Source organism: Bidens hawaiensis, unplaced genomic scaffold (assembly GCF_021521415.1).
Source record: "Bidens hawaiensis isolate Kalapana, Puna unplaced genomic scaffold, B.hawaiensis_p1.1 tig00033132_1, whole genome shotgun sequence".
Taxonomy (NCBI): domain Eukaryota; kingdom Viridiplantae; phylum Streptophyta; class Magnoliopsida; order Asterales; family Asteraceae; genus Bidens; species Bidens hawaiensis.
Genome location: NW_027495665.1, coordinates 140,828 through 211,697, shown reverse-complemented (window position 1 = coordinate 211,697; position 70,870 = coordinate 140,828). Strand labels below are relative to the sequence as shown.

Here is a 70,870-nt window from a genome sequence, read left to right as displayed (position 1 = left end):
AAAACCACTTTTAAACTAAACAATTTTTTTTATAAATAAGTATAAGTTTTATCTCACCATTTTTACCCGGGTCATGCCTTTTTTTTGTATTTTCTTTTAACAGCATGTTTAGTTATATTAATTAAATGATTTATGTATTTAAAAATCATTATAAATCAATAAAACCACTTTTAAACTAAACAATTTTTTTTATAAATAAGTATAAGTTTTATCTCACCATTTTTACCCGGGTCATGGCTTTTTTTTGTATTTTCTTTTAACAGCTTGTTTAGTTATATTAATTAAATGATTTATGTATTTAAAAATCATTATAAATCAATAAAACCACTTTTAAACTAAACAATTTTTTTTTATAAATAAGTATAAGTATTATCTCACCATTTTTACCCGGGTCATGCCTTTTTTTTGTATTTTCTTTTAACAGCTTGTTTAGTTATATTAATTAAATGATTTATGTATTTAAAAATCATTATAAATCAATAAAACCACTTTTAAACTAAACAATTTTTTTTATAAATAAGTATAAGTTTTATCTCACCATTTTTACCCGGGTCATGCCTTTTTTTTGTATTTTCTTTTAACAGCATGTTTAGTTATATTAATTAAATGATTTATGTATTTAAAAATCATTATAAATCAATAAAACCACTTTTAAACTAAACAATTTTTTTTATAAATAAGTATAAGTTTTATCTCACCATTTTTACCCGGGTCATGCCTTTTTTTTGTATTTTCTTTTAACAGCTTGTTTAGTTATATTAATTAAATGATTTATGTATTTAAAAATCATTATAAATCAATAAAACCACTTTTAAACTAAACAATTTTTTTTATAAATAAGTATAAGTTTTATCTCACCATTTTTACCCGGGTCATGCCTTTTTTTTGTATTTTCTTTTAACAGCTTGTTTAGTTATATTAATTAAATGATTTATGTATTTAAAAATCATTATAAATCAATAAAACCACTTTTAAACTAAACAATTTTTTTTATAAATAAGTATAAGTTTTATCTCACCATTTTTACCCGGGTCATGCCTTTTTTTTGTATTTTCTTTTAACAGCTTGTTTAGTTATATTAATTAAATGATTTATGTATTTAAAAATCATTATAAATCAATAAAACCACTTTTAAACTAAACAATTTTTTTTATAAATAAGTATAAGTTTTATCTCACCATTTTTACCCGGGTCATGCCTTTTTTTTGTATTTTCTTTTAACAGCATGTTTAGTTATATTAATTAAATGATTTATGTATTTAAAAATCATTATAAATCAATAAAACCACTTTTAAACTAAACAATTTTTTTTATAAATAAGTATAAGTTTTATCTCACCATTTTTACCCGGGTCATGCCTTTTTTTTGTATTTTCTTTTAACAGCTTGTTTAGTTATATTAATTAAATGATTTATGTATTTAAAAATCATTATAAATCAATAAAACCACTTTTAAACTAAACAATTTTTTTTATAAATAAGTATAAGTTTTATCTCACCATTTTTACCCGGGTCATGCCTTTTTTTTGTATTTTCTTTTAACAGCTTGTTTAGTTATATTAATTAAATGATTTATGTATTTAAAAATCATTATAAATCAATAAAACCACTTTTAAACTAAACAATTTTTTTTATAAATAAGTATAAGTTTTATCTCACCATTTTTACCCGGGTCATGCCTTTTTTTTGTATTTTCTTTTAACAGCATGTTTAGTTATATTAATTAAATGATTTATGTATTTAAAAATCATTATAAATCAATAAAACCACTTTTAAACTAAACAATTTTTTTTATAAATAAGTATAAGTTTTATCTCACCATTTTTACCGGGTCATGCCTTTTTTTTGTATTTTCTTTTAACAGCTTGTTTAGTTATATTAATTAAATGATTTATGTATTTAAAAATCATTATAAATCAATAAAACCACTTTTAAACTAAACAATTTTTTTTATAAATAAGTATAAGTATTATCTCACCATTTTTACCCGGGTCATGCCTTTTTTTTGTATTTTCTTTTAACAGCTTGTTTAGTTATATTAATTAAATGATTTATGTATTTAAAAATCATTATAAATCAATAAAACCACTTTTAAACTAAACAATTTTTTTTATAAATAAGTATAAGTTTTATCTCGCCATTTTTACCCGGGTCATGCCTTTTTTTTGTATTTTCTTTTAACAGCTTGTTTAGTTATATTAATTAAATGATTTATGTATTTAAAAATCATTATAAATCAATAAAACCACTTTTAAACTAAACAATTTTTTTTATAAATAAGTATAAGTTTTATCTCACCATTTTTACCCGGGTCATGCCTTTTTTTTGTATTTTCTTTTAACAGCATGTTTAGTTATATTAATTAAATGATTTATGTATTTAAAAATCATTATAAATCAATAAAACCACTTTTAAACTAAACAATTTTTTTTATAAATAAGTATAAGTTTTATCTCACCATTTTTACTCGGGTCATGGCTTTTTTTTGTATTTTCTTTTAACAGCTTGTTTAGTTATATTAATTAAATGATTTATGTATTTAAAAATCATTATAAATCAATAAAACCACTTTTAAACTAAACAATTTTTTTTTATAAATAAGTATAAGTATTATCTCACCATTTTTACCCGGGTCATGCCTTTTTTTTGTATTTTCTTTTAACAGCTTGTTTAGTTATATTAATTAAATGATTTATGTATTTAAAAATCATTATAAATCAATAAAACCACTTTTAAACTAAACAATTTTTTTTATAAATAAGTATAAGTTTTATCTCACCATTTTTACCCGGGTCATGCCTTTTTTTTGTATTTTCTTTTAACAGCATGTTTAGTTATATTAATTAAATGATTTATGTATTTAAAAATCATTATAAATCAATAAAACCACTTTTAAACTAAACAATTTTTTTTATAAATAAGTATAAGTTTTATCTCACCATTTTTACCCGGGTCATGCCTTTTTTTTGTATTTTCTTTTAACAGCTTGTTTAGTTATATTAATTAAATGATTTATGTATTTAAAAATCATTATAAATCAATAAAACCACTTTTAAACTAAACAATTTTTTTTATAAATAAGTATAAGTTTTATCTCACCATTTTTACCCGGGTCATGCCTTTTTTTTGTATTTTCTTTTAACAGCTTGTTTAGTTATATTAATTAAATGATTTATGTATTTAAAAATCATTATAAATCAATAAAACCACTTTTAAACTAAACAATTTTTTTTATAAATAATTATAAGTTTTATCTCACCATTTTTACCCGGGTCATGCCTTTTTTTTGTATTTTCTTTTAACAGCTTGTTTAGTTATATTAATTAAATGATTTATGTATTTAAAAATCATTATAAATCAATAAAACCACTTTTAAACTAAACAATTTTTTTTATAAATAAGTATAAGTTTTATCTCACCATTTTTACCCGGGTCATGCCTTTTTTTTGTATTTTCTTTTAACAGCATGTTTAGTTATATTAATTAAATGATTTATGTATTTAAAAATCATTATAAATCAATAAAACCACTTTTAAACTAAACAATTTTTTTTATAAATAAGTATAAGTTTTATCTCACCATTTTTACCCGGGTCATGCCTTTTTTTTGTATTTTCTTTTAACAGCTTGTTTAGTTATATTAATTAAATGATTTATGTATTTAAAAATCATTATAAATCAATAAAACCACTTTTAAACTAAACAATTTTTTTTATAAATAAGTATAAGTATTATCTCACCATTTTTACCCGGGTCATGCCTTTTTTTTGTATTTTCTTTTAACAGCTTGTTTAGTTATATTAATTAAATGATTTATGTATTTAAAAATCATTATAAATCAATAAAACCACTTTTAAACTAAACAATTTTTTTTATAAATAAGTATAAGTTTTATCTCACCATTTTTACCCGGGTCATGCCTTTTTTTTGTATTTTCTTTTAACAGCTTGTTTAGTTATATTAATTAAATGATTTATGTATTTAAAAATCATTATAAATCAATAAAACCACTTTTAAACTAAACAATTTTTTTTATAAATAAGTATAAGTTTTATCTCACCATTTTTACCCGGGTCATGCCTTTTTTTTGTATTTTCTTTTAACAGCATGTTTAGTTATATTAATTAAATGATTTATGTATTTAAAAATCATTATAAATCAATAAAACCACTTTTAAACTAAACAATTTTTTTTATAAATAAGTATAAGTTTTATCTCACCATTTTTACCCGGGTCATGGCTTTTTTTTGTATTTTCTTTTAACAGCTTGTTTAGTTATATTAATTAAATGATTTATGTATTTAAAAATCATTATAAATCAATAAAACCACTTTTAAACTAAACAATTTTTTTTTATAAATAAGTATAAGTATTATCTCACCATTTTTACCCGGGTCATGCCTTTTTTTTGTATTTTCTTTTAACAGCTTGTTTAGTTATATTAATTAAATGATTTATGTATTTAAAAATCATTATAAATCAATAAAACCACTTTTAAACTAAACAATTTTTTTTATAAATAAGTATAAGTTTTATCTCACCATTTTTACCCGGGTCATGCCTTTTTTTTGTATTTTCTTTTAACAGCATGTTTAGTTATATTAATTAAATGATTTATGTATTTAAAAATCATTATAAATCAATAAAACCACTTTTAAACTAAACAATTTTTTTTATAAATAAGTATAAGTTTTATCTCACCATTTTTACCCGGGTCATGCCTTTTTTTTGTATTTTCTTTTAACAGCTTGTTTAGTTATATTAATTAAATGATTTATGTATTTAAAAATCATTATAAATCAATAAAACCACTTTTAAACTAAACAATTTTTTTTATAAATAAGTATAAGTTTTATCTCACCATTTTTACCCGGGTCATGCCTTTTTTTTGTATTTTCTTTTAACAGCTTGTTTAGTTATATTAATTAAATGATTTATGTATTTAAAAATCATTATAAATCAATAAAACCACTTTTAAACTAAACAATTTTTTTTATAAATAAGTATAAGTTTTATCTCACCATTTTTACCCGGGTCATGCCTTTTTTTTGTATTTTCTTTTAACAGCTTGTTTAGTTATATTAATTAAATGATTTATGTATTTAAAAATCATTATAAATCAATAAAACCACTTTTAAACTAAACAATTTTTTTTATAAATAAGTATAAGTTTTATCTCACCATTTTTACCCGGGTCATGCCTTTTTTTTGTATTTTCTTTTAACAGCATGTTTAGTTATATTAATTAAATGATTTATGTATTTAAAAATCATTATAAATCAATAAAACCACTTTTAAACTAAACAATTTTTTTTATAAATAAGTATAAGTTTTATCTCACCATTTTTACCCGGGTCATGCCTTTTTTTTGTATTTTCTTTTAACAGCTTGTTTAGTTATATTAATTAAATGATTTATGTATTTAAAAATCATTATAAATCAATAAAACCACTTTTAAACTAAACAATTTTTTTTATAAATAAGTATAAGTATTATCTCACCATTTTTACCCGGGTCATGCCTTTTTTTTGTATTTTCTTTTAACAGCTTGTTTAGTTATATTAATTAAATGATTTATGTATTTAAAAATCATTATAAATCAATAAAACCACTTTTAAACTAAACAATTTTTTTTATAAATAAGTATAAGTTTTATCTCACCATTTTTACCCGGGTCATGCCTTTTTTTTGTATTTTCTTTTAACAGCTTGTTTAGTTATATTAATTAAATGATTTATGTATTTAAAAATCATTATAAATCAATAAAACCACTTTTAAACTAAACAATTTTTTTTATAAATAAGTATAAGTTTTATCTCACCATTTTTACCCGGGTCATGCCTTTTTTTTGTATTTTCTTTTAACAGCTTGTTTAGTTATATTAATTAAATGATTTATGTATTTAAAAATCATTATAAATCAATAAAACCACTTTTAAACTAAACAATTTTTTTTATAAATAAGTATAAGTTTTATCTCACCATTTTTACCCGGGTCATGCCTTTTTTTTGTATTTTCTTTTAACAGCATGTTTAGTTATATTAATTAAATGATTTATGTATTTAAAAATCATTATAAATCAATAAAACCACTTTTAAACTAAACAATTTTTTTTATAAATAAGTATAAGTTTTATCTCACAATTTTTACCCGGGTCATGCCTTTTTTTTGTATTTTCTTTAAACAGCTTGTTTAGTTATATTAATTAAATGATTTATGTATTTAAAAATCATTATAAATCAATAAAACCACTTTTAAACTAAACAATTTTTTTTATAAATAAGTATAAGTTTTATCTCACCATTTTTACCCGGGTCATGCCTTTTTTTTGTATTTTCTTTTAACAGCTTGTTTAGTTATATTAATTAAATGATTTATGTATTTAAAAATCATTATAAATCAATAAAACCACTTTTAAACTAAACAATTTTTTTTATAAATAAGTATAAGTTTTATCTCACCATTTTTACCCGGGTCATGCCTTTTTTTGTATTTTCTTTTAACAGCTTGTTTAGTTATATTAATTAAATGATTTATGTATTTAAAAATCATTATAAATCAATAAAACCAGTTTTAAACTAAACAATTTTTTTTATAAATAAGTATAAGTTTTATCTCACCATTTTTACCCGGGTCATGCCTTTTTTTTGTATTTTCTTTTAACAGCTTGTTTAGTTATATTAATTAAATGATTTATGTATTTAAAAATCATTATAAATCAATAAAACCACTTTTAAACTAAACAATTTTTTTTATAAATAAGTATAAGTTTTATCTCACCATTTTTACCCGGGTCATGCCTTTTTTTTGTATTTTCTTTTAACAGCTTGTTTAGTTATATTAATTAAATGATTTATGTATTTAAAAATCATTATAAATCAATAAAACCACTTTTAAACTAAACAATTTTTTTTATAAATAAGTATAAGTTTTATCTCACCATTTTTACCCGGGTCATGCCTTTTTTTTGTATTTTCTTTTAACAGCTTGTTTAGTTATATTAATTAAATGATTTATGTATTTAAAAATCATTATAAATCAATAAAACCACTTTTAAACTAAACAATTTTTTTTATAAATAAGTATAAGTTTTATCTCACCATTTTTACCCGAGTCATGCCTTTTTTTTGTATTTTCTTTTAACAGCTTGTTTAGTTATATTAATTAAATGATTTATGTATTTAAAAATCATTATAAATCAATAAAACCACTTTTAAACTAAACAATTTTTTTTATAAATAAGTATAAGTTTTATCTCACCATTTTTACCCGGGTCATGCTTTTTTTTGTATTTTCTTTTAACAGCTTGTTTAGTTATATTAATTAAATGATTTATGTATTTAAAAATCATTATAAATCAATAAAACCACTTTTAAACTAAACAATTTTTTTTTATAAATAAGTATAAGTTTTATCTCACCATTTTCCATGTAAAAACCAACTTCCAAACCCGTTAAAACGTTAAAAAATTAGTTTAATTTCGTTACGTTAGATTCAATTCATTAACCTTAAAATTTCTTAAGCTTATATTTCATTAATCATTAATCCGTTAATATTAATTGGTTTGTTAACTTTATTTCGTTAACCATGATTCTTTTGAGTTTAATTCGTTAGTTTTAATCCGTTAAACTTTGATTCGGTAAAGATAATATGGTAAACTATAATTCAATTCATTAGCTGAAAATATTTTTAAACCGTTAAAGTTAGTTTATAAACCGTTAGTTTATTGCATCGACTTTATATACCTTTTCGTTGGATATTTTTAAACGCTAAATTAATAATTGCACTAGATAAATTTCTCGTTTAAAATCCGTACATTGTAACTCACATAATAGTGTTAAGATTATAATATTAAAATAATTCTTAGTTCGTTAAAATTCCGTTAAAGCCTAAAAATAATATTAAATTAATTCATGCCTTAAAATAATAAAAGCTAAATAAAACAATAATATATTTCCAATAAAATTAGACAATAATTAACTTTAATACTCCCGTTAGATAGTCTTTAAATATGCGATTTTATTTTATTTATAGTTCGAGAAGTTCAATTGTTTCGGATTCTTTAATGCACTTTCGGTTGCTTCGGTTTCGTTATTATGCTTTCGGCTTTTATTACAAGTTTGTCTTCGATTTCGAGGTGAGTTTTTCACCACCCCCTTTTAACGTTTTATTGTTTTGGGGTAGCATATGTATCCATATTAAAATTCAAGTATTGATTTCTTCTATTACAAAACTACAATTCGTATATGGACTTGTGTGTTACTTGTATTACTTGCACGAATATTACTTGCACGTTGGGACGCCTCATTAAGTATGATCGTACACCCCTCTTAGCACTCCGGTCCAATTGTATCGAGTGGAAAAGAGCCTCATTATCCAAGTACGTTGGTTGTTACCAATTGAAAAGGACCTTACTTGCGCGATTACCCAAGTACGTTGGTTGTTACCAACTGGAAAGGACTTACTTGCTCTTTTATCACTTGTCCATGAATTGTATGATTTTTATGTATGTATATAAAAACTATGGGAACTCACCAACTATGTTCATAGCTAACTTTATTTTATACATATGTTACATGTGTAAAGTGTTGGGTTTCTATGGATAATTTATACTAAGTTAACCATTTAACTAGTCACAATTAAGGCGGAAGCGTGATATTTACAAACTAAACATATCTATCCATATGTATATATATATATATTACAAGTTTATATGATATGTGTTTATGAACAACCTAGTTTATTCATGTCATAAGATTACCAATAATCTATATGTTAGAAACCCGAGGCAAGGATCAAGTAATACGGAAAAACTAAACTATCAAAGCTTGTAAAACTTACATTCTTAAACCTTTAAGAGATGTAGTTGATGGTTGAAGAAGATGATGATGTTGATGCTAGACTTTCAAAGGAAAATCCTCAAACGGAATATACCCCGAGCCTCCAACACACACCGAGCTATGTTAGGGAGCTTGAACACCAAAAACCGAGACCCGAGCCTCTTCCTTTTGTCTTGGCCGAAAACAAGAAGAAAGAAAAGAAAGAGTTGTGTGGTTTTTTTTTGTTACTTGAAAGTCTTTTTTGATCTTGATCTTTATATCATCATTCCATCAAATCAAGACATGGTGTTCGGTGTTTTTGATCAAGTAACCCATACCAAATCCATGACAAGATATTGACCAAAATCATGGGGTGTGGGGCCCACCCAAAACCGGCCCCAAATATATTTATTTATTTATTTATTTATTTTTTTTATTTATTTTATACTTTATAAAATATATAAACACCCCATCTTTTATAAACCATTTTATAAAAGAACACATAGTTAAATAATCATTCTAATAATAATTATTTGAATAAATAAATTAACCAATTAATTTATTTAACACTTTCAAGTAAGTATTCAGAAACCCGATTTTCTGAATGTATCGTGTTCTGTATTTGTCTCATAGATCTTATCTTAACAAATACATAATTGGTGTGTGTCTAACTCGTTATTGGGTATGACCCGACTTGGATCAAACACAACTAGTCACATTAACCTAATTATGTGTCTCGGGCATATGGTATTCCAACAATCTCCCACTTGCACGTGACTCATAAGAAGTTAATGCTAATGGTGAATACCGCCTAACAACAGGTCACCACCCCTAGTGTGTTTGACTAAGTGCCATTCAATAACATCATCCCCTTCAAGTCCATACTTGATATGATATAGGTAAGTCTTATCATTATATCCCTTTGTTACTAGATGTCCTGTCAAATCGAAGAGACACAGAGTGATCATTCTCTCAATGATTTAACTTAACAGGCCTTAGACATCTAAACTCTCAACACATAAGAGGAACAAATTCCATCTTGACTGCATACATCCTCGTTGACATCTCATATGATATCTGAGCTCTTTCTTACACGTCATCGTGTTACTGAAATAACAAAGAAGAGAGTCAAGATATCAGACTTGATGAAAAACCAGATCCGATATGCATCTCAGGTCAAAGGACACAATGATACTCGCCTTTACTCAAGGATTACTTATGATCAGTTGCACTAACTCCATGCAGTGATCCTTGAGAGCGGATCATGTCCAATATTTGTATCCCACAAATATCTATGAACCTTGGTGGCAAACCTATGCCCTATATTCATCACATGAATATCAACCAATCCGGGTTCATAATAGTCTTACCTTCATACTTGTTCCCACAAGTATGATCGACTACGGACGTTTAGAACAACATAAGTCATTCATGGATTAAACATGCAAATATAGAACATAACTCATTGAATAATTAAAACATAATTAATTTTCATGAGATACCCATTACATTCGTTCTTATACAAACACTAAATACAGATTAAATCCACTCACTAGAATATCGAAGTCCTAATGCACAAACATGACCCTCATGCTTTGGCCTATCGAGGAGCTTCGTGAGTGGGTCCGCAATATTTTGATCGGTATGAACTTTATGAATACATATCTTTCTCTTTTCAACTTCATCCCTTATGTAGTTGAATCTGCGCTCAATGTGCCTCGTTTTCTGATGAGCACGAGGCTCCTTGATCTGTGCAATAGCACCTTCATTGTCACAGAATATCTCTAGGGGCTCCTGAATGGTAGAGATAATCCCTAGATCCATGATAACTTTTTCATCCATGCAGCCTCTTGGGCTGCCATTGAAGCGGCGATGTACTCAGATTCTGTAGTGGATAACGCGACAACATCCTGCTTCGAACTCTTCCAAGAAACAGCGCCTCCATTCAAAATGAAGACATATCCCGACTGTGACCGAGAATCATCTCGGTCAGTTTGGAAACTCGCATCCACGTAACCCTTTACGACGAGTTCCTCCTCACCAGACCCATATATTAAAAACATATCCTTAGTCCTTCTAAGGTATTTTAATATATTCTTGACAGCCATCCAATGACTGTCACCTGGGTTGTGCTGGTATCTACTCGTTATGCTTAAAGCATACGAGACGTCCGGTCTAGTGCACATCATTGCATACATAATAGATCCTATTGCCGAAGCATAAGGAACATGCTTCATCCTATCCTGCTCTTCCTTAGAGCTAGGACTTTGGGATGAGCTTAACACGGTTCCTCTAGGAATAGGTACCAAACCTTTCTTAGAGTTTTCCATCCTGAACCTTTTCAGGATTTTATCAATGTATGCATTTTGATTGAGTCCGATCAATTTCCTTTGTCTATCCCTATAGACCTTTATTCCCAAGATATATGTCGCTTCTCCAAGATCCTTAATTGAGAAACGACTACTTAACCACGCTTTAACGCTTTCCATACTTGGTATATCATTTCCAAATAAAAGTATATCATCGACATACAAAATAAGGAACATGACTATACTCCCACTAGCCCATTTATACACACACGCCTCATCACCGTTTTGGACGAAACCAAACGCTTTGATTTCTTCATTGAAACGATGATTCCACATCCGTGATGCTTGTTTCAACCCGTAGATTGATTTCCTTAACTTACATACTTTGTCAGGATTAGATGGATCGACAAAACCTTCAGGCTGAACCATATGGACATCTTCCTCAAGATATCCATTAAGAAAAGCGGTCTTGACATCCATCTGCCATATCTCATAATCAAAATGAGCTGCAATGGCAAATAATATCCTGATCGACTTAAGCATCGCGACCGGCGAGAAGGTTTCATCATAATCAATCCCTTGAGTTTGCGTGAAACCTTTTGCTACAAGTCGTGCTTTGTAAGTATCTAAATTTCCATGCATATCGGTCTTCTTCTTGAAGACCCACTTACATCCAACCAGTTTGGAGTTAAGTGGACGATCAACCAATTCCCAAACTTGGTTATCGTGCATGGATTGCATCTCGGCGCTCATGGCTTCAAGCCACTTGTCACAATCAGGTTGTGACATAGCATCTTTGTAGGAGATCGGTTCATCCGAATCGACCAAGTAGCAATCATCCACGAGAAATCCATATCTCTCGGGAGGTTGACTAAACCTACTAGATCTGCGAGCAACGTGTGTATGATCAACCATTTGATCACTTTCAACATCCTCGTGTTGAAAACTAGTATCGACCAACTGTGTATCATCCAGTGATTCTTGAACCTCTTCAAGTTCCACTCTCTTTTCACTAGGTCCTTCCATAAGGAACTTAGTTTCTAAGAAGTATCCTTTGCGTGAAACAAACACCTTTTGTTCACTAGGATCATAGAATATATATCCTATATCATCCTTTGGGTATCCTATGAAGATACACCTGATGGATCGAGCCTCAAGCTTATTTGGGGTGTCACGTTTAACATAAACTATGCATCCCCATACCCTTAAATATGAAAAGGATGGAACCTTTCCATGCCACACTTCATAGGGTATTCGATCCACCTTTTTGGTCGGGGCCATATTCAAAATGCGAGCCGCTGTAAGTAGCGCATATCCCCAAAATGATGGTGGTAGTGAGCTTCGTGCCATCATTGATCGAACCATGTCCAACAGTGTTCGATTCCTCCTCTCGGATACTCCGTTATGTTGAGGAGTACCAGGAGGAGTGAGCTGTGAAATAATTCCACAATCTCTAAGATGACTTTGAAAAGCATCACTTAGGTATTCGCCTCCTCTATCGGAGCGGAGTACCTTGATTGTTCGGTCGAGCTGATTTTGTACTTCATTTTGAAATTCCTTGAACATTTCAAAGGCTTCATGTTTGTATTTCATTAGATACACATACCCATATCGACTAAAATCGTCAGTAAAGGTAATGAAGTACCTTTCACTATTCCTACTAGTGGGCTTGAGAGGTCCGCATACATCCGTATGTATGATACCTAACAAGTCCTTAGCCCTTTCATTTGTACCTTTAAAAGGTTCTTTGGTTATCTTGCCTTGAATACAAGATTCACACTCATCAAACGAACCTAACTCATTTGTTTTCAAAAGACCATTCTTTTGGAGAGTATTTACACGATTCTTGTTTATGTGTCCAAGACGACAATGTCAAATGTAGGAATCACTCAAATCCTTTTTGAGTCTTTTAGTGGAAGTTTGATATAATGAGCTATTTAAGGTATTGTCATGAACCAATTCATAAATACCGTTGTTTGGTACAGCTTTAAAATAAAAGATACCATTAGATGATACATGCATTTCTGATTTTACAAATTTAAAGTCAAAGTTACATTGTCTAAGAAGGTGCACAGAAATAATGTTCCTAGTCAAACTAGGAGCATACAAAACATTTCTCAAAACAACTTCCAAACCACTTGGAAGCGATAAAGTGAAGTCTCCTCTAGCGACCACGTGCACCCTTGCACCGTTGCCCATGAAAAGACTCACTTCGCCCTTCTTTAAGTCTTCATTCCTTTTGAACCCCTGCAACCAATTGCAAATATGAGTTCCACATCCGGTATCCAATACCCATGTGTTAGAAGAAATAAGATTTAGCTCAATATTAATCATAAAGACATTACCCGAGGCATGCCCCGCATTCCTCTTGTCTCTTAGCTCCTTTAGGTAGACCGGGCAATTGCGTTTCCAATGTCCGGTCTCACCACAACCAAAACAAGGATCATCCTTATGACCCCTCGGTTCCACAACCTTTTGTTTCTTTGCCATAACCGGTGATTTGCCCTTACCTTTAAGATGCATAGGAGGACCCTTTCTTTTTGCTACCTTAGCCTTAGGATTGGGTTGAGATCGATTCTTGGATCTACCTTCATTGATCGCAAACACGGGTAAAACCCTTTTACCCATGCTCGCCTCGGCTGTTTTAAGCATTGAGTGAAGTTCTCCAATGTTTTTGTCCCACCCGTTCATGTTATAATTTAACACGAAAGTGTCGAACCTTTTCGACAAAGAGTTAAGGATCAAATCCGTTGCTAACTCTTTTGAGATGGGACAATTGAGCTTGGCGAGGCGATCAATGTAACTTTTCATCTTAAGTACATAAGTTGAAACTGGTTGATTATCATCCATTCTACATGCATGCAAGGCTCGAACCGTTTCGAACCTTTCAACCCTCGATTGCTTAAGGAACATTTCCTTAAGTTGAGTAATCATGTCGTACGCATTATGGTTTTCGAAATCCTTTTGGATTTCGGGAACCATAGTCGCCAACATGAGGCATGACACTTGAATGGAATCTTCCGTGTGTTGGACCCAATTCATATATTCGACCTCACTTCCCTCTTCCGGTTCATTGGGGATAGGTGTTTCCAAAACATGATATAATTTTTCTTGTTTTAGAACAATCCTTAAATTTCGGAACCAATCCGAAAAGTTATTGTGGTTAAGACGGTCTTTAGCGAGAATAGATCGGAGAGATACGTTTTGGACGTTAGGGATTATGTTGTCGTCGACGTGTGCGGCCATCTGCAGAATTTTAATTAAGTTCATTTTAGTGTTTTACATATTTTAATTATTAATACCCTTTTATATATACCAAATATAATTAATAATTAAAATCTAGAATCCAACGATAAACACGACTCCGGTTAGGTGACCTTTTTCCCATTGTCGGTTTATCAAGGTAGTTATTCATAACAATCGCAAACCCTTTTGCAACTTCTAGAGTTTATGGGACCGGTTCGAAATCATATTTCGTATCGGCATGTTTATCCCATCAACACCTATTAGACCCCATGCTTGGGTGACCCTCTTCACATGGTTCTAATTTAAGTCGTCCTACTTGTATCAACTTGTAATATTAACATACAAACGGTTAGGTGACCTTTTTCCCATTTATATGCCAATATTACCTCAACATATTAATTTACTCTACGCGGTTAGGTGACCTTTTTCCCACTAAGAGCTTACTAATATGTTAAGCGTTAATACAAAAGGATGGTGTTTAACTTGTTATCCTTAATTTTAAAAGGGATTTTTAGTTTTAATAATTCTAGTTATAAAACTTTAAATCATGTTCTAACATGCATTTAGTAACATGATTATTTTGAAACCATTTTCAAAATTCTAATTTATAATAAAACCATTTTATTATGGGCGTGAGACGGCTAGTTAATAAATCCATTTTATTAAACTATGTGTCACGTAATTACCGATAATTATTAGAACCCGTTTTATGCTTTGTTAATTAATTCTATGTGACGAAGTTGATATCCTAATATCTAGCAACCACATATTCAAACAATCAATTAACAAGCATACACAATTATACTAGACACGAGCCACTAAGTTAGACCACACTTGTTAGCCGAAACAAGTGTGTGTCTTAGGTCCAATCCTAAGGGACACATGACACATGGATGTTGTAGCTCCCACTCGATCCCGCATCCAAATGCTTCGAGCATCTTCTTCAACCCCGTTGTGATCCATTGGGCTTGAACTTGGGCCTAAGCTTCCATAAGCTTCCATTTGGGCTCATTAGGTGGGCTTAGGTCCATTTGGGCTTGAATCCCTTTAATGGGCTTGTGAGACCCATTATCACCATACCCGGCCCAATAAGGCCCAAACTTCCAATTTTGCAATCTTCTTTAAATTTACATAACAAATGTCCTAATACATTTTTTTTTTCTATAAAATAAAGATATTACAAATAAACTATTTATTACATACCCATATGAATAAATAATTACAAAATTGCCCCTAATTAATTATTACAAACCGAAACTTTGAATAATTAATAACAATCACAACAAACATCCATTTGGTCTACGGCTCGGTCTAGTTTTAACAAACATAACCCGTTATGTCTTAGGAACCCGTTCCAAAACCCCTTGACCTTATCGGGCCTAGCCCAACCCATTTGGGCTTGACCCAATAACTTGATTATGGGCTTCGGCCCACATGTGCAAAACACATGGGCTTCGGCCCAATGAAAAGTCTAATGGGCTTCGGCCCATTTAACCAAAATGGGCTTCGGCCCATTTAACTTTCTTCCCTCCTTTATTTTTCTTCTCGGTTAACCCATTAACCTAATGAAGTGGGCTTCGGCCCAATCACATCCGAATTGGGCTTCGGCCCATGAACTCGGTTTTATATATATATTTTTTTTTTATTTTATGAACAAAGCCAAAAATAATAACAAGATTAAATACAAAAAAATCATGCATGTTTATTTTTGTATAAAATCTTTCAAGGGGAAAAATATAAAACCGAAAACCCGAAGCTTAGTTTCCCGTATCCCGGCTCTTGATGCCATTTGTTGGGTTTCTATGGATAATTTATACTAAGTTAACCATTTAACTAGTCACAATTAAGGCGGAAGCGTGATATTTACAAACTAAACATATCTATCCATATGTATATATATATATATATTACAAGTTTATATGATATGTGTTTATGAACAACCTAGTTTATTCATGTCATAAGATTACCAATAATCTATATGTTAGAAACCCGAGGCAAGGATCAAGTAATACGGAAAAACTAAACTATCAAAGCTTGTAAAACTTACATTCTTAAACCTTTAAGAGATGTAGTTGATGGTTGAAGAAGATGATGATGTTGATGCTAGAATTTCAAAGGAAAATCCTCAAACGGAATATACCCCGAGCCTCCAACACACACCGAGCTATGTTAGGGAGCTTGAACACCAAAAACCGAGACCCGAGCCTCTTCCTTTTGTCTTGGCCGAAAACAAGAAGAAAGAAAAGAAAGAGTTGTGTGGTTTTTTTTTGTTACTTGAAAGTCTTTTTTGATCTTGATCTTTATATCATCATTCCATCAAATCAAGACATGGTGTTAGGTGTTTTTGATCAAGTAACCCATACCAAATCCATGACAAGATATTGACCAAAATCATGGGGTGTGGGGCCCACCCAAAACCGGCCCCAAATATATTTATTTATTTATTTATTTATTTTTTTTTATTTATTTTATACTTTATAAAATATATAAACACCCCATCTTTTATAAACCATTTTATAAAAGAACACATAGTTAAATAATCATTCTAATAATAATTATTTGAATAAATAAATTAACCAATTAATTTATTTAACACTTTCAAGTAAGTATTCAGAAACCCGATTTTCTGAATGTATCGTGTTCTGTATTTGTCTCATAGATCTTATCTTAACAAATACATAATTGGTGTGTGTCTAACTCGTTATTGGGTATGACCCGACTTGGATCAAACACAACTAGTCACATTAACCTAATTATGTGTCTCGGGCATATGGTATTCCAACATAAAGATACGAGGATGAAAGTTAGAAGACACATAGTATGCCTATAGGATATTCAAATAACAACTTATCATTTATTTATTTATTGTTTCAACTTGTATTATTTGATAAACTTGTGTTACATGATGATTTGAATAAAATAATGTTATTATGGTCACCTAATAGCTGACTTTATTTTATACATATGTTACATGTGTAAAGATACGAGGATGAAAGTTATAAGACACATAGTATGCCTATAGGATATTCAAATAACAACTTATCATTTATTTATTTATTGTTTCAGCTTGTATTATTTGATAAACTTGTGTTACTTGATGATTTGAATAAAATAATGTTATTATGGTCACCTAATAGTGTCACGTGTGTTTGAGCAATCTGTACGTCACACTCAGGCGTTTCCGCTTTAGCCGGGGTGTTACACATGGCAATGGAATCGTAATGATCCATTCCATTCCCCTCTTCATTCAATTCTCTCGCTTATTTATTTACCGCATACCAAACAGACTAATGGTCTTTTTGGCATATGGTAATGGAATTGACGAGAGAATGAAATGAATCATTACCATTCTATTATCTTGTTTGGTCACCATGTAGGAATGAAATTAATCATTATTTTGTGATGTTTAGTATACAAGAAATGACGAATGAATAAAATAAAATTGATGGTGACTTGCAAGGTGGAGGCGGTGGTGGCAAGTGGCAGTGGTGGTGGATGGCGACGATGATCGGTGATGGCGATGGTGATCGGTGGCGGCGATTTAACACATGTGGTGGCATTTTCATGCATTAGACCTCTTTACAATGTCCATTTTTAAAAACAGGAAAACCAATATCACATTTTTCAAAGTTATTATGTATGGCCAATATCTCTCCATAATAAAAGAAAAGAGGTTGTGATATGTGTACCCCTATTAGAAACTGTGGACATGTGTTAGCATTAGGGTGCGTTTGGTTCGTGGATTCTAATGGAATTGGAATTGGAATGGGAATGGAATTTGAATTGGAATTTGATGAATTCCATTGAAAATCCTTATCTTGTTTGGTTATACATTTGTTAAAAGAATTGGAATGTAAAGACACCTAAAAAGACAAAATTACCTTTTCAAACTATCAAATACAACTAATCCTGCCCATTTGATTTGAATATCAGACTCCCTCTTTTTCTTTGAAGCTGCAGACCACCACCGCCGGTCACAATCGACACCACCACCACTGCTCCTCTGTTACTCACCATCGTCGGTCGGCACCGTCAACTACCATCTCCGACCACCGCTAGCAATCAAAACTGTCGAAAAAAAGGGATGCGTTGATTTAAACATGGCCTAAAAAGGTGGGTCTAGATCCGGCCGGAAAACGCACGCTTACATCTATCCGGAAAACGCGTTGATTAACCGTTGTTTCCGGCTCGGAAAAACATGATTCAAATCTCGTCGGAATTGCATTGGTGATGGCCGGAAAAAATGGTGGTGCCGGAATAAAATGTTGGTGGCCGGAAAAAATGGTGGTGGTAGTTGATGAATATGTTGGTGAATGTGTTGCTATTTGCTAGGGTTATTTGAGTAAATTGTGAACATTCCTTTGAAATCCATTGAAATCCTTTGATATATGTAAGGAATCTAATTTCCATTAAATGATGGATTTGATTGGAAATGAAATCCAATTCCAATTCCTTCTCATGCCCAACCAAACAAGCAAAACAATGGAATTCTAATTCCAATTCCCTTAAAATCCTTTGAAATCCTCCAACCAAACAAGCCCTTAGTTTTTCATTTATACCATGTTAAGTGTTAACTGTACAGCCTGTCCATATATGTTTTTCCTTTCAACAATGCATTTTATTTCTTATGTTTGATTCAATGTTATAATTAGGTTTTACGCAAATATGGCACACTAAGAGCATGTTTGGGATTGAGTTTGAAAAATGCTTATTGGCTTATTAGTGTTTTCAAAAAGCCAATAAATAAAAATGTGTTTAGCAATTACAAAAGTCTTTCTTATTTTAGCTTTTTAAAAGGGTGAAAAACAGTTTTTCAAAAGCTTCAAATCGTGGCTTTTCAAAATGGCTTTTTGAAAAAACCAATAAGCAAATAAGCATTTTCAAACTCAATCCCAAACATGCTCTAAGTATCATACCAATTAAAATGGCGCACTTTGCTAGCTTCATACACGTGTTCAAAGTCATTTTTATTGGTCCTTTTTGCTTGATGTTTAGCTTTAATAGAAAAAAGAAAATAGAAAATAAAATGAGTTTTACATGACATATCACATCTAGATACATAAATAATGTAACAATTATTGCTACTTTTCTCATAGGTAACAATACAAACAATACAAACACCTTGCGAGTAATTTCAATATCACCTTCATTATCATGTCTTTTGGATTACATCGAAACAGAAGGCAAGCGGGCAAAAAGTTGCGCTGCTACCCCCTTTTGAATCGCAAAACCCAATCTTTTAAAAACTATATTTGTTGATCTTGGAGTCATAACATTACTATGCATGACCCGCTGAACACGGTAAGTCGCTCCACAGCTTCAGGCGCGAGGAAACCAAAAGTGTCAAAAGCAAAATGAATAAATACATGTTGGTTGTCAAGACACGCCTTTTCATGTTTTGCCACCTTACCTGAAGCAGCTTTTAATGCGGCTTGACCGACCGCGAAACCACTACTCCCTAAGCCCACCAAAGGAGAAACCCCTGTTAAATCCACACACACGTGTTTTCCTCCTATCCATCCAAACACCAAAATGTCAGCCAGTCGAAGAGATGATCTTCCCTTCGACGGGTCAGTCAGGAAAATCACAGGTCATTCTTTCTTAACAGAAATTACAGCTCGCCTGAATTTCAATAATATAACACTTCATGAGTTCATGTTATTAGTGACATCGACAACCCATTATTTAATTTAAGGGAAAAGTTAAAATACAAAGGAATAAAAAATGAGAAGGGTGAGAAGAATTTGTGGACACACAAAAAACCCATAAAAATTTTCAAAAAAATTAATAAAAAATCATAACTCAAAATATAAATAAAAAATTAAAAAATTAAAAAAACGAAATGTTTCCCTCATCATTCTCATTAAAAAATAAAACCCCCGAAAAGACACGATGCAGTGAGAAAAGACACAATGACAAAAATGAACAAAAGACACAATTGTAACTAAAAAAAGACACAATAATTCGAAAAATATTACACAATGCCGAACAAAATATAACACGATGTTGACTAATATAACACAATGTCAAGGAAAAAAGACACAATGTCAAGGAAAAAAGACACAATCAATGACGAAAATAAACACAAAACACAATGATAAACAAAAAGACACAATATTCTTTTTCACTCAACATTGTGAACGAGGAAGACGGTGAAAACATTTTTGTTTTTTTATTAAATTTTGAGTTATGATTTCTATTTATTTATTTTTAATTTTTTTGAATGTTTTTTTGTGTGACTATAAATCTTTCTCATCCTTCTCATTTTTGTCTCTCTTTATAGAATAACTTGACCCTTAATTTAAACAGCAATTGAGCCAACCTTTATCAAACATGAGAATGTGTTGCAATTACTTTAAACATAAAATTATGCACTTCACATCTATAAACATTACACGATATTGTAGTTATAACCAAAACATAAGCAGGCTATTTTAACTCATCATAACGTTAAAATGACATCATTGTGTTCGATAGTCTATTATCGACTACAACCACCTATACACACCACCTATTAGGTGTGTTCAAAAAAATCCGAATCCAAATCCGTATCCGAATTATCCGATAATCTGTATCCGAACTATCTGAAATTTCGGACATCCGAAAATTCGGATTCGGATAGCATTTTTGAGATTAATTTTAATATTTTAATATTTTTTAATTTATATATATATATATATCAACTAATAATAAAAGATTCAAGTCTGCAACCCTAATTCCTTTCTCATATGCAGCCCCCATCTCATATCTACTCCCTGCCTCTCTCATTCCCATCTCCAATCCTCAACAAGGACCACGACGGCACGAGTGCAAGACCACGAGAGTGACGAATCGAACACTCTACTCCACGCCCGTCACCACCTCCGGCTGCAGCTGTCGTCCGTCAACACCTGCGTCTCCAGCCGTCGTCCTTCAAGACCTCTGGCTCCTGCCCTCGTCCGTCACCACCCCTTCCACGGATCCACTGTTGTTACTCCATTCTCCATATCGATAAAAACCTTTGCTTGTTTATTTGTATTTTGAACAATTTGTATTTAGTTTGTTAGATTGGATAATTTGGATTATTTAGATGTTATTGTAAGTTTAGTTTTAAAACAATTTTTTTTCTCCCAGGTTTTCGGATATCCGATTCACTATCCGATCAGATATCCGAAGTTTGGATACCCGAATTTTCGGATTCGGATTCGAATAGTAAGATCCAATATCCGAAAGGTCGTTCGGATATCCGGTTTTGAACACCCCTTCCCTACCTCTATTTCGGATATCCGGTTTTGAACACCCCTACCACCTATAGAGGTAGGGTAGTAAAAGCTACCCGCGGATCCATAATCCATTTCGTGGATCCCCACTTAACCCGCGGATCGTCAATAAACATCTGCGAGAGGAACGAATAGACAACCACTTGCAGTCAGCATAAGACCAGCCAAGGATCCATAGTTCAAGAAACATGCTTCGTGGGTACCCATCGTAACCCGCTGATTACCAATGAGCATCCGCGGGAGGAACCCACAAGCAGCACAAGGGATCCATCACCCATGCGATCCCCACGTGATAGTGAAGAGCCGTTGTAACAAACTACTTTTAGAAGATCTCCCAAATATTCCCTGATAATGACATCGACCAATGGAAAGGTGACACCTAGGCACGTAATGACCACCTCACGTCTCGCACATAATGGCCACCGCTAGCCGTAGGCCTGTAAACGAACCGACCGTTCGGTGAACATTCATGAACTGTTCAGCGGGAAGTTTGTTTTTGTTCGTTTATTTAATAAACGAACGAACTTGAACAAAAAACTTGTGTTCGTTTAAATAAACGAACGAACATGAACACATGTTCCGTTCGTTCATTTATGTTCATGAACGTTCGTTTATTTATGTTCATTTATGTCCGTTTATGTATTAATAGAAAATAATTAAATATTATCCAGACAAGTCATCTGCTTAAAGGTTTTATATTTGTTAGTTTGTGTTCATTTAGGTGTTTTCATTTAAGTTCGTATACATTTGTTTGTTCATGTATGTTCGTTTATCTTTGTTCAGTTATGTTCGTTTAGATTTTAAACAAACGAACACAAATGTCCCTTTTTAAATAAACAAACATGAACATAAATATTTGTTCAATTAAGTGTTTGTGTTCTTTTAAAGTTAGATGAAAGAACACGAACATGCCATTTTTCGTGTTCAATCGATTCGTTTACAGGCTTTCATTATTCATATTAATGAATACATCAGTCTCAATCTCTAGGCTTTTCCGATTTTGTTTGTGTTCGTGAACACATTAATTTCCTTAATGAACGAACACGGACATAAAATCTCGTTCGGTAAGTGTTCGTGAACACATTATTTTCTTAACGAACGAACATGAACAAGGTCTTGTTCGTGTTCGTTCGGTTCGTTTACAGCCCTACCACTAGGCTGTCACAACTAGTAAAAGATTGACACTTGCCCTTTCAGGTAGAAAGAAAATATTACGATGGTAACAACTCCACCAATCACCTTCCCCCACTTTCGGCTATAAATACCAAGTACATCACTTAGACCTTCCACAATGCATTGCATTTATAGTGCATTTGGAGAGGTGGAGGTGATGTGGAGTGTGACATGGAAGAGAGAGAGAAGAGAGAGAATGTGTAAAATCCTTGGCTACATGAAAGAGATTGAGTAGTGGGGTGATGTGGCAAAGATTTTTGCTAAGTATTTTAGTTTGCATTGGGGATAGTCTTACAGGCATTCATTCACTTACGGACTCTCAAGCCTTACGCAATGCACCTGTGCTCTCTTTGATTATTCCGATCAGAACAGTATTTATTCTCACGCCGGAGGGTGGTTATGGGAAGACCCCCCATCTCGTCCTTCCCGTAACGAGACTCACGGTGATCTGTTTTGCAGGCAGACAGCTTGGATCTGATGTCATTGTACTCAGTAGACTCGCATCTGGGGTAAACTCGAGTTCGGACTATCCAGTTCGGACTTATGTTTCTTCACCACCAAACTCTAATCAAATACACACATGTGCAAATACACTCCAAATTGTAAACAAAATTGAAAACTAAACATTACAACAATCCCCAAACTGGCAGTATTCTTTTTCAAAGTTTTAATGAAACCTATAAATAATATATCATCCCTTATTATAAAATATAAAAAATAATATTCTTTTTCAAATTTCGGTTATGAACACTTTCCCGGTAAAATTTTAGTTTTCACACAATCAAATCAGAGCATACGAGGAAGATGACACGAGTACCTAATCGATCGATGAGACGCAAGAGCCTGTCGCAAAGCGAAATCAACTCGATCTCCTTTCAAATGCAATGACTCATAAATCTCGCAGATAAACTTCGACAGTTCTTCTTCATCGTCATTGTCCCAAACTAACGCTGCTCGGTCTGTACCCGGAGTCATGTTTTCCCAATCGCTCATAGGGCTTGCGGCTGCCAGATCCTCATCTTCCGGTTCCTCCACTCCAATCTCGAATTTAGCTAATTCACTCAAATCGCCAGATCCGTAGAATGATGTTAACTGGTATTGCGTCTCTTTGGGTTCGGTTGTAGGACATATAACGGCTTTTGCACCCGAGTCTAGAAAAGCCTTTATTAGGGTGGGAACCGGGCTGTAAAAGCCGCTGTATATTATTATCCTGTCTCTCCATCCACCAACCTGTAAATTTTCATATATTTAGGGCCTTAATCGAGTACTGATAACTTGAATTAATCACAAAAGTCACGTCTTTGGGTTTAATATCAAAATTTCAGGTCATTTTGAAAGATGCTTTATATGGTTGATTGCCTAACACAGCATTTTTGGTTAACTTTTTGAAAATGTTTAGCAAAACGGGTTGAGCTTGTGGGTTGACCCATTTATTTTGTGGTTTTCTAAAAGATGTTTTACGTCATAACTTAATCTAGTTCGGTATGCAGTCAAAATTTTAACGTTATTGTTTTATAAACATGTGCTGAGAATTTGAAATTTTGGAGCATTAATATGCAAAAACATTAAAAAAAAAAGTTTTTGGCTAAAACATGCCGTATTCGTGTCAACCGCAAATACACATTTTATGCATGGGTTCATGTGTTTAACACATTTTTACTTTAGTGTCTGGTTTGACATGTCAACTCACAAACATGACTCATTTAGCACGCTGACAGTATAATCAAAACAAGCTAATGTCAATTATGATTACAAAACCTATACTATTATAACAAAATTTTACTCCTAATTTAGGATATAAGGTTTATGCATTTTGAATTCACTTTTGAGCCCAGTTCTACCAATTTAGCTTGTTTTTAACATTTTTTTTATATTACATATTTTACTAAATACTAATTGCAATAAGATTGATCAACTTCTTTCATAACCCATAATCCTATCAAGTAAATAAATAAATAAAAAACGCTTGTATACTCGAAAACATACCATCCAACGAACATCTGCAGGAGCCAAGTGCATGGAAGGGACCGTCCTACGAAACATGTAAGCCCCAACTTCTCGATCATCTTCATTCACCTTCATCCACACACAATTTCAGCATGTTTACTTATGATCTTGACCTGACCCGGCCCGTTTTGACCATATACTGAACCCATATAACCCGCCCGTTTTGAGCATACCTGAGTCTGGCGTCCTATGTAGCGATGTACAACAATCCCTATCTGGAAGCAAGGTCTACATGCTACCAAATCAGCAACAGTAGATATGTTTGAAATGTGTGAAACATGTCTCCTTCTACGCCCTTTTAACATTGACTGAAAACTGCATTTCACGTTTTGCAGAAATTTGTCTGCAAGTTCACCTGGTTCGGCTACCACAAACACGTCATTTTGCCAGCTGGAAATGGTAGAATAAATAAATTGGATTTTAGTTTTAGTATTCATTTTGGGATTTTAGTTTTAGTATTTATTTTGTAATCATTATTAACTAAACTTTTTAAGAACATAAACCAAGTACTGCTAGGCATGTAAATGAACCGAGCGAATACGAACGGTGCATATTCGTGTTCATCTAACATTAAAGGCACAAACGACTGAACACGAACAACTAAACGAACAGGGTTTTTCTCGTTCATGTTCATTTGTTAAGAAAATGAATGTGTTCGCGTTCGTTTATAGTCACGAACGGATATAACTGAACATAGCTGAGCTAAAATCAGTTAAAAGTAAATGTGAATGCTTTGGACCTAAGAAAATTTAAATGAATATATATTAATGAAGTTAAAGTATGAATTTAAACAAACGTAAAGTAACGAACATAAACGAATTTAAATGGGCGAACGTAAACGAGAGTTCATGAACATAATGAACAAACGAGACATGTATTCAAGTTTGTTAGTTTATTAGATAAACGAACTTCACAATGAACGGTTCACTGAACGCTTGGCTCGTTTACAAGCCTAATGACCCTGACATTTTGACCCATTAGCCAATTTGACCATTTTACCCCCTAAACAAAGACTATTAAACAGTTTTCCAGTATGGAAACCGGTTGTTACAACAGAAGTGACTAACCTTATTATTGACCCATTTGTATCATTCTGAAGAGCCAAATGAACAACTCCGACATGTGGAGAATTTTGCAACTTATCATGCAACAATCGAATTGGGACCGAAAGCTGTCTAGGTGCAGTTGGTGAATCTGGGGGGCTACTTTTTGTCTCAAGACTTAAATGTGATATCATATCATAACTGTAAAGGTGTGGGCTTGATGAGCTGAACAATGAAGATGCAAATGGTGACGGAAATGATGTTTCTGGTACCAGCTTAGCCGTTGCTGATGACATCACATCCGTAACAGATAGTTTTATTCCATTTTTACAACAAAATGTGTCAAGTGATTGAACATGGTTGAAAGTTTTTGCAGGATTTGAAGCATTTATAAGTAGCACGTTACGTCTCCAACCTAAACAGGCCCCGTTTTCACCTGCCGGATACAAGATTCAGAGGTTAATGTGTTAACCATGTTGGGTTTTTATTAAATTTTGTTAGTAAATGTTTATTATATAAAATTACCTGTGCATTGACGCTTTGCCTTGGACATCTGTGGTGAGTGTAGATTTTCAGGAACTTTCTCATTATTATGATTTTGTAACAATTTTTCACACACGTTTATGAAAGCCGAAGAATTGTTTTTGATATAATCGTTGGTAGCTGCCTCCAACTTAAGCCAAACTGTGGGATCGGTCTCGTCTAACTCCATATCACAGCGTTCATCAACTGCATAAAGATGGCAAAAACCTTCATATACACACACACAAACGCGCATGCACAAACAGAACACACAAATTCCATGATAATAATGCCACCTGGATTGAACCGAAAATACTGAATATCGGGAATCATGGAAAGCAATGTGCTTAACATATCTTCTATGCGGTCGATTGAGCATGCACTTTCAACCAATACTTGACCGGTGTCCAAATAACGCCACCCACCTTTTCGAACCTAGAATCAAACACAAATAAAATAAAAATAAGTATATAGTTAGTGCATGTGTGTATATATTTAGCCCTGCTTGCGGTGCGCACGTATGATGTATATATGTGTGAACCCTCGGGTGGGCAAAAGTGAAATTGCACTAATTTTGACGTTATTTTACTAATCTCGTGAAAATAACGTTAAAAGTGACGGACGGTTAATCAGGCATCATGTAGTGGCGTTGATAGCCGAAAGACAAGGGTACATGCACCGATCAGCCGGTGTCCCGATGATTGAGTGCTATGTGCCTTATGTCCAAGGCTTGATGCAAAACTACTATCGAGCCGGGGGTCTCACCGGAAGCAGCCTCTCTATCCTTATGGGGTAGAGGTAAGGCTGTCTACATCTTACCCTCCTCAGACCCTACTATAGCTTTGCTATTGGTGGGATATACTGAGTACGATGAAGATGATGATGATGTGTGTATATATTAGACAGAAAAAGTACTACAATAACTATTCATAAAAACTAACATACTGTTTGAAGTTTGAACAACTCATGGAAAATGACAGTTTGGTGATTTTGCCAAACCAATATGTTATGTAAAGTCTCAGTATTTTCTATGTACTTGTATTATCTTTATGTCTTCATAATATTGAACTTATTCTCAAATAATTCATGAAAGGTTATTTAATGATATTATAGATAAACAAATAGGACATTGTAAAGGATGTTAAAGAAATATGCTTATACCTGCTTAGATTATGTGTGTGTGTATACATAGAGAGAGAGAAAGAGAGAGGCCAATATCTAATAAAGAGAGAATCCTGGGGGTGTCAATCTTGTCATGTTGGTGGATTACAGCTTTAAATTTTATTCGTGTAAAAAACATCAACCCCCACACACTTCAAATTGTGTAACCTGAACACGACCCGTTTAACTCGTTTATCTAAATGTGTCAAATGGGTCGATAAACCAAGTTGTAAACAAGTTAATCGAGTTGGTGGGTTGTAAAAATGGGTTAAAAGGGTTAGTGGGTCGACCTCTTTAACTAAACAGGTTAAACAGGCCAACCCGGACACGGCTCGTTTAAACTAGCAGGTCAGCCCAAACATGACTCATTTTTTAAACGGGTTAGATATGCCAATCCAAAATCTGATTGTTTTCGTGTCTGTGTTTAAGTCGTGTAGAAAATTGCCACCCCTGTCCCACACAACCACACACATAGTACACATACAACATATATACATACATAACTTAGAGAAAAGAGAGATTGCCTTAGTTGGAACAGTACAGCAACCAATTGAAACTAAGGTATCAATTTTTGCATCTGGCCATAAAAGTTGTGCTTCCCGTATAGCAAATATCGTAGGATTATTTGCAACAATAGGACCATCTTGCCAACGGAATACACCTGCACATATGTCACAGATTTATGAACAAACTCAAACTCATACTTCATGGTAATAAGCTTTTTAAATGTGTCACACTTCACCTCTACTTTGCCACACTTGGTTGACCTGTTTTATTCTTACCTTATTTCATATAATAGTTATTCCTTAAATTCCACCTGTACAGGGAGTTCATGCATTATACCATCAGAGTAATCATCAAGATAATATGGAGCTGCAGATGATGCGCGTATAGCTTGCCATATATGATGTCTGCAACTCCCCATGTGAGTACCGTGTTTATATCCAATTTGAGCACCGTTAGGTGATGCAGCTGACTCACTGTTTGCTGAAATTGTCAAAGGAGCTTCTAGTGTGCCAGCAGGGTACTATATTATTCAATATGTTATAGTCAATAATATGATCTACATATTCTAATTAGCACAAAAATAAGTCACTGAACCTGATAATTACGAAATATAAACGGCTGAGCTGGCGCCATATTGACTAAAGTTGACACAACAATAACCTTCGGAATCCCTTTTACTGCTGAGTCTATCAACAGATCTCCATCCTCTTCAGCATATATCTCCTTTAATAATCTTTCAAACTCATCCGCGCTGTGCTGGACATACATAAAACATATTAGTTTTAGCCCATTAATAACAAGTAATAAGTAAATATATCAAGAAATTAAAACATGAAAATTGTGTACTTTAGATCCATGTATAACAACTCTATAACTTTGTGATGAACTTTTATAAAGCTGATCAAACTTCTCTCTCCAGGTTGCTGCTTCATTATCCTTTGGAACGTGTTCAGCAAACACGAGTTTTCCTATAATATTATACACGCAAAATCTGACATGACTATCGAAAAAAAACATTTTGACAACTTATCTAGCTCACCTAGACTTTTGTATATATCTTCACATTTTTCCAATGACATGAGTTTTATTCCAAGAGCAACTGCAAGCAAGCCTCCAGTTGATGTGCCACAAATAAGGTCAAACATTTCATGTATCTGTTTGCCTGTACCCTTTTCAATTTCCTTAAGAATTTGTACAGTTGCAAGACCTTTCATACCCCCTCCATCCATTGTGAGTATTCTCAGTCCTTGTTTTGCCACCTGTCTTCCTTTTATTGAACGCCTCAGACTCTCATTCTCCCCTATTGTCATATATTGTTACACGATTTAATGATATAAATTACTACTCATTTAATATGTACAGAAAACAATTACAGAAATTAACCTAGAATTGCTAGAGCACGAGCTGCAGCTTTTCTCACACGTAGCTCGGATGCAACCGTACGTTGCAAAAGAAGATCCCTTAAACTTTCAGAAGCAACGAGAATCTTCCGGTTTTCTAAACAAAAGGCTAAGTTCCCTATAGCAAGTAAAGCGGACCTTTGAACCTAGGGATGTATAAAACAATTCAGATATTGCCAATGAACAAAAGAGACATGTGTTCATGCTCATCAATTTAACTAAATGAACAAAATTTTTTTGTTCATGTTCGTTCGTTTATTAAATAAAGAACTTCCTGCCGAATGATTCACGAACGCTTCACCAAGAGTTTGGTTTGTTTACAAGCCTAATTGTCAGAATTTCGCTTTTAGGATTAGCTAGTAAACTAGGCAACTTTCATATTTCAATAGTCATAATATGCAATGAAAGTATTTCCATAACTAAAATATGAAACAATACTATTTCCATAATGAAACAACTCTGTAAATATGGATCAACTAAGGTCAGATCATGCATTATGCTTGATCTGATGAAAATATATTATATTGACATGTTGGTGTCTCCAGAAAACAAAATAATATTGCATGGAAACTTAATTATATAATGATCATGTTTCAGGTAAGAAACTAACAAACATGAAAATAGGCAAGTATGTGTTTACCTCTGGATCGTTATGCACACACAACGACTTTAATGATCTTCTCACATCCATATTCATCATTTTCTGGGCCACCTTATCAGAAACAAACCCTAACTTTGCCACAACTTGCAAAACAGATTTCAGTTCTTGAGGGCCATCACATTTCAAAACTCTTTGAATCGGTTGCATGATGTCACAATTCATCAACTGATGCGACACAGCTACATCTGATGCTAGAGAAGTAAGTGCAGAACAAGCCTGCTCAACCTGAGAAAATTTTACAAATACTTATGAGAATATTATCTTAATGAGAAATAGGCAATTTATATTAAGTGACAAGAAATGTCAACTAACCACATGATGATTTTCACTACTTATCATGCTTATGAGTTGCCGTATTGCGTTTTCATCTTTACCAATAACTACACGATTTCCTTCATCTTGAGCTATCTTTGCAAGGGCGGATGCAAGCAAAGGATGGTGGCATGATGAGTAGCGAAATATTAGGGAAAAAAATGCACTTAGCTTGTGTCGTGAAGCAAAGTAAGAATTATTCAACACCTGCATTCCATCTAATACAAGTTAGGTTTATGATAGTGTTGATCTGGGTGTGTTTTATCTCAAATGATCGATTTAAATGTAGGCTTGTAAACGAACCGAATGTTCAGTGAACTGTTAGTGATTGGCGGAAGTTTGTAAATGCTCGTTTATTTAATAAATGATTAAACATGAACAAAAGGTTCATTTGGTTAAACAGACAAACATAAATGCATGTTCTGTTCATTCATTTACGCTCGTGAACCGTTCGTTCATGCTATTAATGAACAAGAAAACCCCGTTCGCCAATTGTTTGTTCACTTAAAGTAAAATAAAAGAACTTGTCCCGTTTGTTTTCGTTCAGTTCATTTACAGGCCAATTTAAATGTGTCAAAAGGAGAAAGGATCAAACACGTTAAAACTTGAAAGTTTTCTGAAGACTATTTTTATTACATAAGACCACTTAAATCCTTTTTTTATTTTAACAATCTTGCTTTTGTACACATCCATTGTTTATAAACAAGATTTAGAAAGCAGGAAAAAAAGTTTCATCATATCCTACCTCTATCTGCACATTCACTGATCTTAGATAATCATCTGCAACAATCCGGATGTTTGCAAGAGAAAGGTGACGGAGTTGGTGCAAAGACAAAAATTCAGGAAGAAATTCAAGTGGATTACCAAATAGCCTAAGAACCCGCAACTCAGCCATCGCCCTAAATAATAATATTAAGATAAAACATTAGATTTCAACTTATGAACATGAAATGAAGATATATCATAATGTAATAAATGACCTGAAATCAAGAAGAGGACAAACTAGCTTATTGTGTTCAAGTGATAACTCCACAAGTCCAACACACCGCCTGAGTTCAACTGTTTGTTGTTCAAACAAAAAAGGAACATGTCACAAGCTGTAAATCTGTCATATTACCTACATAAATTGGAAATGACTTGTAAGGAAGTTACAGGTGGAATGACATCCAAATGAGAACATGAATACAGGCTTGCCTGGTACAGTAGCCAACATGTTGTAGTCAACTGTCAGTACTTTAAGGTTTTTTAAATCACCAACTTCAGGGGGCAAACTTAACAGCTTATTGTTATCAAGATATAGCTTCTCAAGAAGTGGCAGTTTAGTCAACTCTACTGGAAATATCTGTTGATTGGTTCAATAGTTAAACAAAATGAGTAACAATTTGCACTTAATCATCTTCAAAGATATAGAATTCTAGGTTTGACCTATTCAAACTGTGCACTTATATATAATGCATATGTAACAAAACATTTGCAACCTTTCACTAACACTTGTGGCTGAAAAGCACAAGGAAGAAAATGGAATTGCTATCGGTACACCATCCTAAAAAAGTGTACACCAGCTTGTCTGTCACATCATACGGGCCTATGACCTTCATACGGCATGTATGACAGAGCAAAAAAGGTCATATGCCGGTTAGTACGGCTTTGTTAGCGGTCACATCAGTAATTTGTTTGCCAATATACCAATCATATGAGTTGTATGATCTGGCCCTCTTACGACTCATATGACACTTTTTTTAACCTATCATACAACTCGTATGGCTTGTCAATAGTCACATCAGGCATTTCTTTGCCAGAGGCATTTCTTTGCCAGTCAACTAACATTCGCGCCATATGATTTGGCCCTCTTACGACCTTTATGACCTCTTTTTTCGACCTGTCATACAGGCCATATGACCTTCATACTTCAGTGAAAAATTGTCTTATGGCACATGTTACTTTGTCAGTGATCGCATTAGTCATTTCTTTTGACAGGTTACAACTCATACAAGCTGCATGATTTGGCCCTCAAATGACCAGCATGACCTTTTTCTGCTCCATCATATGGCCCGTATGGCTTTGCCAGTGGTCACATGAGACATATCTTTGTTGGTCAACAAATCATACGAGACATGATTTGCCTTCATACGACCCTCACGGCTTTTTTTTTTGCTCTACCATTCGTCCCGTATGACTATCAAAACAAATATACACGGGCCAGAAGAAAACTTACAGACAACCCGCAACTATAAATGCTTAGAACCGTAACATTCATCCAATGATCAGCACATACTCTCACCCCAACACCACCACCATGACCCATACCCGAATTACCCGACTGATCAGCCGCAAAATCCAACTTCAACAACTTAGTAACAACACCCATCCCATCATGCTGTTGACCTGACCCTCCAATACGCGACATAAACGTCGCCCTAAGCGGATCCCTTTGCTTCACAACTTCATCCCTAAACTCACCAACTTCCCCTCCCCATTATCATCACATTCACACAACCTAATCACCACCGTATCTTGCGGCAACGGCAAAGCTACCATCACCTGAGATTAGAGCTGTCATTTTTAACCGAAACCTGACCCCAATTTGAAGCCACCCGAACCCAAATCAAAGAACACCCGAAAACTCCAAACACGATTAGCCCGAACCCGAACCTTAAATGGGTCAGTTATCGGGTCAATTTTTCCCAGCAAAAAACCCAAACTATCCGACCCGAAAAACTCGAACATTTATTGCCTATTTTATAGATTTGTTCTAGTTAGGAGTCTTTGGTATTTGAAATATTGTCAATTGATGTTTGAATTTTGATAACATTTTCTAGTAGCATGATGATATTTTGTTAAAAGACATATTTTTTTCTGTTTACATCTAAACCAGAAAACCGAACAATGTAACCCGAACCTGAATATCTCCAACCCACGGGTCACTTTTTCCTAGCCACAAACCTGAACATTATTGTCATTTTTATAGATTCGCTCTAGTTAGGAGTCTTCGGTATCCGGAATATTAAGTTTTGGAACTTGAACATTATTGATGTTTGAATTGTGATGACATTATTTAGTAGCATGATAAAATTTTGTTAAAAAACATATCTTTTATGTAAACGTACGTACCTGAGATTGCAGGCGCAAGGCGACCTGCGTGTCGTCATCGTTGGCGCTCCAATGGAGATCAATTCGAAAGCCTATGTCGTGATCATGATTATCTTTTGACGGTGATCCGGGAGAAGCTGGCTTTGGTGATGATGAGGATGATGAAGAGGGACGGCTTTGATCCTCTAAGGAGTCGTCCGAACCGTAATACAACGACAGATGGAACAGATCGGAGAGTCTCTTCCAGCCTAATCCCCATGACGACATGTGTGCATGCACCAACGACGAGCATTGATTATATTTTCAGAATGCTGTTTGCGTGATTTGAAAGATGGCGTGGAGTTGATTTGATTGTTGGAAATTTTGAAGGATTGGAAGATGGTGTCATTTGAAACTGTAAGTTGGCCGGCCAGCGGACTGTTTATGTACTTTCCATATATGTTCATATTAACATTTAACCCGTCTCATGTTGTTTGGTTTAAGCCCCGATGAGGTACGGTTAGACGAGTTTGGTTTCACGACATCAAACCTTTTACTGAGAGTTTTCTAGAGGTTTAGCTGGTGTTCGTTGTCCAAATGAAAAAAAAGTTGGGTTATAATTTTTTAATAATATGAGGTTTTTTTAGTTATGTCTATAAAACAATACGAAATATGGAAACCAACTCTATATTTTTTAAGTAAAAATGTACAATATGATATATGATGGCTTCGTATGTGATTTGCGTTTTGTCTTGCAATATCTGTCTTAATTTTTTCTTAAATAGGTTTAGCGAGCGACTTGTTTTACAACATGTTACTTAGGTCAATCTGTTTAATTAAACTGGTTAAAAGTTATATATTTTAGTGTAACTGGATGACTTGTCGACCAATGCAAATCATGATATACATTAAACAAGTCAGGAGGTGTAGAGTGCATGCTTTTTTTTTAGTTTATTATGATGTTAGAGGCGGAGCCACTAACGCATGAGGTTCCAAGGGGGGCAACGTCCTTGATAGTACAGTCCAAGGGACAGCTTGGAAATTTTTTATTTTGACTATTATTACTATGTTGAAAATTATTTAGAAAATGAATTTACAGAATTTGTCACGTGGCTATCACAAGTCAAATAATGGGCGGATTTTATGATTAGTTTAAAATTCAAAATGGTAACCGTATCACCGACCCCTAATCTCAAAAAATGAGTCATCGTTCATTTGGTTTATTCACTGGTGTTAAAATTCGCTCTCAAAATTCACATTCTCGTTATTGATCTCGTCTGAGTTTTATCTGACTGAGATATTGGAAGAACCACTAAACAATTTCAATTTAGCACATACGACTATCGTTTATCCATGCTATTCAATTCCGAAATTCCCAACAATAAACACGTCAACTCAAGTCCAGACATGACCCGCAAGTGATATGTGACATTTTATTCGTCCTATCACACACAATTTTTTTTATAAATGACCTGTTTATTAAAGAGATATGTTATACAAACATGACCATCATGTTTTAGCACCCGTATAAACAAGCATTAAATTTTTAAATATACTACCCGTATAACTTTATACAACCGTATAACACGTAAAAATTTGTTTATAAAGCTTGAGGCTCTTGTCTAGTCGTGAAATAAAAGATCAAATAAAACTAATTAAAAAAAGCTTGATTTGAAACGACCTAAGTCGAGCCGAGCTCGACCTAAGCCCGTCATGGCTCGATCTTAGTCTCTACTCTCTAGTCTCTACTTGAAGCTCGAGCCCTAGCATAGCCGCCTAATACCTGCAAGCAGAGAAATGGCATCCGTGGTGTGGATTCCCAGCTACCGGAGTCTGGTGGTGGCCCCTTCCATAGTACTCCGAACACTAGACGCCGTCACCACCCACCGCCACAAAACCACAAGCTGTCGCCGTTCAATTTGGGATAAAAACACCAGCCGCAGAGCCTTTGCATCTAATTCCGCTGCTGGCAGCAGCAGTTAACTCATCCGATTGTAAACGGTATAATTACATATCAATTGTAAATTATTACATCACGATGAAGACACATTACGTAGGGGTGTCCACAATAGCCTCAACCAAATTAACCAATCAGTTTTCGGTTCGGTTAATAACCAAAATCAAATTTGGGCTAGAATGTTCACTTAGAAATTCATTTAATTAGAATCATATGAAAATATGAATGGTTCAGTTAATTTTGTAACCGCCTATCAGTAAATAAGCTCATTATTGGATTATAGCTTTGCTAAAGTATGTGCCTTATAAAGCAATTTTACATCATACGAGTATACGACTATGGATGTAAACGAACTGAACCGGACAAGACCTTGTTCGTTTTCATGAACACAAACGAACGGACACAAATAAACTCAAAAATTGTTTTATTTGATTTGGGTAACCGAGAATGGTCTGTTTTAACATTCATTTTCATATGTTCGGTTAGATGTAAATTAATCACATGATACTCATATATATATTTTTGTTTTATGGTTAACAGTTTTGTTTAAACATATATGATAAGATTAGAATAGTCATTAAAGAATATTAAAAGACCTTTATGGAATTAGCATAAACAAACAAACATTACGGACATAAACGAACACCTTATCGAACGTTCATGAACACGGCCTCTTTTCGTTTTCGATCATTTAGTTAATCGAAAGGAATTCCTTGTTCATGTTCGTTCATTTATTAAACGAATGAACATAAACAAACTTCCCGCTGAATGTTTGACTCATTTACAGCCCTACATACGATCCATGTGACTTCTGACACAGCCATCATTGTCGCATCATTCAGTTTAAATAAAGTTATATGAGGCCGTATAATATCCTGTGTAACACCTTAGACGGGCTCGTATGAACGTTTTTGACATATTATACGGGCCATATAGATATAGGGTCATACGACCTGTATGATTTGGCGAAAAAGTCATTCAGCCTGTATGACTTGCCAGTGGTGTATCATGTAAGGATAGTATGCCAGTGCTGTGCGTATAGCTCTGCCTTTTCATATACATAAACTTTAGGGACTTGCCTAATGGTTTTCTGATATTCGAAGGTCAACTCTTGAATTTTTTTCAGCTGCGCAGAGTATGGTCGCTTGCTTCCATGCCCTTCTGAGAGTTTTCAACCAAGAATCGAGCACTTAGTTGTTAAAGAAGGATGCACCATTCTTGATTTCATCACCAAATGTTTAGATCTTCCACCTTTGTGAGTTGCTATGTTCTTTTACCTTTCTACCATTGTAAGAGACCACAATTAATATTTTTAAACTTTAAAGGTACGTTGCAGATCTTATACATTTTGGAGCTGTTTTCTACGCCCTTGTATGCCCAAAGCCTCCTTTAACCGCCACACCAGAACAAGTCAAGTTGTACCATGAAGTAACCGACCCTTCAGTCCTGAAAACGAGACCTTCAATTAAAGGAAAAACAATTCGAGAAGCACAAAACACTTTTAGGATCACTCATGTTGACCAGTTTGTTGAAGCGGGCACTTATGTGCGGGTGCATGTACGCCCAAAAAGATTCGCGAGGTACCCTGAAATTTGTTTCTTTTTTGGTAAAATTGCATTCTTTAAACTGTTAAAAATGAAAAAAGAATAAATCTATGTTTTGATGATTTACCAGATGTTATGAAATTGATTGGAGGTCTAGGATAATTGCTCTCACCGAGTCCTATGTTGTTCTCAATAAACCAGCTGGCACATCAGTACGTAAATTATTTTTGTTATTGTCTATTTATTTTGAGGAAAAATAAAAAAGAAAGTGATTTTTGGTTCCATTAATTTTGTTAGGTAGGTGGAACTACAGACAATATTGAAGAAACTTGTGTAAATTTTGCTACTCGTGCATTGGAATTAACTACTCCATTAATGACAACTCATCAGATTGATAACTGCACAGAAGGCTGGTATTACACTTTAGATTGAATTTTTGTTTATTTGCTACTTTTTTATTTTTTATATTAATGACTAATTTGATATTGTTTGCAGTGTGGTGCTAGCTAGAACTAAGAATTACTGTTCAGTTTTTCATAAGAAGATCAGGGTAGCCTATAGTTTCTCTATTATTATTATTATTATTATTATTATTATTATTGTTATTGTTATTGTTATTATTATTATTATTTATTTGTATTTGTTTTGTGTACTAGGATAAACAAGTTAAAAAGCTTTATCTGGCACTTGCAGCTGCTTATGTGCCATGTGGAGTCATGACACATTACATGCGACCATTTCGTATGGCTCCTAAAGTTATCTCCAAAGGTAAAAAAAACAAAAACTATTAATACTTTCTAGTTTCTAATACTTCATAATATTCATTTAATCACAAATATTTAAAAAAAAAACATGTAGACTTCATTAAAGGATGGAACATGTGCCAACTTGAAGTTCTAGAATGCAAAAAAGTTCCATGGCCAAATAAGTTGGTTGAAAAAACTCATGGAATTGAGGATATCAACTGGCCAAAAAAAGAATTTGCATACGAGTGCAAAATCAACCTCTTAACCGGCCGGACCCACCAGGTACATCTTTCGCCTCCTAATTTTGACCAGATTTGACCAAAATGAAACTAATTGACTGAAAAGGCCGAATAAGAACTTTTGGACTGAAATAGTTTCTGAGTCGCACCAGGGACTAAAACCGTAATTAACTCTATTATTATGGTACAGATTCGGGCTCAATTGGCAGCAAGTGGTGCACCGATAGTGGGTGACTCGATGTATATGCCAGCTGTAATGGCTGAGCTGGCAGCCCCGGGGGTAAACCCGTTTGGGGAGTACAAAAAGGACTTTGAAAGTGGGGCCCATATGGAACGGGATGCTGAAGAATGGGCTGCAAAACATGGGAAGGAACCTGGGGTGGCTATTGGGCTTCAAGCTTGTCAAATTTCATGGGATGATGGTGACTGCGTCTATGAAGCAGGGCCTCCTTGGTGGGCCCAGTAGAAAACTTCTAGAAGTCGTTTCTTGTAATGTGCGGTTTTCTTAAACGAAAGGCTCAGCGAGCTTTGGTTAGCTATACTTGTTCGTGGAAGTGAGGTTTGTTATCGTCTGAACTTTAACTTTTAATTGTCACAAATTACCGTCATATTCTTTACTCTTGGTGCAGGTGAGTAGGTTTAATAGCTGGTTTAAACGACTTGGAGCAAAGGAAGGGCAAAATTGTACAGCCATACAATGATGGCGCATTGGCGTGGCCTAAAGACAATATCAGATTCACTTTACTTGCAGTTGCAGTTTAACCATTTTTGTACATTTACGCATGACCTCAACCTGTGAGGTGAATTAAGAAGACCCAAATCCATCTAAACTTTTCAACTTGTGAGATGCAAGCACTCGGTTGAGAAGCTTCAGTATAGATTGTTGTCACCGAGTAAACATGTTTCCAATATTCTTTGAAATTATGTTCTTAAAGACTGTCTGTTATCTTTTATCACTTTAAAAGGACACTATGTACTCTTTGTTGTCTTAACTCTTAAGTTCTAACAAGATATTTATTTGTAACTCATGCTACATCCATCATCCATGTATTATGTTTTTGTGGTTAACTGAGCAGCACTTCTAGATTTTTTTTAAAACCATGAGAACCCATTAGGTAGATACCTCATGCATAGATTCTAGATAGAAATACATTTGATTTTTTGAGTATTATAGTTCATATGTTGATCATCTTAAGTAGTCAAAAATGAAATATTCAAAACTGTAATGTTCCAGCTGTTGTTAGCAGAACATTCAACAAGTTAGAAGATCAAGACAGAGGGTCAACAGAGTAGAAAGTATGAAGTACCTACATGTTGATCTGGTCAAGTGCTTGTCGACCACTTCCATTTTGGTCTGCTCAACACTTGTCTTCAAGTACTGAACGTGAATACCGTGCCATGTGTTATGCATCTTACTCGAGGTTGAGGGGTCTACGCGGTTGTGCGGTTAAAATTTTACATACAAAATTTCAATAAATGCTCTCAGTCTCACTAATGTATAATGAAGTCAGCTGTTGATTTGAATGAAGTTTGGTGAATGGCACTTAAATGGGTAGAGAATTTAATGTTTTTACCAATATCAGCTACGTGCCTAGGTGGTCTAGTACGTCACACGTACACGTAGTCTTTTATTGTACTTGGCATCAACTTTCTTTGTATACATGGTTTAATATTGTGAGGTATATTTCTTATTTGCTTAACAATAAAAATAAGAATGTAGTTATAGGGAAACGTTGTTCAAATGATAACAAACAAAAATGCCTACTAAAATCGAAATGTAACATTTAGCCGGTAAAAAAAAGGATTTTAACTCATTAAATAATCATTCAATCCAATTGGGTCAACATGTTTGACTCGTGCCCTTTTTTGAATTTTTCCATTTGACGAACTATAACTTATGTAACATCCTAAACATGAAGACAATAAAATGGGAAGGCACTTGCAAAGAGGGGCATTTCTTAACTCTTAACAATTTTATGTTATGTAGTTCAGACTAGGAAACTGTGAATCATTTACTTGTGACCAAGCCAATACATATGATAGAAGATGTCGATTGGCAATTCGATATATGAGATTTTTGTTGGGAACAGATGCCGAAGTGACAACATTTGACAAGTACTATTATTTAAGTAAGATCCAAGGGGTTACACTATAAACAACAATTATTAGATTGTTGTTAAACAAGTCTAAAATAAACAAAGATATTCAATATTTGGTACAAACACACTTGAGTCCAAATCAAACCAATTCATCATGTAAAAAGTAAATATAGGTTCAATTGATATGAAATGAATGCCCAAGATGATCATATTACCAGAACTGGGATAACATTGGATGAAAGGAGGCAAGTACTATAATGGGAAAGTTTCTACAATACCATTCTAAACCTAAACTGCAAACACATACAAACCTAAACCAAAATCTTTAAGAAAGTTATGAGTTTTAACTTAAAATTCACTTGATAAAGGTTTTAGTTTACTCGGAAATCATCCATACAACGACGCAAAGTCAATACCCAAACCTATAACCTTCAACGGATGGTGAAAACCGCTTTCTTGTTGACACCATTCGCCAAAGGATTGTTTTAGGTGCGTTCTTGACTTCTTCCATTGGTTACAGATGATAGAGAGTAAACATCGCCCACTTCAATCTATCTCCCTTCATCTCATCCCTTGGATTCACCCTACAAAGCATACAAACTAGAGCAAAGAGTCAGATCAAAAAGATACTCAGCATTGTTATGAACAAGGTGTCATTAAGTAGACAAAGTTGTCGCTAATGCGCATTTACAACTATTATCGGTTGCCAAAGTGTTTGAAGAATGTCTAGTTGCTAAACACGTCGCACTTGGTAAAAAGTTATGCTCGTTTTTAGTTGAAATTGGTAGTTGAAAATAGTGCACGCTATATATAAGTAACTAATCCAGCAATGCTTTTAGACCCTTAACATTCTAAAACAGAATAGTGTCTTACCAAATAAAACAACGATAGTTATGCGTTCTCAGGAGCCACCGAAGCTTTGATCCTTTCAACAGTGCACTTAATAAGACTATTAACCGTCGCAACCGAACCAAGGGATAGTTTGGCTGTAGGAACCGAATCAACGAGAATCTGAAACGCAACAGTCAGTAAAGATCCACCATTTCCAACCTCTAGAATCCTCCCTCCTTGATGTTTTCCTCCCCCATCAGGAAGTATAGCAAAACCAGATGGTAGTAAAGCCACATAATCAGGGTCACCACCACTTAACACCACGTTCATTGCTGCAATATCTACAGGAGCGTAGATAACATACGAACCCGTTGAATCATTTGAACTCTCCTGAAGTATAAGCATGTTTCCCTGGCTAGAATTCGCACTCTGGAATAGAGTATAAATATTAATCAACAGTCTGGTATACGACGCATAATTCAAGAAATATTTTCTTAATGAAGTTAAAAGCTTACATTGACTCGTAGAAGTGACACACAGTTTCCTGGATCCCTACCATTAGCAATATGCGCCATTTCTTGAACCAGACTGCCGTTTGATAGAATGTCCCACTGCGTATGCATGACAAATTATAGTTCATACATAAAGGTCACTAGAAATATGTATGACATTATTAAGTTTGTTGTGACTTATAAGTTAATTACCTCACTCCTTGAGTTTTCGTCACGAAGGAAATCAAACACTTGTTTTGGTGGAACGGGGAGCCAAAACGATGTAGCAGCACTTAGCACGATACCAGGAGGCCTGCCCGGATCATCCACACTCTTTCTAGTCATAACTCGAACATCATCTGCCCCACTACCGGATAAAGTTGTCCATGTATGAGTTGTTGAAGCTCCAACACCGCTACAAAAACTCAAAACTATTCTCTCGGAAAGTTTCAGCATGCTCTTTCGCCCTTCTAGAGTTGTTATAACTGTTCAAATGTTGTTTGTTAAAAAACAAATGTAGTTCAGCATTTTTTTTATTTGAGACATTACAAATGGTTAAAAGTTAAAAGTCTCAAGAAGTTAATAACTAGTGTATAATTAAATATCTTCCGTCATGTTCTATTATTATTGAAATAAATAAAGTTTTTATAAATGTACTTAACATATTAATATTAATAAAACATTAAATTGTGAGTTGTGGCATATTAACAAGTGTTTTACCTCCAACGTCGCCTCCAGGAATATTGCTAGCCATTGCACTTGCAAGGCGTTCGCATTGCCTATCAAGAGTTGCTACCCATCGTTTGGCTCCAAAGGCTAAACCAGAATTCACTAGTGACCGATAGATATCATGAACGGCTCTGTCATCGACTTCAACATGTTCAACCCATGTAACCTGAAAAACAAAATGTTAAACATGAACCGGCCATCCAATTAGTAACATTGGCAATTAAACTTTGTGGCTAATATAGATGCTTACTGTGTTTCTCCCAAATATATATTTAGTAATTACTAGACTACTACTAGTATAAATCAATACAATCCAAAAATTGGACAAAAGAGTTTTACCTTTGAATATCCATTGGGAAGTTCTTGAATCAAACAACCAGATGGCCTTCTTCTTGATCTTGCCATCGCAGAAGGGCGCAGGTTGTCCAAAGATACATCGACCACGGCCCATGTCCCATCAGTATGTTGTTTACAGTACCTAACAAAATAGTATTCTCGGGTTGGAACAAGTGGTGAAGGCACTTGATACTCGGATGTCATCTGCAAAATACATATCTGGTTTATGCTCTTGATACTTGGATGTCATCATGCATGCTAATCCTTACTTTTATAAATAGATTTCGTTTCTACATATGAACTGCTGAAAAATGAATTAAGTAGATGTTCTTACCACTTGTAGAGCTCCATTATAGTTTCCAGCCACTCCAGTTGAAAGCACTTCTACAGTCATTGCTCGTGAAACAATCCCAGAAAACACATTTGACCACTGATTCTGCAAAATCATGATCAGAATAGGGTATATTATCAAACTTTATTCAAAATAATCAAGAATTTAACACAAAGTTTAGTATTATCTTGTACCACATCCATTAGAATTTCAACAAGATTGATATGATTCATGATGACAACTGCCGATTCCCTTGAAGCCTCTGATTTCAATCCCAGTTGTGTCGGTCCAATGCCTCTAGGAAACGTTTGCGAGTAATTATCTTCATTCAAGGTCTCTGATGAGTTATCAGAGTTTGGAATCCACAAAGGCTCACCAGATTGAGCCATCCTCACAAGTTCCTCCATGGCCGCAACGGCTAGTTCGATTATAACTGGTTTGTCTGCCTCACTAGGACCTGAAATGGACCTGAGAAGATTACTGGTTCCAAACATGTCATCTACCATCCCAGGCTGTGGACTAAAACTACCGATCGGTAGGTCAAGAGAGCGTGGCGGTCCATTTTGTGAAAGATTAGGGAAAGTTAGCAATGGTTTGCCAACATATTTTGCAGCAATTCCAGATATCCGATCAATCTGTTGAAAGCGCAAGAAAAAAAGAAGATGATAGTTTGTAACAATCAGTACAAATAACAAACAAATGCCATACTCCTAAAAGAAAAGAAATTACATTCATCTGTGCATGAACATAATAAAGAAGTTCAATGAGGAATATATATCATGTCCTTGTGGTTTGGTGCCACCTCCTGCTGTTTCTGCAGGGAGTGTGTGCTTGTTTCTTGTTGGTTTGAGTTTATAAAAGTTTTCAGTTCAAAAAAATAAAGCAATGAAGAAATATCTTGTGTGCTAAAGTGCAGAGTCTATTCTTAACATTTTATGGGAAATGAAAACACTATTTGAGATCAGAGCATATGTTTCAACAATTCCACACATGTTTGTGTTTATGAATATATATAAACATGTATAGAAATGATATAGATGCTTTATCAAACAACTTATGCTGGAAAAGCACAAATTGCATTTTATATTTCAACAATTTGTTCAAAATAGCTCATTTTTGTGGCCATATTTTAGAAGCATAAAACTAGTGACTCCAAAGATTGATTACTTCTTTCCATAAACAACCAGCTATATATGTACTTATAGGGTTTTGAAAGATTTACTTCTTCGCGTAGGCGAGCATTTTCAATTCTGAGGTGTTGTTCATCGAATGACATCTCCCCAATGGCCGCAGGACCACCACAGTTAGGACAGGTCGCATTGGTGAGGGCTTCTTTGTATCGTATGTTCTCCATTCGTAGCTTTTCGTTCTCGTTTCTAAGCTGTGAGTTCTCATGGCGTTCATGTTGAGCCTAGATTAACAAGATGAAACACAACTTAGTTTAGCAGCAAGGTAGGTTTATATCTTTGAAATAAACAGTATCCCCTAATGATAAAGTAAAACCAAAAAATTTTCAGTTTAATCATAGACTGTGTATATTCTTCGGTGTGTGTAAAATACCTTCATTTGAGTTCTTTTGTTTTGGAACCAAAACTTGACTTGCAAAGGCTCTAAAGTCAGTCTTCTTCCAAGTTCTTTTCTTTGTTTATCATCTGGATGTGGGCATTCTTTGAAAAACCTATATTCAACAAATACTAAATGTGTGTAAAAATTATCTTAAAACCAAAAAAAACCACTATGGGGCAAACAAAGTACGAAAAAGTGATTTGATCTAAAGAACTTACGACTCTAGCTCTTGGATTTGATGTTGAGTGTGACGATGATAGCGTTTCTTCTTGTTGGGACGTTGATTGGGATCTTGGTCATCGCCTGAAGGCACATCCATGATATCAGTGCCGGATTTACTCTCGTAATCTTTGTCTCTAAGCATATCAAGCTCATTTTCTTGATTCTTGTGGCTCATATCAAGAAGATGGTGATGGTGACTATCAAACATGTTGGGTTGAAACATTTTTCTTGAATCCTTCAAACTCCTGATCATAGAGTTTTACATGGTATTAGTTATTCAAAATAAACAAAATAATATGTAAAAAATAAATTAGTAATTGAACTTTGAATTCCAAAAGTAGAATAATGAAGATTGTTAACTACATTCAAGTCATATAAACAATTAATAGAGAAAACGAAACCAATACCAAGTGTGTCTTGTACTGATGATTACATTTGGGCATAGTTATGGCACATTATAATCATATTAAATATATTTATGTTAAGTATATAAAAAATTGTTATTGATAATATTAAAATTAGTGAAAGAAACATAAGAGATGACGTTTGGATTGTCGATATTTGCGTAAATGAAAGACATATGAGAATTTGTTGGAGGTCAACGAAATCTCTCTTTTTCCAAAAAATAAGTCAACTTTTAAAGCATATATATAAAAGTTAAAAAGATTTCTTCTTTTTTATTTTTGCTTCTTTTGTTGCAAAAATTATGGTTAGTGGTTAACAAAGAAAAACACATATTCAAGCTTACATTTTTTGATTTACGGAATTATATTTTACCGGTTGTAAGTTGCCTTCTTTTTCGTTTTAATATATATTGCCATTTCAAAACAAACTTTACCACTGAGAGAATCTTCGTTTTGGTGTTAAATGAAATCTATAAAATGTTGTTTTAAATCTTTAACATAAGAAACATGATCATATGATATATCCAAGAATATATACATGTTCTGCACACAATCAGAAACCTTAGCGCATATGTGTTTCTTTGTAGTTAAGGTTTGTAAATAAAAAAAACAATATAAATTTAAAGAAAAACACATACTTGATCACTGAGAGACTCTTTGTTTTCAAGTTAAATCAAATCTATAAACGTTATTTTTTTTAATGTTTAACATAAGAACATCATATGCATGTTCTTCATACATTCAGAAACCCTAGCATAAAACAAAACTCTCTCTCTCTCTCTAGAAAGATATTTTTTTTGGTATCTATAAAACTTTCTTGAGTTTGCAACAAATGAAGACTTTTTCCATATGTTGAAGAAACCTTGGGAAACAATGAAAAACGTCAAAATCTTATCACTTCGTATCCAAATCCAAACGAAATTGAGAAGGGTGGCATGGTAACTTACTGATATATGTATTGAGTCTTGGTTTTGCTGGATTTTAGACCTTAAGATCAACTGGAAACCACTTTTAAGACAGTAAAAAAGTGGTTTTCAGGCTGGTTTCCATTGAAGCAATCTGTAACTTTCTTGTGAATAGAATTTAAGAAGAATGAAGAGAGAGAGAGAGAGAGAGAGAGAGAGAGAGAGGAACGGTTGGGAGAATTGAAGAGATGAGATGGGGAGATAGAGAAGAGTTAATGCAATTGCATTTATGGAGAGAGAGAGAGAGAGAGAGAGAGAGAGAGAGTTATTGCAAGTTGGTGTTCAAACTTTGCATCTCTCTCACCATGTGTAAATGTATGTATGTGTGTGATAAAAGATCAAAGTAATGGCATTTCTCTCATTTACATGCAATTTTTTCTTTTAGATCATTTAATTGTGATTATAGGGTAGTAAGTTAAATTTTCTGTAACTATTTTCTTTTAGAACAGCTAACCTGGCCATACATTCAAACTTTACTCATAAATCTACACGTCTATCATAAAACCTGAACCCTTAATCTTAAAATAATCAAAGACACATTTTCGTCATATATATACTTTTGTACCACTAGCCTATGAGCCATTTGGGTATCGCTATATATATATATATATAAAGATGATTTCATTTAAGAACCATCATGAGTTTTAAAAATTTAAAGAACCAATTTTTAATTTTGGACCAGATTTAGGGTATGTTTGGCAAAACTGGATGGTAGCTGTAATTATTTAGATATATTTAAATGCTTGACAGAGTAGCTGGATCTTTTAATAAAATGACCAAAATGAGCGTAACTACAAAAAATTAAAAATCATAGTAAATGTATCTATTTTGAAAGGTTATTTAAGTAATTTAAAATACTAAAAGCTTGTAGTCTTTTCTAAACGCTACTAGTAGGAGTTTCAAGCTTTAAGCTTGTAAGGCTAAAAATTTGTGACTTGCGATATCAAATTACGAAACCCATTATATATTTATGGTCAAGTAAATAATTTATGTCGGCGAGAAAACCGGACACGAAACGGGGACTTCGACACGCCCGTTTAGCTTCAATGAGATAAGTCTTCTAGAATGTTAGTTGTTTGGGTATAAATAGAACTTTGTAATTCATTTTAGTGTGTGTTTTCTAGTATGTAAACAACCACCCAAGGGGAGCTCACATTGGGTTGGATCAGTTCTTTTAATATTATGAATTTTTTGTACCGGTTACGAGATTGTTCCTACACTTTATATTATCTTTATATTATGTTCGGTCGTTTGTTTATACCGCACCCGTCTCGAGCACCTATCAAGAACAAAACCGTTCGTTGTCGGATCCGGTTTCGGGACCTACAAAGCTTTTTCTCATGAGTGACGTGAGGTCGAAGACTCACTCAATGATTACAAAGAGAAACACCAAAGGGTTTAGCCACACATGGTTTGGTGAATCATTGTTTCAAATCTCTTGTTTATAGCAATCAAAAACATAATCTAATGATTACAAACCCCAAAATAATGTTTTTGTTCTTCACAAATCGTCTCCAGGTTGTCACAATTGAAAGGTAAGTGAAAAGACACCCAAAAACAGCCTAAAAAGTGACCCAAACTCAGCAGTTACGAGTTGGATCGTGGACCACGGTCCAGTTAGGGTGCCCGGAATGCCACGGTACGGTGCATTCTGTTGGTTTTGGTGCCCGTTTGACTGTGGCCCACGGTCAACACCGTGGACCACGGTGGAGCTCTTCCTCAATTTCTTTTTTCTTCGAATTTTTCTCGTTTCAACTCCGTTTTCTTCGCCGTTTTCGCCCACGTTCTCGTAATTTCATCCTCTACCTCCTCCTACCTGCAAACATATGAGTAACCATAGTCAACTAATTCCATGAAATTAAGTTGGTTTAGCAAATACATTTGTATCTTTTAACTCGCTTAACAGCTTCCCTACGAGTCACTCGTCAATGATCTAAAAGCTTCAAGCTTCTTCAACCAAACAAGACTTTTAATTGAGTATGAGCTTTTTCCTTAAAAAATTGAAGCTAGAAGCTCTTAAAAGCTCTCAACCAAACATACCCTTAATCACACAATACATTCATTAAAATAATAAAGAGATAATAATGTCTTTTACACATCATACTCTCTCTCCTAATTAAGTCGAGCACACTTTTTATCTTTGTTATTACGATTTAACTTACTTATATACTATAAAAAAAGTTCATATATTTTTATCCATTTTTCTATTATCATATTTTTTCATTAATATTTTTTTTATTTAATCATAATCAAATAAGAAAGTTAAGCAGACTCAATATGGTTAAAATTGTCAGTTTCTTCATAATGTTGAGCATGCCCGTGTACTTGCATGGTTAAAAAAAATAGTAAGAGTCAGCAAGTAGAATGTATTTAACATGACAATCACACCTTTTTCATATTTATTTTTGGAATACTAAAAATTCGTATATTTTTAAAATTATGGTTTTTAATTACACATAAATAACATTAAACTTACTCAATCAATGATATTTTATGTAACATGTGTATTTTATATAATATGTGTATTTTGTGTCGCCCCAGACCCTACTTATAGATTTGCTGTCGGTGGGATTTCACTGGGCATGATTGATTGATTGATTGTGTATTTTGTGTCGTGTAATTTATTTACCTTGCGTAGCATATTTAATTGGTAATTTTGGATAATTTGTGTAATTGGTGCGGATGTAATTTCTGTAACTTACGCCATTTTGTGTATTGTGTAGCTTGTATACTTGAGGTAATTTATGTAATTTGTATAATTTTTTAATTTGTGTATTTGGTTAATTTGTGTAGTTTGGGTAATTATGTGTTTGTCTATGTGATTCTCTATTAAAAATAAATTGGTGATTTTATAGATTTGATTAATTTAAATACTGAAAAAGACGGTGGCTTGAGCAAGGTTTTATTACACATAGATACTTGCTGGTTTATATTTAAAATCATTTTTTTTATACTGTGGCGAAGTTATCCGTAACTTCGCCATGAACTCAAGTTCGCCTAAGGCGATGTTGTGATACGGCGAAGTTATCATCAACTTCGCCTATACCATTTTACTTAACAGTTTTTAGACGAAATTACAGTTGAAGCGAAGTTGTTCCTAACTTCGCCTCACCTATAAGTTCGCCTCTACAGGTTTAATCACAACTTCGCACGTGGTACAAAGCGAACTTGTGGGTTGCTTACAAACTGTCTAACTTGTTTTGTTTTGTGCAGATATGGCTGCTGTTGGAGGTGCTGGTGGTGACGACGGTGATGATCAAAGACAATTCTTTCCAGCCCATAACCAGTACATCACTTTAGATCCAGACGCACGAGGCGTAGAAGACTACAGGGAGATTATCACGTTTCTCCTGCGATCAAGAGTCTTTCACGCGCTCACAAATACACTGCCCATTTCTCTGCCTAACATTGAAGACTTTTGGCAGACAGTGTACTATGATTGCAGGCCTGAGCCTCCGGTAATGCGAGCAACCGTAAATGGTCATAACATACAGTTTTCCTCGGAAGACATACGGTTGGCTCTGCAGTTCGGTGAAGAAACAAGAGATGACCCAACGGAGTTCGTAGCTCCTTTCCGGGATGGAGCTTATTTGAGGATGGGTTATTCGGGTCCGCTGGGGGACTCGCAGAGGAGGAAAGGGTTTCTGCTAGATCAGTGGCGCTTCCTGATGCATGTGTTGATTGTATGCATGTCCGGCAGGAAGGCAGGAACAGATGGGATGGGCGCGACGATGCAGTCGGCCATGATAGCGCTGACTTACAACCGCAGATATTCTTTTAGTCAGCTAATATTCTACGAGATCGATCGTCAGAGAAGGGCTGTGGCGCGCGAGCGATTCACTATGTATCCTCGTTTCTTACAAATGATTTTGAATCATGTCGCACCGTCGCTACCGCAGAGACGCCCTATTAGATACGTCGAATGCGTGACGAAACGTATCTTTGCTCAGTGCCGCACTTCGAGCACTCGTAGCAAGCCTGAGCTGCGTCCCAGGCATACTCCATTATTCGGATATCTCATCAATCCGGAGTATGTCCCTGCAGGAGGGGACGAGTTCAGAGACCCGCAACCACATCAGGCGGCAGCACCACATGCTGTATCAGCTACGCCTGCTGTATCTACTGTTGCCTCTGCTGCTGTGCCAGCTGCGGTATCTACTGCTGTGTCTACTGCTGAAGACGTTGATCTTGATGCTGCCTTTGGCGTACACGGTGTGTTTGATATGGATGTCTCGGGTCCTCAGTTTGTGGATGTTACTAGAGCAGTTACTTCGGTAGCTGACTCCGATCTAGACGAAACGTTTGCTGAAGCGAGACGACTTATGGTGTCTCGGGAGAGAACTACGGGAAAGAGGCCGAGAACTGTAGACGAGGATGAGGACGAAATTGATGAAGAGGAGGCAGTGCAGATTGTGCTCAGACGTTCAAGAAGAGAACAGACAGGTATGGGTTCGGGAGCTGGAGAATCTTCGAGGCTGGTACGTTTTGCTCCACCTGCCTTGTCTGGTATGTCTCTTATACCTTCCACAGCACAGGTTACTGCTGTCGCGACGTCGGCCCCAGCAATTGTGTCCCTACCAACCCAACCGCTTAATCCACCGGTGGTAGTTGCACGATTTGTGGAGTCGACCATCACTACTACTGCAGGGTTACCAAGTGTACCACCTGCGGTCACTTCTGCTGCTGATGTCCCGCCAACTTCAATGCCTACTTCAGATTCCTAGAGGATTACATCACTAGAGCGGATTGTTGCTGATCAGACAAAGACCATTCAGAGCCTAGTGGAATCCAATCGACTACAAGCAGCCCTCCTGGTTGAACACGGTAAAGTTATTGATGCCTTCAAGGCATTCTTGGCATCTCAGGGGGAGAAGACTTGTAGGGGAGATGAGTTGAGGACGAAACGGAGAGAAGATCATGACGATGATCCCAATGCACCGGAAGGTGCAGGTGGTGAGCTGCCAAGAACCTCTCAGGCTCTTGGGGCTTCCACAGCTGAGGGGGAGTCTACAAATGCAGCTGGTGACGACGTGGTAGCAGTTGATGATGATGCTGATGTTGAAGATGTTATCGACGCATTGAAAGAGTTGGATGAGGAGGATGATGAGTTTATGATTGAAGATGATGTGCTGCCTGTTGATGAGATCGAGAGGATTGGAGAGCAGATTACGGTTGAAAACGTGTTAGAAGAAGGTGAGATTGTAGATGACTCCGTGGAACACGAGATTCCGGAGGTTGAGAGACCAGAGATGGGTGATGAGAATGTGGAGGAAGATGCTGAGTGGGAGGAACAACCGAAATGGAAGGAGGGTTGTGCCCACTGGTTCGTAAAGACGAAGAAGCCGGCGGTCCCTAAGATGTTCAGAAAAAGTTACAATATTAAGGGATACGCGGAAGCCAAGAAAGGTATTATCTGCTGGTTATACGACGAGCAGCTGCGGCTCTTCGTGATCAAGAGATACGATGGCATTCAGTACTTCCAAAGAAAGTTGAGATCTTTAAACACACTGCCAGAATGTGAAGTAAAAGATTTAGCCAGATTGGGATTGATAAACAGAAATGAAGACAACATGGCTAGAATCATTGCGAAGATCGTGTGGAAAGAGTGCGTTAAAGAGAAAAAGTTTGAGCTACTGAAACCACAAAAGGGGAAACTTGTCGAAGACAAGGATAGAGGTCTGAGAGTTGATGGAAAACCTTGGATGGTCATGAAATACAAACCGATCCGGTGCCTTAAAGAAGTACCGATGAAGTTCATGCCCAAGGACGTGCTCAAAGATCTAAAATGGTGGTACGTGGATTGTGAGACAGCTGAGGCGGTAATGGAAGATGAGGATGAACAAGAAGTACTTCGGGTTTACGACCCGATGCATCTTGTTAATCTATCGAAGGCTGATCTGAAAGTGCTCAATGAGAAGAAGATCTTCTACATTCCTGCTTGGAAGGATCAAGCTAGGAAATATCAACGGGTGGTGTCGGTATGTGTTAGAGAAGGGGCGCACGCGTAGAGATGCAAGATTACAAGACTCAAGATTTGAAGATCAAGATATGAAGCTACTGCCAAGGGGGAGTCTGTTGGTACATGTGTGTCAGTAGTTCATAGTCTAGCATTTGTAATCGAGTCTGTAATGCAATTATGTTTTGATTATGTTTATTTGTGTAATACGCGAAGTTGTCAACAAGTTCGCTATGGCGAACTTGTTGAATCAGCGAAGTTATTGACAACTTCGCCTATGGCGAAGTTGTCGTGTTTATATACTGTTTCAGCGAAACAGTTTGGGTTGGTCGTTTAGGGTTTTTCGTTTCAGTTGTTCAGTGAACGTGTTTGTGTCATTGTCTGTAATAGTGACCTCGGGTCACGTGTTTGTTATCAATATAACGTGGTTGGTTTATTGCTTGTGTGTTCGATCTCTACATACTCTACACTCGTATCTACCTACGCAGGGATTCCGCACCTGCGTTGTTAGCGACATCCCGTGTACGATCCGTCCAGGAACCTACAAATTTGTTTGTTATAGAAAAAACATTAAATTTTGTAGAATTTCAATTTTTAGGTGAACAATTGTCACATGTATAATATAAAGAATCTTATTTAATTTAAACAAATAAGTTTTTTCAAAAAAAATTGATTTGGTTAAAAATAAATATTAAAAACAATAAATGAAAGAGAATATGATTGATGTTTGTTTGCATTTTTAACCATTTAATATTATTATTGTTTCTTTCTCCTTCTTAAAATTTTTTATTGTGCCTTAATTAATAACCACAAATGTTTATACTTACTTAAACATGTGGTCCATATTTGGTTCTTAAAGTTCTTACAACTCAAGAGGTGTCACACCCCAACCTACGGTGGAAATGTCGGGGTGCGAACTGTTGATTCACAACTCACAAGACACTATCATGCGAAATTTATATTACAATATTTAATTTATTTATTTAATTTCAACCAAGTACACAAGTTTCAGTCAATTATAAATATAACCAAAACAAATAATTTGATATCAACTTGACTTTTTATTTATAACCTATAGTCTTTTCTAAATGATCTTCAACCTTATTTCAACCCTAAAGAATAATGTGCAATATGCAAACAAAATAGATATGTTTGTCAACACGAGGTTGAGTAAGTAATCACCAGTTTTGACACTAACTATAATATATAATAATTAAATAATGAGCAAATAATTGATGTCGTTTGGTCATTGCCTTGTGAATTGGACTTTGGCTACTAAGACGAAAGAAATACAAATAATGGTGTTGGTTGACCATTGTCTTGCGAATCGGGCTTTGGATACTAAGACGTTGCCAATGAGTTATGCTAGAATTAATGTGTAAGGCCCCGAACCCGGTAGCCCTACTTTAGCGTCGGATTTACTCATAAACACAGTCCTTCAAATCAGAGTTTATTTAAAACTTTTTGCGGAATATAAAACATCAATCATTTGTTACAAAACATTGAATCTTTTCTTTGATACCAAGACACAAAACTTTATATTTAAAACATCTTTACTTCTTTCTTCAGATGCCAGCCGTTCAATCCATGCCGTGTGTCATCCTCATGCTAACTCTGTAATCAGCTCACCTGCGTGCATACTAAAAGTCAGCTACGCTGAGTGAGTTCTAGTTAATCAAGCAACTCATCATACAACCACTACATACATCATATGCGTATCCGAAGACACGTAGTCCACTATCTGACCCGCTACTGTTTAACCACTTAATTACCCTTACAGCTTAGCCACTTAATTACAAAGGCACGTATAGGCATTCCCTATCACGCACTCACGCTATGCCACTTAATAACGAAAGCACGTATAGGCTTTCCCTATCACGCACTCCCGCTATGCCACTTAATAACGAAGGCACGTATAGGCTTTCCCTATCACGCACTCACGCTATGCCACTTAATAACGAAGGCACGTATAGGCTTTCCCTATCATGCACTCACGCTATGCCACTTAATAACGAAGGCACGTATAGGCTTTCCCTATCACGCACTCACGCTATGCCACTTAATAACGAAGGCAAGTATAGGCTTTCCCTATCACGCACTCACGCTATGCCACTTAATAACGAAGGCACGTATAGGCTTTCCCTATCACGCACTCACGCTATGCCACTAACGCTCTTACTAGACTCTTGCCACTTCTAACACGCTCTACCTCTACTTGTCTACAACACGCTTCATATCATTTACATAATAAGCAAGTCACATCAACAATCATACACACATAATAACGATGGCACGTACAGGCTTTCCCTATCACGCGCTCACGTTATGCCACTAACACCCTTACTAGACTCTTGCCACTTCTAACACACTCTACCTCTACCTGCCTATATCACACTTCATATCAGTTCGGTATTTACGTAATAAACATGTTACATCATAACATTCATACACACTATCAACCACTTGGAATTTACTATCCTTGGTGATACGTGCAATATCCGAAGATCGTTCACGTACCGACAAGCATTACAAATATATACCTCGTATAACATCTATAGCATACACTTACCACTTAAGGTAAGTGTATTCACACTTCACATCGAGTATGCACACAGCCCCGAAAACATAACAAGGAAATGGGGCTAGAAACTCACCTGAACACGGTTACGTTCTCCGTTGATCGTAATCCCTTTCTTCAGTTGTGCACGGCTGACTGTATAACAAGTATACATATCAATTTAACTATCACTACTTATAACAACTTTCTAGTCTTAATTACTACCCACAACGAACGGGGGTCCGGGGGCAGCGCCCCTGGCAGCGGGGTTCTAGGGGCGGCAGCCCCTAGCGGGGTCCAAGGGGCAGAGCCCCTGGCTGGGGTTAAGCTGCCAGGTCAGCTTGGAAAAATTTTATTTTCGATAACTGCCTTATCACATTTTCCATTAGGTTTTTAATTTATTTTCTAAACGAACTTCACTTCAGGCGAAGTTAAACCTTAGGCGAACTTGGCTTCAGGCGAAGTTATCCTTAGGCGAACTTGGCTTCAGGCGAAGTTAAACCTTAGGCGAACTTGGCTTCAGGCGAAGTTAAACCTTAGGCGAACTTGGCTTCAGGCGAAGTTATCCTTAGGCGAACTTGGCTTCAGGCGAAGTTAAACCTTAGGCGAACTTGGCTTCAGGCGAAGTTAAACCTTAGGCGAACTTGGCTTCAGGCGAAGTTATCCTTAGGCGAACTTGGCTTCAGGCGAAGTTAAACCTTAGGCGAACTTGGCTTCAGGCGAAGTTAAACCTTAGGCGAAGTTACGCTTGAAGGCGAAGTTACGCTTGAAGGCGAAGTTCATCAGGCGAACTTAATCTTGCAGGCGAAGTTATCGCGCTGCAGATCTGTTTGCCCATAAATCCTTCGTTTCTTAGCCAAATAACTCGATTTTGGTACCCACGGAATCGTATGATCGGCGCCTACAAATCCCAACCATCAAATCGGCCTAAAAACGACGTTTTAGGGGTCCGATTTGGGCAGTTTGGGTTTCGGGTCCGGTTAACCCATCCAATCCTAACCATTTTCAGTAATATTAGCTTTGTTGGATTTGTTCTTACCTTACCAACTCAGATCTATCAACAAAATCTCGGGTCTCGGCTTCGAATCTTGATCGGTTAGAATGTGTGTGTATGTGTGTGTTAGGAGTTTTAGGGTGTAGGGTGAGAATGAAGATATTTTGGGTTTAGGGGATATTTATATCCCTTAAATCCCATTCTCATTTAACCCATCTCAAATAATCCAAGACCACAACCCGCATCCATTACCCAACACTAGCCCGATTCATACCAACTCCTATTCTGTTATTTATTTCCTGATAACCCGAGTAAACTTTCTCTCTAATATTAAGTAATATAATTAATATTATCTTGAAATTTCGGGATGTTACATAATGATGGACCTCTCTGAATGCTAGAATTAAATACATAAGCAAGTAAGCAAATAACAAATAAGCATTTAATTGATCAACAACACAATAATCATGATTTGCTGGTATGGATAATATGTAGTATGAAAATATAAATAAGTACGTATAAAGTCCCCAAAAAGGTTTTAAAAGTAGTAAAACAGGGGAGTGATTACTCACCTTACTGATTGGTGAGCTAAACAATACAATAAGAATAATAAACGAATCCCGAGCCTTTAACGCACTGACTAATCTGACACGAACTGAACTAGAACTATGAGACATTAAACTAGAATTGAAACGAGAACATAGCTGCTGAAATCAGGTTAATTGGATATGTAAAACTCAAGTTGTGAGATTTTAATATTTAAGCGAGCTGGTACCAACCAAAATCCGAACTTCGAGTCAGGAGTTGGGTTTTTGTCAGTTGCCTTAAAATCTCGAGACAATAATAAAAGTCTTCTGGACCGAAAGTCAGTTCCTACTAGAAGTGATAGAAAACTATTGGTCAATGTTGTTGACCAATTTGCCCTTAAACGGGTCAGAGTCCAATAGACCCATCAATTCCCCTCAATCTCTGAAATTGATTGAGGGTTATTTACTATTGAGTGATGAGAAATAACTTTACAGATGACAACTTACCCTGATAATGCTTAGATTGATGAAGAAACGAAGTCAAACACCAATAAAGTAGCAAAGTCAACACGAACACTAACAACCTTGAATATAGCACAAACGAAGGAGAATTCGTGTGATTCTTGAGGGTGACGGCTGCTACAGATGTTATTAGGGTTTACGAAAGAAAGTTGTAGATGAGAAGGGTCTTGTTTATATAGGATTAGTGACACAAGTTAATTTTAATCAAAAAGTTCGTTTAAACAACCAAATCTCATTTAATGACTCAATCAACTGAAAAAAAAATCAAAACTCATTTGAGGAAGGGCTAATGAATATGGACATGTACCAAGTCTAGGTGGGTTTTCTTGGAGCTTAAAACACGCGATTTGGTCAAAAAAAAATAAGTAATTTTGCATTAAAACACGAACTAGGACTTAAACTAACAAAATTTGCTAATACAGGTGTCTGGCCGCGCCCCATGACCAGGTATGGTATTCCTGGTCGCTCTACGCGGTGTGGAATATTTCCTGACCACTTTGGTTTTGTCAATTTTGGTCCCTTAAGTTCCGAAAATGAATTTTTAGCCATTTTAAGCAATTTTGAGAGTTTTAAGGGCTATTTGGCATGATTGAAAGTTATGAAATTAGAAAATAAGTAAAACCAAGTTAAATATCAATAAATGCAAGTTTTAAATAGTTTGAAATATCTGAATTACATTCCCGAATCTGTTTAAACATAAACAAATACAAATACGAAAAATCTGTGATGTTGCATGTCACGTGGACTACATGGGGCTCTCTCCATGCGTGATGCGGCATGGTGAGGGGGTTTCCCAACTTTGATTTTTGGCAAAATAAGTTCATGTACTTTTATAAATGCAATTTTTAGCCGTTTTAAGTGATTGTAAAGGTTTTTTAGAGTTGTTTGACGAGTTTGAAAGTTAAAGAGAATATAAATTAAGTTTAACCAAACTAAATGCTTATAAATTTAAGTTTTTATATATACGAAAGATTCAAATTACATTCCGGAGTTAAGTAAACGAATACGAATTCAAATACGAAAAATCCGAGATGTTACAGTATCCACTACTTTTAGGAATTTGTTTTGTAATTAAGGAAAACTACAACATAATCGTGTTATAAATATTTAAACTTTAAGGAAATACTTTTTAAATAAAATTTAAAATTTTACCATAACATGAAACTTCTAATAGTCGAAGCAACGCGCCAAATGAAAATCCGATAAGGGCACTTATATACAGGATGTACCAGTAGCGTATCCACCATCTCCTTATCATCTTAACTAGGGGTGAGCAAGATAAGGGTCGGACCCTGTAACATCCCGAAATTTCCAAAATGATATTAATTATATTACTTAATAATAGAGGGAAAGTTTACTCGGGTTATCGGGAAATAAATAAATAGAGTAGGAGTTGGTATGGGTCGGGCTAGTGTTGGGTAATGGATATGGGTTATGGACTTGGGTTATGAAAGAAGGAAGGAGAGTCCATGGGCTTAAGCCCATGATCCCTAAATATAAGTACCATTAACCACCATTTAATCCTCATTCACACATATTCCATACACACACGACCCGAACCAAGATCCGAAGGCGAAAACCCGAGCTTGTTGGTGCTGGAACGTTGTGACGGACCAAAACAACATCAAGGCTTAACCGTGTTCGTAGTTCGACTCATTCAAGGTACGTTTATAGTTAGAAATTGTCCGTGTAGGTTCGGGTTGATTTGAGAAATGATAGATCTGAGTTTGTATGGTAAAAACGAATCCAACAAAGCTAATCTTACTGAAAATGGTTAAGATTTGATGGGTTAATCGATTGATAAAAGAACCCGTAACCTAGATGCCTAAATCGCACCCCTTAAACATCGATGTTAGGTCGATTTGATGGTTGGGGTTTGTAGGCGCTGGTCAGACGATCCCGTGGGTACCTAAATCGAGTTATTTGGTTAAGAAACGAAGGTGATTAAGGGATTTAAGAACGAACAGTAGCTGCAGACGACAACTTCGCCTGCAAGCTAAGTTCGCCTGATGAACTTCGCCTGCAAGCCATGTTCGCCTGATGACAACTTCGCCTAAAGCCAAGTTCGCCTGATGACAACTTCGCCTAAAGCCAAGTTCGCCTGATGACAACTTCGCCTAAAGCCAAGTTCGCCTGATGACAACTTCGCCTAAAGCTAAGTTCGCCTAAGGTTTAACTTCGCCTAAAGTCAAGTTCGATTAGAGAATAGATTAAAACGATAAGTAAAAGTAAGCTAATACTAGGCCACCAGATTAGATCAGGCGAGTATTGATACATGTAACTTATACAGTCAGCCGAGCTCAGTTAAAGAAAGGATTTACAACTATCAAAGGAAGAAGCAGAGTTCAGGTGAGTTTCTAGCCCCATTCCTTGTTATGTTTTCGGGGCTGTGTGCATACTCGATGTGTTGTTAATACATTTATCCTAAGTGATAAGTGTATGCCATATGTGATATATGTGATGGATATGAATGATTGCTTGTCGGTACGCGAACGATCTTCGGATATTGCGCGTACCGTCAGGTTAAAAATAAAGGTACGAATATTATATATCGAAGATGTATGAATATTACAAATGAATACTTGTCGGGGCGTGAACGATCTTCGGATATTGCACGTTACGACAAGGGGTATGGTTGTTAAATGAAGGATGTAAAGAACGCCTAGAATGTTTTTATTCTATGATGTAATTATTTTATATGTGAAGTATGTGTATACAGGTACACGAATGGTATGTGAGTTCTACGTTCGACATAGTAAGTTAGGATGGCAAATCCCTCTAACTTATGTTGGACATAGACTTGGCAGGTGATGGCGTAGTTAAGGACTGCGTGCCTTATACGTGATGTAGATGATAGATGTAAACGTAAATAGAGACGGTAGGCCTTATACGTGTTATAGGAGATAGACGCCAACGTAGATAAGGACGGAGGACCTTATACGTAACGTAGATAAGGACTGCGGACCTTATACGTAATGTAGATAGGCGTCAGCACAGGAAAGGACTGTGGACCTTATGCGTGCTTTAGCATGGGGGAGGACTGCGGACCTCGTACGTGCTATGAATTAGGTTGCAACATAGGGAAGGATCGTGGACCTTGTACGTGTTGTGGATGTATGATGGTATAGGGAAGGATCGCGGACCTTGTACGTACCATGAATGGTGAACATAGGTAAGGACTGTGGACCTTTTACGTGTTCACGATCGTGAGTACAGGTATAGACGGCGGACTATGAACGTACTCTCGGTAGACTGAGGTTAGTGATTGTAGATATGTATGTATGTATGGTAGCAAGTATGTATGTAGAACAGAAGGGTAACTAGTGAAGTATGGATATGTATCTTCGGATATGTATGTATGTGTTGTATTGTATGGCGTACGATTAACTAGAACTCACTCAGCGTAGCTGACTTTTAGTATGCACGCAGGTGAGTAGGATGAGGCAGCTCGCTTGAGGAGACACGTGGCACTGAATAAGAGGCTGGCATCGGAAGACTCAAGACGTTTAAGTTAAATGTTCGTTAATTTTGAAAGACAAAATGATGTTTTAAGACAAGACGTGTTTTGTTATGAAATGTTTAATGAAAGTTTTTATATTCTGCGAAAGTTTTAATGAACTCTGATTTGTAAGAACTGTGTTTATGAGTAAATCCGACGCTAAAGTAGGGCTACAGGGTTCGGGGCCTTACAGACCCTTGAAACCCGGTTACCTGACTTGCAAAACCCTTAATTAGACCTGGATATATAATATGGGTCGGGTTAAGGGTATTTAAATTTTACCTTAAAAGGGTAAAAGCGTTTCAAGGTTCCGACCCTTTTTCAAACCTTTTGAACCTTCTACTAGTTTCTAGAAAGATATATATTAGATTCGCGATTAATCTGAAATTTAAGAGAGATTTATTATTGTCACACCTCGGCTTAGGGCCTAGGCGTATGACCAATAGTTGGTACCTGTTTTGTAAAAATATCAGAGTTACGTTCTTTTAGCGGAAGTCTTTTGAATAAAATATCATTATAATAAAAACTCGGAAACTCGGGATCCAATACCCGTTAAATATTTCAAATACCTGTGATTTGAAAATATCCTTCTTTATAACATTTTATATAAAATATCTTAGCCATCAGATAACGTCTAATGACTATATCACCAATCTTCTAATCTGTCTTGCTTGTCTGTTCTAACCTTTACCGCATCCCTGAAATGTAGGGAAAAATATGTCAGCTATATGCTAGTGAATAACGCTGACTCAATAAAAGGTTTCATAATTCATTATAACATAATCATAATCATTAATATCAACTCACTTTCGTTATGACACAACACCAATAGTATTCAACGACTCAGTGGGCCTCATGCCATCTCATCGGAACTAAAAATACCAATAGACCACATAATCGGACTTCACTCGCCCTAGAGACAGTCACTTGCCTCATGGTCAGTATGTTTGTAGTAGGGATGAGCGTTTTCGGTACAGGTATCGATTGGTACCGGTACTGAATTCGGTACCGATTTGGTACCGTTGGTACCGAATCGGTACCAAGTTTTGAGTTTTTGGTATCGATACGGTACCGGTACGGTTCGGTACGGTACCGGTATTTTCCGAATTTTTCACGAAATACCGGTACCGTACCGGTACGGTCACAATTTCTGAATTTCGGGATCGGGATTTTCGGGGTCGGTACCGGTACCATCCCAATCTCATCCCTAGTTTGTAGTGTGCCCACTACAAATCATGTATGTATGGATCCAGATACTTGTGTATTTTAGTCTGAGTGTTTAGTACTACATTGTATCAAAACGCTTTTAGAGGATTCAACCCAACCCTCATGTAAATATTTTCATAACTCTTTACATATGGATAACCGTCCATAATCTAAAAGAGTAAACATTTCATAAACAAAGAGGATTTGCAGTAACCCTCATATAAATACTTTTCTGACTCTTTACATATGGATAACCCTCCATATTTTTAAAAGAGTAAATATTTTTAAAACAGTACATAGACGTATTCATGTCATAAAGAAACTTTAAACATATTAAGCGTATTCACGCTATAGTAATTTTAGACGTATTCACGTCGGAGAACATATTCATGCTATATAAAGATTGGCGTATTCACGCCTATAAAACATACTCACACAATAAAAATGTTGTGCGTATTCACCTTTTGTTCTTGATCAGTATATCTTACTGATTTATGCATTCTTGCTATTTCGAACCTATAGTACGAGAATAACCTTTGTATAATCTAGATCAACGATCTAGCTTTAGACATATAGTCTGTTTCGTATAGCTTTAACCTTGATAATTCATTAGTTTCCATAAAACATTTGGACCTTAAGTCCTCTTTAATAATTCAGTAATCATATACTATGTTTCTTCCTGTTTCTTCTTCAGGAAGAAACATCTACACTGATTTCTTCTTCAAGAAGAAACATTAATTTAACTATAACTTTTGCATACATTTCTTAATCATAAAGAAATATTATTTTATTCCTTACGTTTCTTAATCATAAAGAAACAATATTTTGCCTATAACATTTACTTATGAAAATCATATTGTACTTAACAATAGTGATCAAGGTTCGGGCTGTAACTATGGTTGTAATATAAGAAATTTCGAAAACCCTAAAATAATAAATGCCACGCTATTATGTCGATGTTGGACGAATTAATATGTCATAAAACTGATTAAACGCTATCGACAAATTACTGAACGCTCTATTGAGTTGATATTGTTTAATAAAGGTATCATATATAACAATAAATAAATAACCTAAACGTTACAGATCACAACAAATGAATAAAATCATCATCAAAATACATGATATCTTACCTTCTAAATGAAAGTCAAGTCATTAAAGTAATGGATTAAAAAAGTAAAGAGATCACCTTCACAATTATGTCTGCACAGCCAACCAGAAAATGAAACAAGTAAATGGAATGAATCAAAAGGAAATTATTTTCTACAACTATAATCCTTACCATTGTCACCAAAATTTGCGTGATCTTTATTTTCTTAAACTTGGAAGACATAAGTTTTGGGATTTAATTCCCTCTTTTAAGGAGTCAATTAATTATATTAATCACCATCCTAACCGACTCACTACCCATAAAAACCCTTCCAAAGGTTTGTTTATTCTCTCTTGCTCAAACCCTTTGCTCATCTTCAAGACAACTGGAGGAAACGTCGCTGACAATCGTCAAACTGCTGCTACTCGTTTCTGCACAGCCCAGCCCCCTTGTTTCCGTTGACTATCCACAGACCATCGACTCACCGCCACCGACGTTTCTGTGATTGCCGGAAACAACCGACACCGATACTCGTAAGATCGTTGTCAAGCTACTGCTGCCCTTTTTCCGGCCAATCATTGTGTCATCGCCGCATCAGTAACCACCGTGGCTAGCGGTTACGACATGGGTATCATCGCCGCTGCTACTCGAGTGCTCGCTAGTGACCTCTCAAATTGTTGTTTCAAGGTAAGAAGTCCACGTGTTAGTTAATTCATGAATGAATTTAAGGTTTGACTAATTCATGGGTTTAGGTTAAGTCCATGAAGCTGCTTCATTGGATTAATATCAACTATGTTTTCTTTATGGTTAATGGGATGAATGATGAAGAAGGCATCTAAGAAACTTTGAAAACAAAATTTGACGATAACGGTTTGGTGAACTTAATTGTAACACCGTGAAAATACCCATCTAGTTTTGGGCCAAAATGTCAAGATTAGAAGTTAAGGGGCTAAAAATGCCAATTTTGAAAGTTTAAGGACTTAAAACGAAAAATTGGGTTTTTAGACCCATCGCGCTAGATGGTTTCCTGACTAACTCCGTCGCGCTACGCGACAGAGTATCACACATTTCAAGAAAAAGGTAGGCGTCGCGCTACGCGACGAAGAAACTCACTGGTCTCATCGCGCTACGCGATGACCAGGTTAAGTAACCCGGGACACGTGGCCAACCACGTGTCAACACGTGGCAGCTTCTGATTAATTGCGGCGTCGCGCTACGCGGCGGCCTTGGGGAAAAGGCCATCGAGCTACGCGATGGTCTGCAAAACTCGCTTATAAAAGGGCAGCTACGGGTTCAAGCCATTTCATCCCATTTTCACCTTGGTTTTCACATAGTTAACCTTGGTAAGCGTTCAAGAGAGTTCCGAGGTGCCGTGGGCTGTTTTTGCGAAGAGACGAGGTGTCGTTACGCTGTTTAACGAGCTGTCGATCATATAAACGAAGTACAAGCCGAACCACTGCTGATTTCTTAGCTCTTAAGTCTCGTCGAGCCGATTAAGGTAGGATTAAGGTTAAGTTACTTTATTAGTTACTTTAAATATCTAGTTATAACTTAGTTAAGAGTATAGTCGTTAAACTGTTAATATTTTTCAAGTAATGTTTTATAAAAGTAAAGACGTTGCTTCCTTGTGAAGTAATGTTATCAAAACTATTATTTTGACGGGCATGTAGTAACTGGAAGGGGGGTATCATTAGTAGACTCTTCTTGTCTAAGGAAAGCAATTCGTACAAATCCCAATCAACCGCGGGACCCGTTTGCTTACCTGGAGAAGTTTGCCAACGTGATATCCTTTATTAGGCCAAAGCGTGTTATTCCAAACGTCATATGTATATTCAAAGTATTTTCATAAAACGACTATAACTATACTAAGGTTAGGTCAGACTTAAGAGTCTGCTGAACTGAATCAGACTTCAAGTCTGCTTATCAAACCTTGAGTCTACTGAACTGAAACAGACTTAAAGTCTGCTGAATAGTATCAACTAGATACTTATGCATGCCTATTATGAATTACGTTGTTAAGCATACCGAGAAGAGGAGTTTGATATTATCCACTGATATACGAGGTGAACACGTTAACCTTTTACTGTCTGAACTGATTTTACTCTTGTAATAGACAGGTTGTTTATTACAAAGAGTCTGATAAATGTTTGCATGAGATATAATCTCAAAAATCGTTATAATACAAAATAGATAATAAAAAGCAACTCAGACCGAATACGCATGTGTCTGGATCCAAACATAACTGATAATTGGCATACAAAACCAAGTCAGTCATAACCGGTTCTCCAACAGGGTTATATAGCCTAGGGGTAGGTTGTCTCCGAACATGGGCTATATACTCGGGGAACCTTTGAAATTGTGTGTGTAGGGCAGTGGTACAAATCCCGGGAATGGACAGGCATTCCTGCTGAGTTTGTGAAACAGAAAACTATGTTTGTATTTAACAACTGTTATAAATGTTTTATCGAGTCAACGTTTCACCAGCATATATCTGACGTGTTTTTCCACCCTTGCAGGTAACTAGATGATAATAGATGATATACAAGGATTGGAGTCATAGAAGATCGCTCGAGATGGCTCGTTTTTGAATATTACAAATCCTTGTATTATTAATATTACGATTTTGTAAACCCGAAACTCGGGTGTTTAATTCCCGAGTAATTTTGATAATGTAAATTAATATTTTAATATTTAAAGACTTCCGCTAAAATGAACCCGCTACTCTGATATATTTACGAAACAGGTACCAACTGATGGTCACACTCCTAGGCCCTGGATCGGGGTGTGACATTAATAATGCTGATTTGCAAATTCAACCAATAACTTTCTTTTGATCTGTTTATTTCGAAAACTAAATTGAAAAGACAAGGTATAAGTAACATACGATTTTATTGATATTATCTAAACGTAAATATATAAATATAAATCTGCAATCCCATTCGTAGTAGTATAGAAGTTGTTATGATATTATAATTATAATATAAACACCTTCTTTCAAAGTTAAATCACATGAGGCGTTTTGGTATTGTTATTTTGGGTTATTGATTTAAGGGCGGGTTTTAAAATAAATAAATAAATAAATGAATGAATAAATTTGATCAGGTGGTTGTAAGTCTGTCTTTAAATAATTCTGTTTTATATAAAAGCAAAACGAGTCAAGTAGAGACGATTAACGCGCTACCATCAACAATGAATGTAAACGTCAAAATATAATTCGAGTTAAAATAATGTTGTAGGTTCGCGTGCGACTTAAGGACCATTTATACTTGTGTTTTTGCTCATCGATTAAGGTATGGATTCTGTGGTATTTAAATTATAGCGTAAATATTGTTTTCATCGATCTCATAGTGTACGGGTTTCGTGGTCTTACACTAGTAGCGTCATATTGTGTCGTTGTTTTCGTAATATATCGGTTCTTGAGTTATTAATTGTATCATAGTTTTTATCCGTTTCATAGTTTCGTGTCATCGCTACCCTTATTAAGTTGTTTCTTTATTATTGCAAATTGTTAGATTGCTATTGTTAAATTGATAACTGAAAAGGTTATGCATGCGATAGAATATATTTTATTGCACTAATTATCGCATGTTCCAAATAGACCATTGTCTATTGACTTATTGTTCTTGAGATCTATTGAATTGACATTGATTATTGTTATTGCCTTTTATTTGACCTCAATACCCGAGCATTTATCCATCTATGGGGACATAGGGCGTCAATCGAGGCACCCTTGACGTGCTCTATCTTTGACGGAGCGATTAGTCCACAACGTCTCTATATTATTGTGCGACGAGAGCACTTATTGATTTATTGATTACCGAGAGGCGTATGGATCAATCCTAGGTAAACTGTTACTGGAGTGAGATAGTTAGGTGTGTGTGCCCACATTCCTATCTCACTTAATTACTGGTGCATTAATCTGCAGCTAATGTACATACTGCACTGTTACTGTTATTGTTACTGGCTCACATGGGTATTTCCATAGATATATTGTTATTGTACTGATTCATAACTAATCGTTCAGCGTATTGTTACTGTCACTGGCTCGCGTACTTTATTGGTTTCTCATTTGATCGTTCATTGTATCGTATTGTTCTTCATCGTCTATTGTTATTGCTATTGTTTCCTCCGTTACTGGGCAATTTTTTGCTCAGCCGTGTTTCTTTGTTTTGTGTTTTCTGTTATTTGTTACAGGTACTCATGGGAACCAGGGAAACGTGTGATAAGAGAGTAAAAGAAAAAGGTTAGACGTTGGTAAAACGAGGGAACTTAATAAAATTTCTTTTAAGTTAAACAACTTTATTTATTGTCGTTTTGTTGAGTACTTTTAAATTTGAATGTTTTTGGACCGTTGTGCGATTTTAAAAATTAGGGTTAAGACTTTAATGAAAACGTTTTTAATGTCTATAATTACCGTATCGAGTGACACGTCAGTCCTAACCGGGTCGGGGTGTTACAATGGTCCAAGCCATTATAATAATAAAATAATACTTAAGTAGAACCCCTACCTCACACAGGTATTCTGAGTTAGACGCTTAAGATTGATCGAGCAGCACTTCTACTCTCTTTCACGTTCTATAGCTTGAACTGTCAGAACTTTGCTTCTAACTCGCTTAACAAATCTACAGGGCGTTAGAACCCCAAATTCTTGCACGTTTTTCGAGAAATCAGGACCTTAGAACCTCACAATGGTCGGGCACGCTTCCCAAGGTTATATGTGTGTAAAGAAAAGTGATTGTGGGATGAAATTGCTTCAAACTCGTAGCCTCCTTTTATAGGCAAAGTTTTGTCCACCGTCGCGTAGCGCGATGGGCCTTTCCATAGGCCGTCGGGTAGTGCGACGCCGCAATATATAAGATTGTGCCACGTGTTGACACGTGGTTGGACATGTGTATCCGATTACTTAACTGGGTCATCGCGTAGCGCGATACCCCCTTACTTCTGGACCATCGCGTAGCGCGGCGCCCCTTTTTCTAAACTTCTGGGAAACACCATCGCGTAGCACGATGATCAACATGTTCTACCCATCGCGTAGCGCGATGGGTCTTGAAAACAAAAATGTGTTTTTTTAGCCCCTGGACTTTGTTAACTCGTCACTTCTTGATCTATCTTCCCACGCCATCAAAATGCCACATTACGCCCATCGTCCGAGTCCGTGTCCGTGTGCGTCGGGTGCTTCGCACCCTTCGCTTGGACTTGGAGAGTGGTTAGCCATATAAGAATATTACTATGGAAACTCTCTTCCTTATAAAGAACTTCCATTTTCTTTCTTGTTTCCATGTGGGATGAACTTTTCTTGCTTATTTATACCTATATGGAATACTTCTACTTTCTTTCAACTTTCCATGTGGGATGGATCTTCCTTAACATAATATGCCTTATTTTTCCTTGTGTTATTTCTTTCCCATTACTTGTCTTGAGAATATTTTTGGTCCCTTAACTTTCAAAATTTACAACTTTGGTCCAAAATAAATATGAAATTTTTCGGGATGTTACAATTATTTCTTATATGATTCATAAGAAATTTCCCAACTACTAAGAAAAATAAAAATAAAGGGTCATAATACTGATTGGAAACATATATATAGGAATCACTGAATTGTTCTCTACATGTAATTTGTGAATGTGAATATTATTTACATAGGTTCAAATGGTTGATAAACTTTCGAAGTTAGATTTAATATGTTATTAAATGAAAGTATAATTGTTCTAGAATTCATATATTAAAGTCATATATGATATATGTAACTAGTAAATGCAAAAGTAAAGGGTTGGACCCTTAAAACCCTTATTTATGCCCGACCCTTTTATTGTTTAGAGGGTAGGGTTTCGGGTCCACGTTTCTTCCTAAAAGGGTAAAGGGTCCGGGTAGGGTATTAGTTAAAAGGATCGGGTCTTACCTTTTGAACAATCATAATCTTAACATTTGTATCGTTACCCAAAACCACTTTAGTTCTAGATTATGACACACAATTGTACGTACTATGATTTTCATACAAGTACTTAGATAATTATGTTCCGAACTATAATTACTTTTATCGTCGGATGACCCACATGATTCTTTCCATCGTGTGAGTTACAAAACGTTTAAAATACATAACTTTGTGAGAAAGTAAAAGTTTTTAATTAATCTTAATGGGAAAATCAGAAGATCATAAATGTATGAAATATTTCATATAAAACTATAAGGTGAACTTTCGAGTTTGATTAATGAAAATAGTGAAATTTTTAAAACATCTTAAAATTGAAAAAAAAAACGAAACCCTTGAAGTTAGGATAAATTTTTGAATGAAATTACGACAAATTGTTCGTGATGAACAAGAATAGGAATATAAGATAACCAACGAACTTTTGTGAACTTAACAAATAAAAGAAAATAACAAACAAGGTTTTTATAAATGTATGAAAAATATCACAACAAAAATTAAAGTGGAGGATTTAATTAATAGTTTAATTAACAACAAATTTTAAAATGAGTAATGACATGTGAAACCTTTAAAAACATTAGAAATGAAAATTTTAAGATCAAGAGTATATATTGAACAAGGTTAAACGAAGATTTTGATCATTTGAGTTTGATTAGATGAGGAACTTATGAAATTTAAAGAGAAGTTGATATAAATTTGTATCATTGCAATTATGAATTTGAGATGAGATAAATTCAAATTACAAGGTTAAAGTATTAAAATAAATGATAAATAGTAATTGAAACGTTAATGGAAATGCGAAAATTTAAGCATTCGAACAAACTGTTAATAGATTAAATTAGAAAGCGGATATTCTCGAATCACCAAGATAGTCATATTCCAAATAACGCTTCAAAATATAATATATAGTGAATCATTGGAGTATCCATGAATTACGAGGAATGTTCCTATTTCCATAAAATCATTATAAATAATATAAAATAAGTAAATTGATCATCCATGATTTATCATGAAAATTTAAATAAACAATGAATATTAAATTAATAGTGATTTGCATTCCGAAATTACGTCCTAACATTAATATGATGAAAACCTTAAAACTAGTTCTCTCCTTAGTTATTTTATAAAAACTAGTTTAAATTAAAGTTGAATTCATAACCTGACATTGTGTCATGGGGAAAATGATTTCGTTTTAATATGATAAATTTGAATAATGAGTAAATATAAGAAAATAAGGTTCTGACTTCTGATTTGAAAAGTAGTCTTAGATTAATTAATTTTGAGACTTCACATCGATGAAAAATGATTACTGTCTTTAGAATTCATTTACTATGTAGGATATGTATAGGATAAGACTAAAATACAAAGTATAATAAAAATGAAAAGAATAAAAAGAATCTAATTAATTGAATTTATATTAGGATTCTGAAAATTAATTTAAAATTAAAAATTAATAAGAACTTTATTAAGGTAGTAACCCTTTTATGATGACTTTCTCTCTTCACATGCAAGACACATGTCAATTCTCCCATCATTTTAAAATGTCAATAACTTTCATACTACATTAAAAAAAATCACCATAATAACAAGCGTTTTTTTTCTTTAATATGAATATCATATTGTTATATAAAGATAAAAAAAATAGTAGGTTTTATATTGTGTTATTTGTTTTTTAATTGGGTTTTTTTATGCATTGTGCTATAGATTTTGGTCATTGTGTTTTTCAATTGGTACTCATTAAAGATAAAAATTAAAACAAAGATTACGTCATTGTGTCATTTTGTTCGTCATTGTGTCTTTGTGCTTAGCATTTGTCTTTCTACTTATCAATGTGTTTTAGTCATTGTGTAATACATTCATTGCCTTTTGTTTGGAATTAACATGTGTCATTCACTTAATTTGAAAAAAAAACAACAGTAATATGTCCATTGTGTATTATGGCTTCAATCTCACACTCTTCAATTTTATTAGCCTTTGTAGAGTAACTAACTCATAGCATATAATTCGTATTTTTATATTAAGTATGGGTAAAAATTAAAAATACAAATTATACTTATAAAAATACAACCCAAGCCCAGTCGACTGGAAACACACCTAAATCAGAATAGGGTGACTTTAGTCAGCTAGAGTATCCAAACACTTGATCGAGGATGAGTAAATATTAGGTATCGAAACTTACCGGTACTAACTTCTTAATATAAATCGTGATTGGGAAATTTGAGATCGGTACCAGTACCGGCATTTACTAAATTTTTACATACAATACTGATACTAAGTTTTTGAAAAATTCGAAATCAAAACTGGTTGATACCAATGCGGTACCAAACTCATCCTTAGTTTATGCTCCCAGGTTTTGTTCCATAGCATTTAATTTATTTATTTTATTAGTTTTTTAAATATTTTCTTTATTTTGGAAGTAGTCAAAAGTAGTGGTTGTTTTGAGAATTCCGCAAGTAGGAACTGTGGATAACTTTAATGGACAAATTTTTTTATTTTATTTTCTTTTTTTTTATATGATTTACGTTCCTAATCTCAATATTAGTATAGTTGTCTTACGACCCTGATCTTTAATAATACTTCACTTTTTTTTTTACTTTTTAATAATAATTTTTCAGGGGTTAATGTTGTAACCCAATTCTGATAGAA

The 70,870-nt window shown here is 34.9% G+C and overlaps 2 protein-coding genes and 1 pseudogene across 4 annotated transcripts; 1 reads left to right on the top strand and 2 right to left on the bottom strand.

Moving 5' to 3' along the window:
- Positions 1 to 23,567: 23,567 nt before the first annotated feature.
- LOC143584477 (phospholipase A I-like) lies at positions 23,568 to 33,774 on the bottom strand (annotated as a pseudogene). The gene is made up of 19 exons (XR_013144367.1): positions 33,529 to 33,774; positions 32,633 to 32,958; positions 31,612 to 31,759; positions 31,398 to 31,476; positions 31,163 to 31,316; positions 30,418 to 30,624; positions 30,085 to 30,330; positions 29,428 to 29,590; positions 29,084 to 29,344; positions 28,891 to 29,012; positions 28,639 to 28,800; positions 28,381 to 28,564; positions 28,062 to 28,198; positions 26,673 to 26,811; positions 26,380 to 26,583; positions 25,879 to 26,290; positions 24,985 to 25,201; positions 24,791 to 24,880; positions 23,568 to 24,034 (listed from the first exon to the last, which is right to left on the bottom strand). The product of XR_013144367.1 is annotated as a phospholipase A I-like (transcript).
- Positions 33,775 to 36,558: 2,784 nt separating this feature from the next.
- Positions 36,559 to 38,761, top strand: LOC143584475 (RNA pseudouridine synthase 6, chloroplastic-like; the record flags this gene model as incomplete). The annotated part of the gene is made up of 9 exons (XM_077066523.1): positions 36,559 to 36,698; positions 36,769 to 37,023; positions 37,118 to 37,199; positions 37,285 to 37,400; positions 37,483 to 37,537; positions 37,644 to 37,755; positions 37,846 to 38,015; positions 38,163 to 38,531; positions 38,602 to 38,761. Coding segments are annotated over 8 exons (1,206 nt in total), but the record flags the coding sequence as incomplete, so codon positions are not given.
- A 1,629-nt stretch (positions 38,762 to 40,390) lies between these two features.
- On the bottom strand, positions 40,391 to 46,183 carry LOC143584464 (homeobox-leucine zipper protein MERISTEM L1-like). 2 transcript variants are annotated; one of them, XM_077066513.1, is made up of 12 exons: positions 45,929 to 46,183; positions 44,574 to 44,822; positions 44,350 to 44,467; positions 44,012 to 44,200; positions 42,984 to 43,424; positions 42,793 to 42,894; positions 42,462 to 42,662; positions 42,114 to 42,288; positions 41,607 to 41,878; positions 41,418 to 41,513; positions 40,945 to 41,331; positions 40,391 to 40,671 (listed from the first exon to the last, which is right to left on the bottom strand). In XM_077066513.1, exons 2-11 carry the CDS (start codon positions 44,798 to 44,800, stop codon positions 40,963 to 40,965), a joined length of 2,190 nt encoding a protein of 729 aa, XP_076922628.1. In that variant the 5' UTR covers positions 44,801 to 44,822; positions 45,929 to 46,183; the 3' UTR covers positions 40,391 to 40,671; positions 40,945 to 40,962. The 2 variants fall into 2 exon arrangements, with proteins under 2 accessions (XP_076922628.1, XP_076922629.1); XM_077066514.1 differs by having other exon boundaries at positions 40,391 to 40,655.
- Between the last annotated feature and the right edge of the window lie 24,687 nt (positions 46,184 to 70,870).

Bases quoted from the DNA above. Each gene is read 5' to 3' on its own strand.
- LOC143584464 (XM_077066513.1), bottom strand. From the start codon at position 44,800: ATGTTTCAACCCAACATGTTTGATAGTCACCATCACCATCTTCTTGAT. The intron at 41,879-42,113 runs GTAAAACACTTG...ACATTTGAACAG, and splicing joins TCCTGGAGGCGACGTTGGAG to TTATAACAACTCTAGAAGGG. The intron at 41,514-41,606 runs GTAATTAACTTA...ATGCATACGCAG, and splicing joins ACGAAAACTCAAGGAGTGAG to TGGGACATTCTATCAAACGG.